At 43.2% G+C, this 72,089-nt stretch overlaps 1 protein-coding gene across 3 annotated transcripts; it reads right to left on the reverse strand.

The window, feature by feature from the left end:
• Window positions 1-2,784: 2,784 nt before the first annotated feature.
• LOC147420872 (Amidase family protein) lies at window positions 2,785-54,017 on the reverse strand. 3 transcript variants are annotated; one of them, XM_086505132.1, is made up of 11 exons: window positions 53,352-54,015; window positions 13,148-13,459; window positions 12,689-12,868; window positions 12,368-12,462; window positions 7,389-7,464; window positions 7,193-7,270; window positions 5,613-5,706; window positions 5,490-5,539; window positions 3,826-3,936; window positions 3,580-3,687; window positions 2,785-2,922 (listed from the first exon to the last, which is right to left on the reverse strand). In XM_086505132.1, the coding sequence occupies exons 1-10, from the start codon at window positions 53,925-53,927 to the stop codon at window positions 3,613-3,615; spliced, it is 1,647 nt and encodes a 548-aa protein (XP_086361258.1). In that variant the 5' UTR covers window positions 53,928-54,015; the 3' UTR covers window positions 2,785-2,922; window positions 3,580-3,612. The 3 variants fall into 3 exon arrangements, 2 of the variants coding, with proteins under 2 accessions (XP_086361258.1, XP_086361259.1); XM_086505133.1 differs by having other exon boundaries at window positions 2,787-2,922; window positions 3,574-3,687; window positions 53,352-54,016; XR_015187051.1 differs by lacking the exon at window positions 2,785-2,922 and having other exon boundaries at window positions 3,673-3,687; window positions 7,349-7,464; window positions 53,352-54,017.
• Window positions 54,018-72,089: the final 18,072 nt, after the last annotated feature.

Consider the following 72,089-nt stretch of genomic DNA (forward strand, 5'->3'; position numbering starts at 1 on the left):
TAGCTATATTAGGGGACTATATTGCCATTGCACGTGAGTTTTATTCGAGTGTACAATCACCAACATGGATGCCTTTACACGAGCATTTGGTTAGAGTTTGGTCTATAGATGTTGAATACAACAGAGATGGTGGGCTTGTTCCATGGGCTGCCAATTTTATCTTTGTGGATTTGCCTTTTGGAGGTGTCCAACATTCCTATGTCGGCATAGCCTCCACAAGATGCATGTACTGAAGAGCATGTGAGAATTGTTGTTAGCGGGTTAGTGTGACGGACGTATGTAGCATAGCTATCCGGCATTAACATAATATCAATACTCATGGGGATGGGGCATGTAGACTCTCTAAGCTTGTTCAGTCCTCAAGAAGTGAACCTAACAAGAAAACGCATCAACTCAACAAGCAAACCACCAATCAATGATCAAAACTCAACATATGTCCTTTCTCATCGCTCTCAATCATCACGTCATTTCGTCAACTATACGGACTTTGATTGTCACGAAACTTTAAGAGAAGCTTCACGAATCCTAAAGGGAAAATTCTACAAAGTCTGGTCACATTCTGACAAGATACATGGATCGTGATCCATGATGATCCAAGTCACAAAAACAGATTAACCCAAACTAGTCGCCGTAAGGTCTAATAACACTCTCCAATGGTCAAAACGTCAAAAAACAGTGATTTAAACACTTAAATCTAAAGATTATGCTCGTAAACACGTAGTTGCGAACCACGACAAAATTTGCAATGCTTACACTTAATTAAAAGAGCAAGGAAAGAGAAAGGTTTCGAAATTGAAATCTGATTATCCAATCCTTAGATACATTAATTACAAATCTAAGCTGAGAACCCGCTTAAGCATTTATACAACAGAGCTCCCTTTCTTCCAAAAGATAAGCCTCCCTTTTACATTAAGATTATTGTCAAATGGCCGATGGCCGACTCACATATCACATAGACAAAATTACAACTATAAGAATCGACCTACTACTCTTTGATCAGATTTACACACAATGTAGCTACACTAGCTCGAAAAAATAACAGAGTACAAATACATTTAAATATGATGTCTGGCTAGGTGGACGTCTGCCCATGTGCTTAAATAGCAAAGCATTCGCTATTTGATACACAATACATTGAGTGACTCTTGACGGCTTCTTATTTTGGGCTCTACTACAAGTAAAAGATCTTCAATCCTAAACTAATTAAAATGTTGTTGTTTTGTTTCATTCTATCTAAAGTTTTGTTTTTATGTGGTAGGTGAAACCCTTTATTGGATAAGTAGAGCATTTGACTTGGTTGTTCATAGTCCCGTTATGGTTACTCATCATTCACCTTACGAATTTGTGGATATTGACTAAGATCGTCATGAGGCTGCTCCCGTTGTTAATTTATGTATAGAATGATTGATTTATGTTGTTCTTAGTGTTTATTACGCTTCTTTGCTTGAGATAATTCAATGTTTTTCATTCATAAGCATGGTGCATTGCCTCCACTTTACGTCATTGAGAGCACATCATTTTCCTTGCTATGAGCAAATACCATGATGTGACACCACATACCAGAGTCCACTTACGCAATCATGGATTTATGGTGCGAACATGTACAACGTAGCTCTACATTTCTATTGTTCTTGAGCTTTTGTGTCGACCAAAGGTTCTTTGGTTGTGAGACTACTGCTGTTCTCAAGGCAAGTTTCTTTGTGGCCGGGCATGGGCAACCTTGGATATTGATGAGGCTTTGATTTCGATAATTATGTGTTCTTCGTTTCCAATTTTAAAGGCAAGGCTTTTACAAATGTGGTGGATCAGGGAGACAGACGAGTGAGACAATGAGAACCCATTCGATCATTTGTGAGCATTCCACTTTTTTGGTCATACATGTTATTTTGTGATTGCCTCACCTTAATTACATTTTGGTTTTTCCGAGCTATGTATGTTCATTGTGATTAAAAAAAGAGCACTAAGCCAACTATCAATGCAATTTTGAGTGATCTTTTTCTAACTTTATTTGCACTATTTAGATCGGTTGATTTCCTTTGATGTGTTGAATTTTGCTTCATTGAAGTGCCTTGCCAATGCACATAGAGATAAAGGCCAAAAGGATGGTGCAAAATCCACGGTACAATGTTCATGCTCACAACAAGCCACATACAAGACACGTCTTCATTAATGACGAGCGTTGCAAAAGTATCATGTTTCTTACTTGATGAAACCAAATGTGAAAATACTTACATATTAAGAACTGATGTTAGTTCATGCTCACTAAGAATGTTTCTCTTGGCTTGAAATTGACAACAAATAATTCCTCTCTCTCTCTCTCTCTCTCTCTCTCTCTCTCTCTCTCTCTTACATGTGGATTTCGATCGGTTTTTCCATTCGCTCAGTAAAGTATATCGGTGCTAGGTAACACTCCACACAAGTGTGCATGAACACATGGTCATGTTCTACCATTTCTTAGAGGGAGGATCGTGTTTTATCCGTTAAGCATCATTTTTGGATAACAAATTTACAGCCTAAGAAGTCAAAGAATACTCACAGAAAACTTCTTGTTGAGGTTCCCCTTGAGGGATTCAGTAATGCTACAAAAGAATTTCATGAGTCATTTAACTCCAAGTTGCACTAAATCGGGTAAGTCAGGAGCTCTTCACTTTGCAATGGTCTGCCATTCACCTCCTAGCTTAGCTCAAAGATAAAAGGGATAACAGGGTTACTTGGATCTTCTAAATCTCCGACATAATTCCTACTTATCATCAGCTGCCTCCACCACGTAAGGCCCGCCAAAGTCAGTAAAAAATCCTCCTCATTCGTGGGGGTGACGCAATTTGCACCACCAAAGGCACAACAGTATGTAATGTTCGAATGAAAGCAGTCCACAACATGTATGTAGAAAAGCATAGGCGCAAACCCTAATCTGACCAAAACCTGCAACAAACCCTCTGCTATTAGCCTTTCAAAACTGCCTGTCTTCAAATTGCTTGTTCTGCCACTAATCAAATTCATACCTTAGCATGGCAAATAGCAGCATGCAGCACTAACCAGTAAAAGATATATACTACCCCTTGCAAATATCAAACAAACTATACAGTTATATGCATCAAAAACAACATATACTAAATCAAGGTATTATTGAAGACTAAACTAGGGCCTTAATACTCAGAAACAATGGGGAAAAAGTGACTATGGTATAAAGCGCATGAGTAGCTTATATGTCCCGGCCCATAGAAGTAGATATGGCAATAGTAGTATATATATAGCTTGTAAAAGTGAACAGCTATGAGATAAGAAAATGATAGCGATGGCGGTCACTTAAAGATGAAGTTGGTTTGATGGTTTGATGGTTGTAGTTGCCATTGTTGGAAAAATTAAAGAGTGTCTAATGCATATATCCAATGTTAGGACATCGATATGCATACACAGAAAATGTATGAAGAACAAATTGTTATCCCTTTTTAAAGATTATATCACAATTTTTTTAAAAGCGTACATATAAAACATCTATCTTACAAAAGTCGCTTAACGACTTTTGTAAGATAAATCATCAGTTGCTTAATGACTGATCATAGAGAGAATAACCTTTACCAAAATATTCCTAGCGGCCATGACGTTGCTTTCCTAAAGCATGGGTGGCGTGAAGCTCGAACTTTGCAGTGTTTGCTCAAAGATATGACCCACTTCAAGCAATTTCGCCTGTCGTAATGAACGCAACAAAAAAGATTACCATGATTAAGGTCTTTTAAAGGTAGTTTAAGACCAGATTAACCATTCCTATCTCCAAATTAAAACCCAACATATGTGAATAACCAAACTACAGGGTTCGAACGTAACCTCATCAAACGAGCTGCCAATGAGCTGAAGACCCACAGGAAGCTGCTGACCGTCACCTGCAAACCCACATGGCACTACCAGTGCAGGTAAACCTGCTAGATTCACATTGACCTGCCAAGATTAAGAAAGGACAGATCAATTCGGTGACTTGGTGTAGGCAAAATATCAGTACCACAGAGAACAGTCGGAGAAATATTGGAAAGAGGAGCCTATCCATGACTATATAATCATGTGTTCTAACGAACGCATGATGTTCTCTGTCCAAGTCTGAGCAATAGATACGTAGGACAGAGGATAGGCCTAGAAATCCATTCGAAGGCGCAAGCCCACTCGAGATTAGTTTGATTGGAAGGAGTTCTGGCTTAACGATGTTTGGGTTTTAACTTCTTTCCAATCTAAGGTTTCAAGATCAATGGAGCTGTGACTGAGCTTCTGAGGATTACTTGCTCTTACAGAGTTGCAGCACTATGTTTTGACCATTGTAGCACATGAGTCGCCCAGGTCTACAGAGAAAATGCTGACTTGACATTACTCTGGCTTCTCAGGTATCAATGACTTGCCGATTTCCTACCCTTAAGACAGATCCCATGGCTTTGACCCCCATGATCCACTTAACTCATTCTCAATCAAGGGATTCACAGTTCAAGGAATATTCTGTGGTCTAAAGATTAAACCACTATACAAATGCAACTTAAGCGTAGTTCACATGATTAATGGTAGTTGTCTGACATGCATAGGCACATGACTGTCTGGTCAAGCGAAGTACAAGCTTTTCAGAATAACAATGCTCTGGCCATCTACTAAGGCCATGGAGTTTTCCTAAAATCCACCTTGATGTTACTTTCGTTTTTGAAAAAAAACTGCTAAAAGAACTCTGCAGCAGCACTTCAGCTTTAAACTGCTGAACAGTCAAAAAAAAACTGCACTAACCACAAGGTTCTTAAAATAGTAAATAGGTTCAGGGAGCATACATATGAGAACAGGGCAATGGAAATGTGAAAATTTGGGTTTTCCTTGGTTTTTAGTGACTCAAGGAGTGAGAAACATGAAGAGGAACGTGAGTGGTGAAACTGATAAAAAGGGTAGATGTCAAAGGCTGAGCTGGAAAGACAATAGAACCACAAATAATGTTGATCATAAATTAAGGCCACGCACGAATAGTGGATAAAATAGCGAGAATGATTGCGAAGATGTCGAACCTAGAGAGGTGCTCCAGATAGATAGGAAGAAGACAGAAGAAATGGCAAATGACAATGATGGGGCTCTATACATAGGTGAGGCCGGTCTGGGTACAATAATAGGCCAAAAGGGAACACCTGACAATGAGAGGCTGAATGAGGCAGCCAACCGTGCTGAGGTGGCAGCTCACCAAGAATAGGCACATGACAGACCACCGATTTGCAAGTGTACGAATGGCCAACCAGCAACAAAGAGCCATATATGCTATGACAAAAGAGGAGAACAGCAGCAGCAGAGGCATCTAGAAGGTGAATCTCCAACAGAAGTTTCAAAAGGCTTTTGTTTCTGAGTCTGCTTCTAAGGGCACTTGCAACAAACTATTACTATTCATATCAAACCTTGCGAACTCCAGCAAAATTAAAATCACTTAACACACATCCGTAACTCCAAATCATGACTTCCTATTGATCAGATTCAGGACTCACTGTCATCAAATCTCCAGCATACATTGCTAGAGGATCGTTCACCTTCTCACCTGGCAACCCAAAATAGCCAAATAAGCTCTGTAACAACATGCATGCATAAATATTGAAAAAGTTGGGACTCACCAATAGAATATGCAGCTGTAGGCGCAGCAGGTGATAGCAAAATATTGTTCTCTCCCAAAGCTTTCTTAAAATCGGCTTGAACAATTGTGCGAATCTGTCAAATGGTAAAGCCAGTATACAAAACAAGAAGCTTTGTCACTTACAACTTGACAAGCAGTGTGTCCACTTCACAGCAACATACAGTCCCACATCCCAATACATTCACTAAGACATTCACAACCACATGATAGTCTTAGTCTGTGATTCACATCGATAAGATAATCAAATCACAACCCTTCCTTGGTTTTTGTTCACTCACGGAAGCCTTCGATAGTCACCGTTCTGTGCGTGTGCGTACGTGCATGTGTGTGGGTGTGTTTTGGGTTTTGGTGGGGGGGGGGCACAAAAAAGATCCTTCTATTAGTTTATGATCTGCTTAATGGCCTACATCTCCCATATCAAGAGGGTACACTGTACAAAGGCAAAGGGAGACTCCCTCAGGATCGGCAACACATGTAAAATGGCTAAATCACATGATGAGAGGGGGAAGGGCCGCAGTCCACCATAGAGAATGCTCCTGGCCACCATAGCTGAAAGAATGCCTGGCACCATCGCCAATTATGTGTAGTGAAATATGCATGTGTTTTTTCATACCAAACATGTGGTTCTCTTTGCAGACTGTAAACATTTTATGCCGTCTACACAAGGTGCATTCTTGCCCTTTCTCAACAAAGCCATGAGGCTATTGTTGTCGTAATAAAATAATAATGTGTTCGAACACATTCAGGACCTTTGGGGCATTTTGTGCCTCATTAGGACGTTTTTCGACCCGGCTTGAACCGACCACTCTCTACATCTCTTATCTCTGTGCCTGAACACCAAGTAATATACCTTCCTGTGTTGTGCCCTTGAGAATGTAAGCACTATGCACTTTCCTGAGAGGATCCAGGGAGCCTTGAATGGAATCAGATCATTGACGCATGCAAGCTTGGCCATTCCATCTACCTCTTCAGGGACTCCCAGCCTTGTAAATCAACCAGCAGCCGTACAAACAGGATCCTTCAGGCATTCTGCCCATTTTCACATACCATTCCAAACCAAGACAGTTCTATGGACTCTAATCAGCTTCTTACACCTCAGTCTTAGTTATATAGCAACAAATGCCCCCCCATATATGAATTTCATAAATAGCAAAAAATTGAACCAAGAGCTGTAAATCCATCCAGGCAACACTCATACGTCAATAAACGCAAATGAGTATGAAAGTATTATTCAAGTAAGATTTCAGCTCTGTAGTTAAATCGTATGATACCCTAATTGCTCAAAACTAAAAAACAGACAGTCATTGATAGAGCAGACAATACGCAATAATCAAGAGAAACACTAAACAAAACTTACAAAACTCATGAAGAAGAACTCACAAAGGAAGGACAAAAGTGAGTGCCATAGTGCACAATGCATGTAAGACCAAGGGAAGAGTCCAAGTTTGAAACCAACAACATATATGAATGTTTCAACATTTGCAAACATCTGAAATGGAATCGTATGAGTATGAATGCAATTGTGGCAACACTTATACCAAAACAAGTTGAAGCATGAACCTGCTGTGCTCTTTTATAGAAGGCATCATAATAACCAGCTGACAAAGCATAGGTACCCATTAAGATCCTCCTTTTTACCTGCATGAACCAAAGCCATAATGGTCCCTAATGCTTACCGCTCAAATTGCTAAAACCAGCAGAAAAAAGAGGTGTAACCTTTACAAAACCAAAGAGAAAAACTCTCAAAAAGTGAAACCTCTTGACCAAAACCTTGGGATCTTGATTTCCCATACATAGACACCAAATCATCTGCAGGTGCCCGGCTTCCATACCTACAGCACATAAACATGACTGCTCTCATTCATAAACAAGGTGAACTATCATGCCAAAATTCAGAGCATCCAATCTGCAAGTAGCACAGTTGTTGACTTTTGATAATGCAAAGGACAAGATATCGATGGCTGATGTTAGGTGCAACAGAATGAATGTTGTTTTTCTCAAGATTAGTGATCTTTATTGCTCAAGGTTCCTTTTAGTTCTTAGGGAAAGAGAGAGCTTCCATCTTATGGAGAGTGCTATGATCGCGAACAAAGTGAGTGGATATTGTGCATGCAAGTGAATGAGACTGAGAGAAGGAGAGAGAAGAGATACGACACCCGAGAGGTTGTAAAACCCTCCTCCGAAGGCCCCACTGTCGTCGGCGAGAGTGGTCTATTCTTTGATTGCACAAAGGTGTACAATGCGTATGCAATGGACTATGCAACTTGGTCTATGCCAATGACGACGACGACGATGGCTCAAATCTGAGATCTTCTAATCGCTGAATTTCGGGGCTGTTTCGGTGGCTGAAAATGACTGTTTTGGCTGCGTTTTCTTGGCTGAAAAATGAGGTTTCTTAGGGCTGAAAACTGATGGTCTTTACGGGTTGAATCTGCTACACTTTAGGTGAATAATGCCGGTCTTAATTTGCTGCTGAAATCCAAAAACGCCAGGAGCTGAAATTGGTCCTTCTGTCGCCAGGGTTCTGCAAATGCAAAAACGCTAGGCTGATCTGCTGTGTTGTGATGACGCCGGGGCTGATCTGCTATGCACAAATCGCCAAGGCTGATCTGATGCAGAAACGCTAGGTCTTCTGTGGAGAAAACGCCAGAGTAGTCGCAGGGGTTGGTCTTGTTGAGAAGTTGCCTGTTAAGCAAGGTGCTCCTGCTGCCTCTTCTGCCATTTAGTGCTAACTTGGGTTTGCTTATATATTAACTTAGCAAAATTGCCCTACCTACTTTTGTTGGAAAGTCACTTAAAAATAATAAGTGAAAATCCCAATAAATAGGAAAATAGGCTAAATGCACTGGAAAATTCCCCTAACTGATGCGAATGGATTCTGATGGGAATTCCGATGATCATGCTGTGTGCAACCGGAGGATATGCATCTATGCTAAGTGACTGGGCATGCACGGTCTACGAATAGACTCACAAAAGTGCCAGATCACTGCTAATCTAGACTTGACTGAACTGACTGAACCCTACTGTGGTGTAGCTTGTCCACGGACACATAGGGTTGAGATGTGTCACGTGACATCCCCTCCTTTTCAAAGTGAGATACTGGTACCGAACTGTATGGCGTCGAGGGAGATCGCCAACAGCATCCGGAATTCTGGAAGGGACTCTTCGCCGGCCCACTTTGATGTGATGTGTGGGTCGTGCGGTACTTGAACTTCATAAAGGTCTGCAACGCTTGCTTCTTTGGGCCGCGCCGAAAGAGACACAAAGTCTTATGAATCTCCTTTCTTGCTTCAACTTCGTCTAGAGTCCTGCTTCTTTCGTCTTCAAGAATCTCCATGGCTGAAAATCCCTGAAACAATCTCCAACACAAAACCATGAACATACCTATTCCATGTAAAGTGAAGGAAAACACATGCAAACAATGCGGTTGAATCTTTTCTGTTTGATCAAAATCAATCAACTGTGGCAAATCACCATGGAAATGCCCATGCTTGGTGCTCACACTATCATGTGCTCGTTCGGAAACTGTGTCATGCCAAGGAAGAGACATGGAATGTGACTTCTTGACATACAAACTTTTCAGCTTTTCACGAAAAATCCGCATACATTCGTGCTCATCCATGAGAGAAACGTGCTCAACATACAATATGTCATGCCTAGGAAAAGGGATCACATAACGATGCTGACTAAAATACAGGAAACCTTCACGAATGAAACACTCGAACAATGTGTGCGTATCAATCATGCGAACACACAATACTTCCTGTGAGGGTTCTTTGGACCAAGGCTCGAGAGCCAAGATCGGTTCTTCTTGAATGATTGAATTGTCTTGTGGGGGTTCTGTGGACCTCGACTCGAAAGCCAAGATCGCTTCTTCGTGATTGATCGAATCTGCAACGAGGTTAGCTTCGCTAGAAAAAGCATCCACTAACACATCACCCTTGTGAACAATCACATCGTCTTCATGCAACTCATCATGCTTGTGAGAAATCACATCTTGATCATGCAAATCATCATGCTTGTCATTGTCATCCAAATCATTATGCAAATCATTGGCATCCAAATCATCATGCTTATCATTGTGCTTCAAATCATCATGCAAGTCATTGTCAATCAAATCATCATCATGCTTCACACAATCATGCAAATCCTGTGTATCCTGCTTTGGAGAAGAAGAGACGGAGATAGTCTCCTTTCCGTGACTCTGTGCAAAGTACGCCTGTACTTGAGAAAAAAGTCGCCAAAACTCTTTGTTTTGTCGATCGCTTTGTTCTTGTATTGCTTTTCTTTCTGCTTTGTCTGTTGCGTGTCTGCAATCCATTTCTGCTTCTCTTGCTTTGTTCGCTGCTTGTCTTACTGCTTCGGCTTCTGCGTGTCTGCGTTCCATTTCTTTGAATTCACGATCCAATTTGGCTTGTCGTTCTTTGGCTTCTAAGCGTGCTTGCTCGCGCTCGGCATTTCTTGCTCTACGTTGTAAATTTTGTTCCATAAACAATAGCTTCAACTCCTCCATTGGAGTTAGTGCAATCGTTGTCGTAGATGGAAAAGCGTCGGAAAAACCTCCTGGTGGGGAAAATTCTTCTTCGCCTCTCTCATGCTCATCACTTCCAAGCGAAGTATCCATTCCGCTTCGAGTGATGACCATTCTGCAATCGTGGGTTCTTAGGGGTTCTTGGGGGTCTTGGGTTCTTAAGTTCACGAGGAACTTGGGTTCTTGAGAGTCTTGAAGTTCTTGAGGTCCTTGATTTGTGAGAATCTAGGGTTCTTGAGGTTCTTGAGGTCCTTGATTCGTGAGAATCTAGGGTTCTTGAGGTTTTCTTTTGCTTGCAAATCGCGTTGGAGAAGGATCTTCTCTTCACCCGAGTTCTACTCTTTTCTGCGGGCGCACCCCTTGGCGGCCTTGCGCTCACACCAAGGTTGCTTTTTCCCACCTCACGTCGATTGGCCGGCTGCTAAGTGCACGGTCCGCTCTCAATGAGTGAAAAGAGACACAAGGGGAGGCTGGACAAGCCCTTCTTTCTTGGGATTCCTGTCACTCTTCAACAAAACACGATTAGGAATCGCCACGCCCAAGTAAACTTGGGTTCGTGCAATCACAACAAGCAAAAAAATTCTTGTGGTTCTTGTGGTTCTTTCCTTGAGTAATGCAGAACACTTCCAAAGCTCTGATACCAATGTTAGATGTTGCACAATGAATGTCGTTTTTCTCAAGATTAGTGATCTTTATTGCTCAAGGTTCCTTTTAGTTCTTAGGGAAAGAGAGAGCTTTCCGTCTTATGGAGAGTGCTATGATCACGAACAAAGTGAGTGGATATTGTGCGTGCAAGTGAATGAGACTAAGAGAAGGAGAGAGAAGAGATACGACACCCGAGAGGTTGTAAAACCCTTCTCCGAAGGCCCCACTGTCGTCGGCGAGAGTGGTCTATTCTTTGATTGCACAAAGGTGTACAATGTGTATGCAATGGACTATGCAACTTGGTCTATGCCGATGACGACGACGGTGACGACGACGACGACAATGACGATGGCTCAAATCTGAGATCTTCTAATCGCTGAATTTCGGGACTGTTTCGGTGGCTGAAAATGACTGTTTTGGCTGCGTTTTCTTAACTGAAAAATGAGGTTTCTTAGGGCTGAAAACTGATGGTCTTTACGGGCTGAATCTGCTACACTTCAGGTGAATAATGCCGGTCTTAATTTGCTACTGAAATCCAAAAACGCCAGGGGCTGAAATTGGTCCTTCTGTCGCCGGGGTTCTGCAAATGCAAAAACGCTAGGCTGATCTGCTGTGTCGTGATGACGCCGGGGCTGATCTGCTGTGCACAAATCGCCAAGGCTGATCTGATGCAAAAACACTAGGTCTTCTGTGGAGAAAACGCCAGAGTAGTCGCGGGGGTTGGTCTTGTTGAGAAGTTGCTTGTTGAGCAAGGTGCTCCTGCTGCCTCTTCTGCCATTTAGTGCTAACTTGGGTTTGCTTATATATTAACTTAGCAAAATTGCCCTACCTACTTTTGTTGGAAAGTCACTTAAAAATAATAAGTGAAAATCCCAATAAATAGGAAAATAGGCTAAATGCACTGGAAAATTCCCCTAACCGATGCGAACGGATTCTGATGGGAATTCCGATGATCATGCTGTGTGCAACCAGAGGATATGCATCTATGCTAAGTGACTAGGCATGCACGGTCTACGAATAGACTCACAAAAGTGCCAGATCACTGCTAATCTGAACTTGACTGAACTGACTGAACCCTGCTGTGGTGTAGCTTGTCCACGGACACATAGGGTTGGGATGTGTCACGTGACAGCTGAAATGTCACTAGATGATACAAAGAATTTTAGATGCTTGTTTGAAACAAAAAAGTTGAATTGAACTTGGCCCCTTATATTTCCTTAAACATTAAGGTACATTAAACAGGAGACCTGAAATTTGATAAGCCTTGATGTGAGAAGAAAACTCTGAAGACTCTGATAAGAAATGGGGCCATGTTTTAGAAAGTAGCATGAAACATTCAAAAGCATGCATAGCATGCAACCCCTGATTTCTCACAAAATTCACAGCTCAAAGTATGAGCTATTGTTGTAGAAGTGTCAAATCCCTTGCACAAGGAAAGAGAGAAAGGTACATGTACTATAGACCTTGGCAATAAGCTATAAAGGCTTGAAAATTGAATGCTTACTGTGTTGCTGACTGATGACGAGTATTACAACTTGACAGCAACATGAAGCACGTACCTGATGCCATCATAGCGAGCAAGGTTTGAAGATGCTTCTGAACATGCAAGAATGTAATAAGCCGGCAAGCCGAGTGAAAAGGATGGCAAAGCAACCTGCACAGTTCCAAAGTAGAAACTTAATGTGGTAGAAGGGCAACACACACACACACACACACACATTCGTTGCACATGCTGAAACATCTTACTTGTCTCATACTTAGACAAGTGTAGAGCTGAGAAAGGAATTAAATTCAAGCAGTCAGACAAAGAAACGTATGTACTCACTACTCGGGATCTCCAAAAACAAGGTCTTTATGATCAAAAAGGAGCTAGAAGAAACCTCTTTGATAGTGGCCCCTAGGACCTCCAGATGCTTTGCTGCTTCTGAAATAGCAGAAGCAACACCAGAATCCACGCCATCTCCAACTGTAGCTTTGATGAGTCCAACTTGAAGCCCTTTCAATGGTTTACTCTCAAGAGCGTCCACTCTTGGAAGAATTGAAGAATAATGAGGTACTTGCTACCATAAAGCACATACTTCAATTTCAAGTTGTTGGTTATAATCATTGACCAAAAAATGACAAATTAGGACAAGTCAATGTCGATGAACACGACACCAATGAATTAACAACTACAGAAAATGACTAATCTTGCACACATCAAAAAAATCATTGACTAGGCCGTTTAAGGAAGAAATGGAGAACATAGCAGAAGCAAACAAGCATAATAGACTAATATTGCAACAATAGGCAAGAAAAATAAAAAGAACATTCTAGCACATTAGCCTTTCTGTACTTACTAGTGAACTGCTGGTTGCATCCAAGCTATCATGTCCAGCAATCACTTCAAGTATAATGGCTGCATCCATTACAGATGTCCCAAAACACCCCACAACATCCAAGGAAGATGCGAAGGCCATAAGACCATAACGAGAGACTCTGCCATAGGATGGCTTCAGGCCCACAACACCACAAAAGGAAGCTGGCTGCCTGATACTTCCCCCTGTATCACTTCCCAAAGAGCAAGTACACTGCCTGGCTGCCACAGCAGCAGCAGATCCTCCAGATGATCCTCCAGGAACCCTACTTAGGTCCCAAGGATTCGATGTCACCTGTTAAAAACAAATGTTTATACCTCAACCAACAAGATTTTACAAACCAAGTACTACACACATTATCACATTTGAGAAATTATTTACAACCCTTTGGACTAGTGGTCAGAAGATATAAGCGACGACTACATTTCAATCAACTTCAACACTTCAAAACACCTGAACAAGAGAGAGAAGCAAGATAGAGAAGATGGTGGAGCCGGATGCTCCTGCACAAGAGAATCAGTGGCCCTGAAGCATTACGATCAACCCCTCGCCCCCCCCCAAGCTCATAACTTGTTTATTGACTGAGTGTGAGTACAGCTGGACGGTAAGAAGTCTTTTGTATCTGTGTCCTTAGTCTCCATGCACAAGGAATTCTATCTCTGTGTGTAAAAGTGCCTATATCGTAGTCTTAAAGCACTGCTTTTTCATGCCATGAGTACCATCACAAAATGTCGCATGTTCAAATCCTCTCATCCTGGGGCGTCCAAAAGCAACCAATACATGAAAAAATGTGAGACAGAAATGAAATGTTATGTTAACGTCTTCAAAAGGCCAAAATGACCTATGAGACCAAAAGGTTACATCCATGTGTTGGGGACATAAAATAATGAGGGTACCTAGTATGTAAAGAATAACCTACATCCTCATCATCATCAACATCCTCATCATATAATACATCAGCTCAAAATGTATGGGGGTACAATCACATGAGAGCTAATGAGGTGCGCAATGGAGAAAGTAGACAATGGTGATCATCAAGAAAAGCTGACTTCTGAAAAGTCTAAAAGGCATGGCAGGCCATCTAGCAGTTCAGAAGAGGAGAGCTCATCCTCTTCTGCCAGCGAGAAACAGATGAGCAAGAAGATCAAGGAGTTCAAGGAAGGGGGGGTCAGGCCATCAGGTACGAAACATTTTTAGGCTACCCTTACACCCATCGAGCCCTTGAGTTTGTGCAACAATTTGGCGTCACCTTCTTTGGAGGTCAGTTCACGGAACACTCTAAGATGCAAAGGGCAGCATCTTACTTGAAAGGAATTGCACAGCCATGGTGGTCTACTCTGTTGTTACGCACAGACGCACCTCCTACGTGGGTAAAATTCAAGAGAATTTTCACGTCAACTTAGATTTTGACGAATATGAAAGAGATGTCATCACAGCTTGGCATCACTTGAGAATGATTAAGAAAGATACATTGGATGACTACTGCCATAGGTTTTGGGATACTTATTTGCCAGTGTCTTCGTTTCGGAAGACTAGAAACCAGATTGAGCGGCTTTGGCTGAGGTTTGTCAAAAAGAGATTCGAGAGCATTGTCTAGAACAAAAGTCTGAATAGAAGAAGTCTGACTCTCTATTCAGAGACTTATGGGACATGCTAAGCAAGGATTTGGGATGCATGCCGGCTCATTGACTTATCCTATGGACAGGACAGTATCTACATCACCAAGGCAAGAGTCTTCCAATAAAGAGAATGAATCGAGGGAATCGGATGACAAACAATACACGATTCCAAAGGAGTACAAGAATCAGATGGTAGCACATCCGAGGGTTCTGACGAACTAAGGGAACCTGATGCAAGGTCATCAGAGGACTCCAGAGAAGAAGAGGAAAATTATGAAACCAGTGAAGGAGCTGTTAGAGAAGGGTCTCATTCAGCCAAGTACATCACCTTAATGTTCGTCTGTGTCATTCTTCTTAAAGAAATATATACCTAGATGAATCTAGGATAAGCCCAGATTCACCTTAAAGGAAAGGGAAATGGGTCTAGATTCACCTTAAAGGAAAGGGAAAGGTATAGACTCATGGTGATCAGTCACCCACAAGACAATATAACCATCAACTCCATCATGCATAGTATTAACTAAATACCACGACATCCCCACTTAACGTCATGAGTGCCCAATAGAGGGTGTAGAACTAGGTACTAACATATGCTCCCAGCATAACAAACACCACACTCACACACACAAGAGATTACATCAACACAAAGATCAACGTGCTGAGTTTTTGTCATGACTCCGGAGATCAAGGGCAGACTCAACCATAATGAAGTCTAGCACTAAAAGAACAGCATTAAATATAAAAAAATAGCACAAAAATGAGGTAGTTGATAGGGCATACGCACCACAAAAGCCAGTAAGAATTAGCACAATATCAATTGGTCGTAACTCGGACAAAAGCTTCACAATGTGAAGTCTCCATGTCCGCTATACGACTAAAAATATACCTAGATGAATCCGGGATAAGCCCACATTCACCCTTAAAGGAAAGTGCAAGGTATAGTATCATGATAGTCACCCACAAGACAATATAACCATCAGCTCCATCATGCATAGTATTGACTAAATACCACGACATCCCCACTAACGTCAGTGCCCAATAGTGGGTGTAGAACTAGGTACTAACATATGCTCCCAGCAAACAAACACCACACTCACACACACGAGCATACATCAACACAAAGAAAGATAGATCTTGGAGAATGTGCATACTTATTCGTCCTAAAGAAAGATAGATCTTGAAGAATGCGCATTGACTACAAGGCTTTCAACATACTCATTCATCTTAAAGAAAGATAGATCTTGGATAATGTGCACTGACTACAAGGCTCTCAACAAAATCACCATCAAGAACATATTTCCTAGGCCCACGATCGATGATATACTAGACAGACTTCAGGGTTCTACTTGTTTTAGCAAAGTTGACTTGAAGAGTTGTTATCATCAAATCCAAATTGCTCCTGGGGATGTCTATAAGACAGCATTCAAGACGTCTTTGGTGATCCCTTTCAATCTCATGAATACTCCTGCAACATTTAACAAGATGATGGACAAGATTTTCAGAGAGTATAGGTCATTTGTGGACACCTTTTTCGACGATATCATCATATTCTCCAAGAATAAGGCAAAACATCGACACCACCTGTTACAGGTTTTTCAAGCACTGAGGCAACATCGGTTGATGGTAAATGGGAAGAAGAGCGAGTTTTTCTTACCCAAGATCCACTTTTGGGAAACACCGTCTCTACAGAGGGTGTCAAAATGGATCCAGCTAAGGTTGAGACCATCAGAGATTGGCCTGATTTGAAGAATGTTCATGAAGTTCGAAGCATTTTGGATTTGTGCTCTTACTTACTACCGATGATTCATTCGAAGATTTGTGGAGATTGCTTCTCCTTTACATGCTTTGACACAGAAAGAGGTTCCTTTCACATAAGGACCATCTGAGATTACAGTCAACTCTCAAAGAGAAGTTGACAACTGGTCCAATGTTGGTTTTGCCAGACTTGCATTGTGATGCTTGTGGTTGCCGTCTGGGAGCAATTTTAATGCAAGAGGGTCATGTTGTAGCTTATGAGGGTAGAATGTTTTCAAGGCCAGAACGGGTTGCACAGGTCTACGAGAAGAATCTTTTGACACTTATCCATGCTCTTACTCACTGGCGGACTTTCTACTTGGAGCCGATTTTGCAGTGTTCACCGATCATCAGAGTTTGCGATAATTCTTGTCTCTAAAACAGTTTTTGGACAAGCAGATGTAGTGGGCAAAATTTTTTCACAATTTCACTTTCAAATTAAGCATGATAAGGGACAAAAGAGTGTGGTGGTGGATGCACTGTCTCGTAAGCCTTTGGTTTTGGCTATTTCAAGAGTTCATCACCACAGCTTCAAGGATATGGTAGATGCACTGTCTCGTAAGCCTTTGGTTTTGGCTATTTCGGGAGTTCATCACCACAGCTTCAAGGATATGGTAGATGTCACAAGACGGGCACCACGTGCCAATAGAAAAGAACAGACGCAACAACTTTAAGCACTTCAAATAACAACTGAACTGAAAAAGATGCACGACACGAGACGGGGAGTAGCGAAGTTCCACCCCAAGAGAGCACTAGCCCCAAATGCTGGTGCCCCTTTCGGTATTTCTTTATTATTGTTAAATCGCAAAGTACAACAGCCGGGGAGCCAATCTGCGTGCTCAAGAGTGCCAAAGAGGGCCCCCAAGGCTCATATTTAAAGGCCCAAAGCCGAAAAGCATCAAATATGAAAAGCTGACCCAAAAAAAACACGTTCCTAAAATTTCGGGATTTTCCTAAAAGTTCGCCGCAAATTGCGAAACGTCCGTACAGGTGTCACGTCATCATATTTTGTTGTGCAAAGTCTTTTGAGTGTGTTCTACTTTATTTTTAATGCCTTTATGTCACTTGGATCCCATCGGACGGGGTCCCGTCAATTGGTGGGAACTCTTCTTTAAAAAATAGGCAACTCGTCAAGACTTTGTAAGTTTTTAAAACTTCTTCTTCTTCTACTGCTTCTTCTTAGGGTTTTGGCTCCTTGATCGGGATCTGAAGGTTGGCTCAGTTCTTCAGTGGCTTGACACCTCAATAGTTTGTGACAGTAGATCAGTGTGCCACAGATCCGGATTTTGCGGACATTTTTGACCTATTATAGAGTGGGGAAGCAATTATCAACTATTCTCTCAAGGAAGGCTTTTTGATGCGGAAAAAATTTGATGTGTGTTACAGAAGCGTTGCGGAATAAGGTTTTGACAGAGTGCCACTATCCACCTTTTTTGGGCCTTCCTGGCATAGAAACCACCTTGAAAGATCTGGAGCGGTTCTTCAACTGGCCAACGCTCAAAAAGGATGTGGACGAGTTTGTTTGATATGCCAGAAGGTCAAGTTTGACAGGCATAAGGCACCAGGTCTTTTGCAACCTTTACTGGTGTAACAGACTTGGACACTCCAAGTCGAGAATCTACCACGACAGCACAAATAACCACTTCAAACAGTTCACAGTTCACAATTGATTCAACACTGGCCCGGCGGAGTTCCGTGCCTAGAGATACTAGCCCCAAAGTCTGGCACCCCTTTCGGTATTTCTTTTTATATTAATCTGTGTTCAAAGTACAAGAGTGCGGGTAGGCGCTCGCACTCAGACTCTACGTCCAGATGCTCTGAGTTGTGAGGCCCTACCCACGTATTTAAAGAGTACAAGGCATGCCAAAAGCAGAGCCCCAAAAGCTTCCCATAAAAAGCTAAGCTTACACTTTTTTAAGAATCTTTAAATATTAAAGCTCTTTCACATTCAGAGTAGGGGAGCATCATGTACAACCTGCACAAACCAAGAAAATGGAAAAAAGATGAAAAAATAGCACAGTAGATAATAAGCACGCTTAATATCTACTCAAGCAAAATGAGTCCACACTTGCAATTCCTTGTTCACATTAGCTGTCCCTGCTGGCCGTATGTTGCTGCCACGTGTCAACAACCCCGCCAAACACAAGTGTCCGTACAACAATCCATGTCAGCATTTTCGCATCCACATCAGCATTTTCATAAGCATCCAGTGGGTATGCGAGTATGGGACAGCCACGTCACTGAGTTGTAACATACCTCCCTCTTGAAAGCATTGTAATCGCCCTCGATTAAGCCTGCAAAACAGACAAAAGCCATAAACTACCTTAGCAGACACTGACTGTTAGTACCGACTCACTAGGAACACACATCTAGCACATGTACCATTCGACAGTCACATCACACATCACAGGACATCACATGACAAATCACATTCAAAATTCATTCGGATCTTACACCATGATTTATCGGCAATGCAGTTATCAATCGCATCTAGATCCACTCAGGACCTCATAGATGCCCGATTGACTAACCCCTATTGCAACCATGTCTATTCGAGATCATTGAGACCAAAATGCTGCAGTCATTTCGTCTATCAGTTCCTGCACTTAAAAACGAGTCAAGAACAAATCAGTTTCATACTCCGGAATTCCATTTCATAAAGTCATACAGCAGAATACTGTCAGCTCTCAATATCCCTGAAGCTCAAAGAGACATCAGTGACTCTAGTATTCTAAAATCAAGGCATCTGTTGATAAAGGAGCGGAGTAACTCCCCGCTTGTGCATCCCACTACACCAGATCTACGGCCAAGCTGAATTCTGGGTTCCATTTGGAATAGACTATTCTAGGTTCCATTTGGAATAGACTATGCTAAACCAAAAGCTTCAAGGTAAAGTTTCACAATCTGAGGAGTATCTCCTGGTCCTCCTCCTCCATCCACTTCGCAAACAATGCAAGATAGTTCTTGAATTTAACCAAGAACCGCCTTCTTACTTTACCCTCATTCTTTGTGTCCTTATGTGCCAAAATCTGTTCAGGAACAAGGATCTCCTCGTTTTCTTCCACTTCAGGTTGCTCATCGGGCTCCCTATCGTCGGGCACATCACCTTTAAAAGGTTTCAAGAGACTCACATGAAATGCATTGTGAATCCTCCAAGTGTCAGGCAGTTTCAGTCAGAAGGAGACATCATTGATCTTTTCGGTGATCTGGAAAGGTCCGTAGTATCTCATACTAAGCTTTGGAAAAAGCATCTCCTTTTCCCCCTTCTTTCTCAAGCGTGCCTTCTGAAAACGTAAGAGCACCCAATCATCCTCCTTCAATTTCAAATCACGACGATGGCAATCTGCTGCCTTTTTTTGTCTTTCCTAAGATTTCTGCAAAGCCTCGCGGACCTTGGCAAAAGCCGTGTCTAAGTCGCGCGTGTACTCATCAGCTTCAAACATCTTATCTTTCGTGCTTAGGAAGGGTGAAACCTTCGCAGCACCTTCAACAATCTCAAATGGCGCCTTCCCCGTCGAAGAGTGTATCGTGTTGTTGTAGGCAAATTCCACCAAAGGTAGATACTTTTCCCATTGAGTCTTCTGATCCGAGATATAAGACTTCAATAAATCTAAAACCACTGAATTGGCAATCTCAGATTGCCCGTCAGTCAGCGGGTCCTTCTGGACTCGGCCTCACACGGTAAGGTGGCCGGTTCAGTGGCGTGCTTCCAGGTATCAGATCAATGGTATGATCTTCAGGACGAGCACGTGGTAACTCGCCTGGCAGGCCCTCTGAGAAGCAATCGGCATGAGAGTGGAGAAAATCTTGGCGTTCTTTATCAAGTTCAGACATACTTGTCCTATCCTCATTACTCAACTCTTTCAAAAAGATCGAGTAAACAAACAGACTGGATTTCATTAACTTTGAAATGGCCGAAGCCGATACAATAGGGACAAACTCGCCCTTAAGTTTAATATTAAGTACAATGGTTCTGCCCTTCCCTGTGGTCAATGTCGCTTTCCTCGCCCGACGGTGGACCATGGCATTGTTCTTGTGGTACCAGGGAATTCCCAAGAGGATATCACAACCTTCCAAAGGCATTATGTAAAAGTCCTCATGCCCCAAATACCCCTCACAATGCAACCGAAGTTTGCCAATGACAAGTGTAATGGCTACGTCCCTGCCGGGTGCCGCTAGAACTGCCTCCGCAAGTGGTCCCATCCAATCGAGAGTGATCTCGAGCCACGCCGCCAATTCCGGTGAAATGAAATTGGCCTTGGCTCCTCCATCAAAGAAGATCAGGGCTTCTTGGTCTTTCACTTTGCCCCAAGCTCGGCAAAGTTCTGTACTCTCGTCCAACGTGCTGGGATCGGTACCCACGCAATCTGGAACCAGTCTGTTTTCATCTTGTCTTTTCTTCCACGTTCCTCAGCTGCTCTCGAACTCGCAGGCCTTTCGCCGTCCTTGTCGTTCTTTTCTTTCTGTGCCTTTTCAAGGCACTTCGCGGAGATATGTCCAAATTCCCCGCATCCAAAGCACTACCCTTCCCTGATGTAGCGAGCTCTCTCCTGAGCAGTGAGTTTGGATCATGCATCTTTCTTTTCTAGGTTGCTCCTCCTCTTTCTACTTTCATTTGTCGAAGTCTGATCGGCTCTTTGTGTCATGATCTCATCTGTGAGGTAGGTCAAACTACATGAGTGAATGGCAAAACCCCATTTCGCATGACTCATCAACTCCTAAATGGAAGCTGACTTTTGTTCCAAGCAGTGATCTCGGATCCCTGTAGGTAGACCCAAGGTAAACCATGCAATCTGTTCCTTGAAGGAGATCTTTTCTTAAATGAAGAGGCGGGTAGCAAAGAGCTCCAGAATCTCTCGCAATAAGCGTCCACTGTATCCTTCTTGGTCGTCCGAAGATGGTTCCAAGAAGGATGAATGATTTGAACTTAGTACACCTAGACATCTGTTAGAGATCGGTGAGATGTAGATGTGATGGCTAAGTTCTTAGTGCATCTCAACATCTGTTATAGATCGGTGAAATTTGGATGTGATGCCTAAGTGAATGACATTCTAGTGCATCACGAGTTGATTGAAGGATTGAAACACAAGTGTTCAATGTAACTAAGTGTGTGATTTGTGAATTGCATGCTATGTGGATGTACTATCTTCTAGGGATGGTCATGAGAACGGTTTGCTTGATTGATCATGATTCTCATCTACGATCTCGACGGGGATAGTGATGTGAATGTCATGTGAATGTTCTCTAACTGCCGTTTTTGTGCAAGTTCCAGCTACGTGTTGTCTAGTTCATCGGTACTTAAGAGTCGGTGTCTACTAAACTGGTTTCTGTCCTTCGACTGTTTTTGCAGGCGTAATCGAGGGCGATTACAATTCTTTCAAGAAGGGGAAATGTCACAAAGTGATGACATAGCATGACCAATTGGAAAAGAAATAGTCGAAAGGACAAGAGAAACTAAACCGACCAACTTGAAGAACTTATGAAGCACCGGCCGTGGGGCCCAAAACCCTAAAAGACATAAGCTTGGACTCTGGGAGAGATTTTTGTAAATTGCGCTAACATGTTGACGTGGTAGATTGTACAAAATGCTGACGTTGCGAGACTGTACGAAATTCCGGGTTTTACATTGCTATGCTGATGTAGTAGGATTAATTGCTTTTGGGGCTCTGCTTTTGGGGCATTCCTTGTAAGATTATAAGAGTCCTTGGGCCTCTCACTCTGGAGAGCATTTGGACGTAGAGTCTGAAAGTAGAGGACACTCCGAAGTTGTACCTTGATGTGATCAATAATAAAAAAATACCAAAAGAGACGCCAATCTTTGGGGTAAGTGCTTCAGGCGTGGAATTCTGTCGTGCCATCTCTCTCTCTCTCTCTCTCTCTCTCTCTCTCTCTCTCTCTCTCTCTCTCTCTCTCTCTCTCTCTCTCTCTCTCTCTCTCTCTAGAGACACCTTCTCTTGCCATTGTTATCGAAGATTTCTTCAAAACCCACTTTGGCATGTCCGAAGTTATGGTCTATGGAGCACATAGAGTGAGGAAGCAAGGAGCTCCTCGCTCGGAAAAATGGCCAATTGTATGCACCATGCCAGATGAGACTAAGCGAAAGATTATCCTTGATAATAGTTGGATCTATTTGAGGGATACAAAATGTTTTGTATGTAAAGATCGCACTATTAAGCAACAAAATATGCGTCGCAAGGCATATGAGGAAAAAAATAAGAAAAGCAAGGAGATCTCTCATGAAGAAAATGTGCCCAAGGAGGAGACAAATCCCTTGAGCAAATAGGGATGCGTGACCTATGAGACCGAGTCTCAATTGAAAATATGCTTTTAGAATTGTAATGGATACCCATGGAATACGGGGGTTGGCATTGATGAACTAACAAGCAAAGTCGATGTTGTACTTCTTGTTGAAACTTAGGAGTATGATACACAAAGCATAAATGGCTTAGAGAACTACAATGTAGATTCATTGATGTGGTCAAAGAATCTTAAGCAACGAAGAGGACAAGGAGGGGTAGCATGTATGGTTAAGAAAGGATTGGAAGATTTTGTATCAATTGTGAAAGATAACAAGTACAAACGTTATGTATGGCTGAAAATTATGACACCAAAAAAAAGCACCCATTTTTATAGCCAGTTGCTACATTCCTCATCATGATTCCCACTTTTATCCTTGCATGGATAGAGATCGGCCATTTTTTTATTTAGAAGAGGACATTGCTTATTTCAAAGGTGAAGGTGATGTTATTGTATTTGGGGATATGAATGCTCGCACAAAAACATTGCAACATGATACTCAACAATTTGATATGCCATACATTTCAAGGGAGTTGGAGGAAGTTCACTTGTACGATCGTTCTTCGATGGATGAGAAAGAGTCAGTTCACTATGGAAAGTTACTTTTACACGTGTAATAGCAAGGGTATGCTCATTGCCAATGGTGTATCTTTGTGGAGTGGAACCAATGGATTTACATGTAGGAGACATAATAGGGATAGTTTCATTGACTATATGCTACTCTCCAAAGCCATCATGTATCGCATAAAGAGTTTTATGTTTGGTCCATCGCACCTTATGTATTGACCTTTCTTGTGGAGAAGAAACTAAGCATGATAATCTCATCCAAAGGAAAGAGAAATTATCACAATGTATGAATTTCAAACTGGCACCAATGTACATTGAAATGGTTGAGCAAAAATTATGGATGAAGAAGCTCCAATATAATGCACCATTGGAAACTAAATGGGAAGTTTTCAAGAAAGTTATTTGTTCTTGTGCCGAAGAATGCTTTGCTATAAAGCATCTCCATGGTATCAACAAAGATAGATGTTGTTTGATAAAGAATGTCAAGATGCTCGAAAGTACGTGATAAGGCTTGATGCAACTATGGACAAAGACAACTATCAAAGTCGTTTACATGCATACAAGGCATTGATTCAAAAGAAGAGAAGAAGATGGGAAGTAAAGCAACAACTTTTTCAAGTCCAAGAAAAGGAACATACATGTGGAAGATTTTAGAGAAACTTGAGGAGCAAGCGGGTTAAGAATTTTGGTAACTTGAGTCTTGTGGATATGTACACGCATTGTAGGCAATTATATGAGCAAGCAAATGCTGAAAAAATGTCATTTTATGGTTCACTCCCATGTATGCCCTCTTTTTTTTACTATTGAGGATTATGCGGTGGGCTTGAAAAGTTGGTCACTTGTAAAGCGGGAGATCTTCAAGGTATCAAGCCGGAGATAATCAAATGGACGGGAGATTTTACCCATGAGTGGATGTGTGATATATTCAACCTTGCACTTCAACATGGTATGCCTTATGATTGGAGTACTAATTGGGTTAAGCCTTTGCATAAAGGAGAGGATGTAAAGAATGTAAACAACTACCGGACTATAATGATTGGGTCTCTTATGGCAAAGTTGTTTGTCTGGGTGCATAATGGAGATGAAATTGAGTGATTGGACTGAAGAGAATGACAAGCGTGCAAAGGGACAAGCGGGTTTTCGTCGATGCCATAGCACCATTGGTCATCTTGTCACTCTTCGTATTCTCATGGAGGAAAGTCGGTTGAAAGGCAAACGATTATATTGTTGTTTTGTCGACTTTAAGAAAGCCTTTGATATGATTCCACGTAACAATTTGTGGAGAAAGATGGAAGAACTCCAAGTGCCAAGTGAGTTTATGCTTGCGGTTTCTCGAATCTATGAGAAGGTGATTTGTCAATTACGCATGGGAAGAGAAATTTCAGAAATTTTTGTAAGCACTATTGGGGTTAAACAAGGATGTCCGTTGTCACCAACTCTCTTTGGTCTATGCATCGATCAATTGGAAAAAATGGTACTTGACTTTATGCAAGAAGAAGGCATTGAAGAAGTCACTATTTGCAATGCGGTAATCATGCTTTTGTTGTATGCGGATGATGTAGTGCTTCTAGCACACACTTTAGAAGATGCACAAAAGCTTATGGTTGTCCTTGAGAACTTTTGCTTGCATAGTGGGCTGATTGTGAATGAATCCAAAACAAAGGTTATACTTGTGAAAACCAACCATAAGGAGAAGCCATGCATTGTGTACAACAATGAGACACTTGAAGTTGTTGAGAGCTTTAAGTACCTTGGCCTTGAGGTTCCGTCCAAACACAAGCGGCATGAATGTTGTAACAAACTTGGACACTCCAAGTCAAGAATCAACCGCAACAGCACCAAATAACCACTTCAAAACAATTCACAGATCACAATAGATTTGCACTGGCCCGGCGGAGTTCCGTGCCTAGAGATATTGGCCCCAAAGACTGGCGCCCCTTTCGGTATTTCTTTTTGTATTAATCAATCATCAAAGTACAAGAGAGCGGTTAGGGTTTCACTCTCAGACTCTGCGTCCAGATGCTCTGAGAAGTGAGGCCCTCACCACTAATTTAAAGGTTACAAGGGATGCCCAAAAGCAGAGCCCCAAAAGCTTTTAAAATCAAAAGCATCAGTTCTCTCTCTCTCTTGAGAGTCTTTTCTCTTTTTTTTATAAAAAAAAGCAACAGCAAAATTCGCGTCGCTCATCATTTTCTTTTTTTTTTCTTTTTTTTAAAAAAAAAATTTTAATATTCCGCCTCCGCGATTTCCGGAATTTACGGTTTTTGGCAAAAATTAGGGTTTGCAGGAATTTTAGGGTTTCTGGCAGAAATTAGGGTTTCTGCTGTCTGCCACGTCATCACTTTGTGACATACCCCCCTCTTGAAAGCATTGTAATCGACCGCGATTACGCCTGCAAAACCGACAAAAGCCATAAACTGTCTTAGCAGACACTGACTGTTAGTACCTTCGTACTAGGAACACACATCTAGCACATGTACAAAATTGACAGTCACATCACACGACATCACAGGACATCATAGGACATCACATGACATTCAACATTCATTCGGATCTTAGACCATGATTTATCGGCAATGTAGCTAGCAATCACATCTAGGTCCAATCGGGACCTCAACGATGTCCGATTGACTAACCCCTATTGCAACCATGTCTATTCGAGATCAATCAGACCAAAATGCTGCAGTCATTTCGGCTATCAGTTCCTGCACTCACAAGAAGTCAAGAACAAATCAGTATCATAATCAGGAATTCCATTTCATAAAGTCATCCAGCAGAATACTGTCAGCTCTCAGTATCCCTGAAGCTCAAAGAGACATCAGTGACTTTAGTATCAAAATCGAGGCATCTGTCGACAAAGGAGTGGAGTGACTCCCCTCTTGTGCATCCCACTGCACCAGATCTTCGGCCAAGCTGAGTTCTGGGTTCCGTTTGGAGTAGACTATGCTAAACCAAAACATCGAGGTAAAGTTTCACAATCCGAGGAGTATCTGCTAGGTCCTCCTCCTCCATCCACTTCGCATCAAATGCAGGAAAGTTCTTGAACTTAACCAAGAACCGCCTTCGGACTTTACCCTTATTCTTCGTATCATTATGTACCAAAATCTGTTCAGGAACAAGGATCTCCTCGTTTTCTTCCACTTTGGGTTGCTCATCAGGCTCCTCATCATCAGGCACATCACCCTTAACAGGGTTCAAGAGACTCACATGCAATGCATTATGAATCCTCCAAGTATCTGGCAGTTTCAATCGGAAGGAGACATCATTTATCTTGTCAGTAATCTGGAAAGGTCCGTAGTATCACATACTAAGCTTTGGAAAAAGCCTCTCCTTTCCCTGTTTCTTTCTTAGGCGTGCCTTCTCAAAAGTAAGAGCACCCAATCATCCTCCTTCAGTTTCCAGTCGCGACGATGGCGATCCGCTGCCTTTTTCTGTCGTTCTTGAGACTTCTGTAAAGTCTCGCGAACCTTGGCAAAAGCCGTATCCAAATCTCGCGAATATTCTTCCGCTTCAAATTTCTAATCTTTCGTGCTCTGGAAGGATGGAACCTTCGCAGCAGTTTCAACAATCTCACATGGCGTCTTCCCCGTCGAAGAGTGTATCGTGTTATTGTAGGCAAATTCCACCAAAGGTAAGTTCTTTTCCCATTGAGTCTTCTGATCCGAGATACAAGACTTCAATAAATCTAAAATCACTGAATTGACAATCTCAAATTGCCCGTCAGTCTGCAAGTGGAACGATGACGAGAACTGCAACTGCGTGCCAATGTTCTCCCAAATTGCTTTCCAAAACAAACTCATAAATCTGGGGTCTCTGTCGGAGACAATCGTCTCAGGCGTGCCATGTAATCGGAAAATCATCGTGATCATTCTGTATTCTCGGGAGATAAAAAAAAATGAAATCCATTTCAATATTTTCCCAGGGGCGGGTGGGTATGGGTAAAGGCTGTAACAATCCCTGTGCCTTATGCCTGTCAAACTTGACCTTCTGGCATACCAAGCAACTGCGCACAAACTCTTCCACATCCTTCTTCAGTCTCCGCCAAAAGAAATATCTCTCTACCCCTTTCATGGCGGTAGCAATGCCGCGGTGACCCGTAAAAGGTGGACAGTGGCAATCAATCATAACCTTTTCCCTCAACGGCTGTGTAACGCACAACATAGTCTTTTTCATCAAGTAGCCTTCCCGAAGGGAGTATCTAGCTACTGTCTCCCCATCCCGTATCCGTGTGAACATATCTGCAAAACCTGTATCTGTGGCATACTGATCGACCATATCCTCGAAGCTCCTATGATGTATCGCGGAAATAGCCAGAACCAACGGTTTCCGAGACAAAGCATCTGCCACCACATTCTTCTGTCCCTGCACATGGACAATCTGGAAGTGGAATTGTGACAAGATGTTCACCCACCGCATCTGCTTTTCTGAAAGCTGCTTCTGTGACAAGAAGTAGCGCAAACTCTGATGGTCTGTAAAGACAGTAAAATCCGCTCCGAGTAGGTAATGCCGCCACTGAGTAAGAGCGTGGATAACCGCCAAAAGCTCTTTTCCATAGATCTGTGCTGTCATCTCCGGCCTAGAGAACAAACGGCTCTTGTAAGCTATGACATGGCCTTCTTGCATCAAGACCGTACCCAGACTACGACCACAAGCATCACAATATACTTCAAATGTCTTCTGCAAGTCCGGCAAAGTCAAAATATGGTCCTGTAGTCAATTTCTCTTTCAATGTCTGAAAGGCAGTCACCTCTGTGGGTCCCCACGAAAAAGGTACTCCTTTCTGTGTCAAGGTATGCAAAGGGGAAGCAACCTTTGCAAACTTTCGTATGAACCACCTGTCGTACGAACACAGTCCCAAGAAGCTTCTAACTTCATGGACATTCCTCAAATCGGGCCAATCACGGATAGTCTCTATCTTGGCCGGGTCCATTCGCACTCCTGCTGCTGACACAATGTGTCCCAAAAAGTGTATCTCTAGTAGGAAAAATTCACTTTTCTTAGCATTAATCACTAACGTGTGATCTCGTAATTGCCTGAAAGACTTGAAGCAGATGATCTCTGTGTTCTGCCTCATTCTTCGAGAAAACAATGATGTCGTCAAAGAAAGTGCCAACAAATAGTCTGTACTCTCGAAAAATCCTGTCCATCATCCGGTTAAATGTCGCAGGAGCATTGGTTAAGCCAAAAGGCATCACCAAAAACTCAAATAACCCAAAAGTCGTCCGAAAAGCTGTCTTGTAGACATCTCTTGGTGCTATCCTGATCTGATGATATCCACTCTTCAAGTCAATCCTGCTAAAGCACGAGGATCCCTGTAACCTGTCGAGTATATCATCGATCCTAGGAATCGGAAATCTGTTCTTGACGGTGATTTCGTTGGAGTGCTATAATCGATACACATTCTCCAAGATCTCTTTCTTCAAAACCAACAACACTGGAGAGCAATACGGTGAAGTACTAGGCTGGACAAGACCCTTTTCCAAGAGGTCTTTCACTGAGTTCATAATCTTTTCATTCTGTACTCGGCTCACACGATAAGGTGGCCGATTCGGTGGCGTGCTTCCAGATATCAGATCAATGGTATGATCTTCAAGTCCTCTCAAAAGCAATCGGCATGAGCGTGGAGAAAAAAAATCTTGGCGTTCTTTTCTTCAGGTCAAAACATATTCAACTTTTATCTATCGTTCAGTTCTCCCAAAAGAATGAGTAAGAAAACTGAAGTTCATCAAGTACAATCTCTAAGCCCTTCATTTATTTATCAAAGTCGCTTTCTCGGCCCGGTAGTCAACCACGGCATAGTTCTTGTGGTACCAAGGGATCCCGAGTAGAACGTCACTCACGTGCCCTGAACACCCCTGTCATTGCAAACGAAGTTTGCCAATGCTCGGTGTAATGGCAACATCCCATCCAGGTGCCAGTCGAACTACCTCCGCCTGTGGCGTCAGTCTGTCGGGCGTAGTTCCAAATCGAGCCGCCAATTCCAAGTGAAAAGAAGTTGGCCTTGGCTCCTTCAAAAGAGCTTCCTGATCCTTCACTTTGCCCTGAAAGCGGCAAAGTTTGTACTTTCATTCATTAGATTCGGTGCAGGTCCCACGCCATGTGGTACCAGTTCTGCTGTTCTATCTGCCTTTTCTGCCACATTCCTCAGCTGCTCTCGAACTCTCAGACCTGTCGTCGTCTTTATCATTTTGTTCTTTCTGTGCCTTATCAGGGCACTTTGCGGAAATATGTCCATGTTCCCCGCATCCAAAGCACTTCCCCTCTCTGATGAAGCGAGCTCTCTCCTCAGGAGTAAGCTTGGGTCGTGCATCCTTTTTTTTTTCTCTGGATTGCTCTTTTTCATTCTACTTTCATTCCCAGAAGTCTGTTCGGCTCGTTGTGTCATGGCCTCATCTGTGGGGTAGGTCAGACTGCCAGAGTGAATGGCAAAGCCCCGCTTCGCATGACTCATCAACTCCTGAATAGAAGCTGACTTCTGTTCCAAGCAGCGATCTCGGATCTCTGTAGGTAGACCCAAGGTAAACCGCTCAATCTGTTCTCTGAACGAGATCTTCTTGAATGAAGAGCTCCAGGATCTTTCACAATAAGAATTCACTGTATCGCTCTTGGTCATCCGGAGATAGTTCCAAGCAGCTCGTATATCTCGCTCAAACTCTTGAGTCAACCAAGAAGAAATAAAAAGCCTCTTGAATTTCAGCCATGTAACTGGCACAGTCTTGCTTAATAGAAGCGTGGACCACCAAGTACGAGCATTCCCCTTAAAGTAAGAGGCAGCTCTCCGAATCTTGGAGTGCTCTGAATAGCGTCCTCCCGCGAAAGCGATGTCAAACTGGTGTATAAAAGACAAAGCCTTCGAAGCATCTGAGTATCCTGAAAAGTATCAAACTTGATCGAGTGGCCACCTTCCTTAAACTCTCGGACTTTCTTGCTGTTATCTTCGAGAAAGTCATACTGGTTGGCTTTGTAAAAATTCTTCTTGTTCGCATAAAACTTTCCGTCATCGGAATCTGAGCTGTCTGTAGACGAGTCCTCAGTAGAACTGTCAGTCTCTGGGCGAGATGTAGCCTTCTTTGCCTTTTTCTTGCCCGTTCCGAAGCTTTGTGTCTTGCTTCGCTTTTTGCTTTTTTTCTGTCTTCTTCGCTCTAATCCGAGGAGCTAGAAGAACTGTCAGAAGAAGAAGAAGAAGAATTGGGTACTCCTTCAAATCGAACACGCTTCTTCTGTTTCTTTGCCTTGTCAAATGTCGACTGACGACCCAAATATCCCGGGAAGTCAGTGCCTTTCTTCTGCTTTTTGCCGTGCTTTTTGGCTTTCGTTTGCGTGTCAAAAAGCTGAGCAATCCGTGCATCAACCACGTTCTCCAGTTCCTTCTCCGTATATTTCTTGGAGGCTGTAACAAACTTGGACACTCCAAGTCAAGAATCAACCGCGACAGCACCAAATAACCACTTCAAAACAATTCACAGATCACAATAGATTTGCACTGGCCCGGCGGAGTTCCGTGCCTAGAGATATTGGCCCCAAAGACTGGCGCCCCTTTCGGTATTTCTTTTTGTATTAGTCAATCATCAAAGTACAAGAGAGCGGTTAGGGTTTCACTCTCAGACTCTGCGTCCAGATGCCCTGAGAAGTGAGGCCCTCACCACTAATTTAAAGGTTACAAGGGATGCCCAAAAGCAGAGCCCCAAAAGCTTTTAAAATCAAAAGCATCAGTTCTCTCTCTCTCTTAGAGAGTCTTTTCTCTTTTTTTTTTTTTTTTAAAAAGCAAAAGCAAAATTCGCGTCGCTCATCATTTTCCAAAAAAAAAAAAAATAATAATAATAATAATAATAATAATCCGCCTCCGCGATTTCCGGAATTTAGGGTTTTTGGCAAAAATTAGGGTTTGCAGGAATTTTAGGGTTTCTGGCAGAAATTAGGGTTTCTGCTGTCCGCCACGTCATCACTTTGTGACATACCCCCCTCTTGAAAGCATTGTAATCGACCGCGATTACGCCTGCAAAACCGACAAAAGCCATAAACCGTCTTAGCAGACACTGACTGTTAGTACCTACGTACTAGGAACACACATCTAGCACATGTACAAAATCGACAGTCACATCACACGACATCACAGGACATCACCAGACATCACAGGACATCACATGACATTCAACATTCATTCGGATCTTAGACCATGATTTATCGGCAATGTAGCTAGCAATCACATCTAGGTCCAATCGGGACCTCATCGATGTCCGATTGACTAACCCCTATTGCAACCATGTCTATTCGAGATCAATCAGACCAAAATGCTGCAGTCATTTCGTCTATCAGTTCCTGTACTCACAAGAAGTCAAGAACAAATCAATATCATAATCAGGAATTCCATTTCATAAAGTCATCCAGCAGAATACTGTCAGCTCTCAGTATCCCTGAAGCTCAAAGAGACATCAGTGACTTTAGTATCAAAATCGAGGCATCTGTTGACAAAGGAGTGGAGCGACTCCCCTCTTGTGCATCCCACTGCACCAGATCTTCGGCCAAGCTGAGTTTCTGGGTTCCGTTTGGAGTAGACTATGCTAAACCAAAACATCGAGGTAAAGTTTCACAATCCGAGGAGTATCTGCTAGGTCCTCCTCCTCCATCCACTTCGCATCAAATGCAGGAAAGTTCTTGAACTTAACCAAGAACCGCCTTCGGACTTTACCTTTCTTCGTATCATTATGTGCCAAAATCTGTTCAGGAACAAGGATCTCCTCGTTTTCTTCCACTTTGGGTTGCTCATCAGGCTCCCCATCATCAGGCACATCGCCCTTAACAGGGTTCAAGAGACTCACATGCAATGCATTATGAATCCTCCAAGTATCTGGTAGGTCCAATCGGAAGGAGACATCATTTATCTTGTCAGTAATCTGGAAAGGTCCGTAGTATCACATACTAAGCTTTGGAAAAAGCCTCTCCTTTCCCTTTTTTTTTCTTAGGCGTGCCTTCTCAAAAGTAAGAGCACCCAATCATCCTCCTTCAGTTTCCAGTCGCGACGATGGCGATCCGCTGCCTTTTTCTGTCGTTCTTGAGACTTCTGTAAAGTCTCGTGAACCTTGGCAAAAGCCGTATCCAAATCTCGCGAATATTCATCCGCTTCAAATTTCTAATCTTTCGTGCTCAGGAAGGATGGAACCTTCGCAGCAGTTTCAACAATCTCTCATGGCGTCTTCCCCGTCGAAGAGTGTATCGTGTTATTGTAGGCAAATTCCACCAAAGGTAAGTTCTTTTCCCATTGAGTCTTCTGATGCGAGATACAAGACTTCAATAAATCTAAAATCACTGAATTGGCAATCTCAAATTGCCCGTCAGTCTGCAAGTGGAACGATGACGAGAACTGCAACCGCGTCCCAATGTTCTCCCAAATTGCCTTCCAAAACAAACTCATAAATCTGGGGTCTCTGTCGGAGACAATCGTCTCAGGCGTGCCATGTAATCGGAAAATCATCGTGATCATTCTGTATTCTCGGGAGATTAAAAAAAATGAAATCCATTTCAATATTTTCCCAGGGGCGGGTGGGTGGGTATGGGTAAAGGCTGTAACAATCCCTGTGCCTTATGCCTGTCAAACTTGACCTTCTAGCATACCAAGCAACTGCGCACAAACTCTTCCACATCCTTCTTCAGTCTCCGCCAAAAGAAATCTCTCTCTACCCCTTTCATGGTGGTAGCAATGCTGCGGTGACCCGTAAAAGGTGGACAGTGGCAATCAGTCATAACCTTTTCCCTCAACGGCTGTGTAACGCACAACATAGTCTTTTTCATCAAGTAGCCTTCCCGAAGGGAGTATCCAGCTACTGTCTCCCCATCCCGTATCCGTGTGAAAATATCTGCAAAATCTGTATCTGTGGCACACTGATCGACCATATCCTCGAAGCTCCTATGATGTATCGCGGAAATAGCCAGAACCAACGGTTTCCGAGACAAAGCATCTGCCACCACATTCTTCTGTCCCTGCACATGGACAATCTGGAAGTGAAACTGTGACAAGATGTTCGCCCACCGCATCTGCTTTTCCGAAAACTGCTTCTGTGACAAGAAGTAGCGCAAACTCTGATGGTCTGTAAAGACAATAAAATCCGCTCCGAGTAGGTAATGCCGCCACTGAGTAAGAGCATGGATAACCGCCAAAAGCTCTTTCTCATAAATCTGTGCTGTCATCTCCGGCCTAGAGAACAAACGGCTCTCGTATCATTTGCATACTGTTCTCTCATATCATCAAGTTCATGATGATAAGGAATCGACACAGCTGAAATTTGTGGCTTCCTTGACAAGGCATCAGCCACAACGTTCTTCTTGCCTTCCACATGCACAATCTGAAAATGGAACATGGACAAGATATTTGCCCATCGCATATGCTTCTCAGATAACTTTGTCTGTGTCAAGAAGTATCGCAAGGTCTGATGGTCCGTTTGGACAACAAAGTCTGCACCTAGCAGGTAGTGTTTCCAACTTAAGAGCGCATGAATCACAGCCAGTAACTCTTTCTCATAGACCTGCATGGTCATCTCTGGCCCTTGCAAAATTCTGCTCTCATAGGCTACTACCCTGCCATCTTGCATTAGCACAGCACCAATGCTACTACCGCAGGCATCACATTGGACCACAAATGACTTCCTAAGATCTGGCAACACAATGACTGGATCCGAAGTCATCTTTTCCTTTAAGAGATTAAAAGCTGAAATCTCTTTTTGTGTCCATCTAAAGGTGACTGCCTTCTTTTGAAGAGCATGTAAAGGTGAAGCAATCTCAGCGAAATTTCGGATAAGCCTTCTGTAATAGGAGCATAGTCCCAAAAAGCTTCGGACATCATGCACCGTCTTCAAATTTGGCCATGACTTGATCGCTTCGACTTTTGCAGGATCCATTCTGAAACCGTCCTTTGAGACAATGTGTCCCAGAAAGTGAATCTCTTCCAGAAAAAACTCACTTTTCTTTGCATTGATGAGCAACCTATGACTGCGTAGCTCTTTGAACACAATGGCCAAGTGATGCCTATGCTCCTCTTCATTCTTTGAGTAGACTATCATGTCATCAAAGAATGTACCAACAAACTGCTGGTGTGGACGGAAAATTCTGTCCATCATCCTATTAAACGTAGCAGGAGCATTTGTGAGACCAAAGGGCATCACTAAAAATTCGTAAAGGCCAAACGTTGTTCTAAAAGCAGTCTTGTGCACATCCTCTGATCTAATGCGGATCTGATGATACCCACTCTTTAGATCTATCCTGCTAAACATAGCTGCTCCTTCTAATTTGTCCATAATATCATCAATTCTAGGTATAGGGAACCTATTCTTGATGGTATTCTTGTTCAGTGCACGGTAGTCGATGCACATACGCCATGAGCCATCCTTTTTCTGCACCAACAACACTGGAGAACAGAATGGAGATGAACTGGGCTGAATCAGCCCCTTTTCTAACAGCTCCTGTACTTGGCCCATTATCTCTTTCTGCTGAGCCGCACTAACCCTGTACGGAGGCTTATTTGGTGGGCTACTGCCTGGCACCAAATCTATCGCATGGTCCTCGGGTCTCTCTGGCGGTAATTGAGACGGTAATGAATCGGAAAAACAGTCACTATACTGTTGTAAAAACATTGACCTTTCTTTATCTAGCACAGATAAATTTGATTCATCAAAATCTGACACTTCACGTGCAAAAACCAAGTACGCAGAAAGATGCTTTTTCATTACAGAAGTAATAGCAGAAGCTGATACAGTAGGAATAGACTCCCCTTTAAGCTTTACATCCAGAATGTGAGTCTTTCCCCTGCTCTGTACAGTGATCTTTTTGTTGTAGGCATCCATGATTCCCTGTACACGAAACAACCAAGGAATACCTAACAACACATCACATCCGTCCAGTGGCATGATGTAAAATTCTTCAGCATCTACATAGGACTGGATATGTAGACGCAACTTTCCAATGATGGGTGTCACAGCCTCTGTATGGCCAGGACATGCCAAACCTGCCTCTGCTGTATACCCCATCTCTTCAGGTCTGATTCCCAACTTTGAAGCCAATTCTGGGGAAATGAAGTTGGCTTTGGCACCTGGATCAAAGAAGATAAGCACTGTTTGATCCCTGACCTTTCCCCATGCTCTGCAAAGTTCATTTGCATCTGAATTTGGCTTGTCGCCCACCATATCTGGCACTAGACCAACCATGGGCTTCTTTCCCTTCCTGTCCTCCTTGTCTTCAGAATCAGCTGGCCTTTTCTTTGTAGGACAGTTGTAAGCAATGTGGCCAGGCTGCTCACATATAAAGCATTTGTTCTCTGTCCTCAGGACCTTCTTTTGCTCTTCTGACTTGCGAGGAAAACGTCTTTTCCATTTCTTTGCGGGTCCTTTTTCTGATTCAGCCGTAGCTTTGTCTTTCCCTGCGTTGGCCGACTCCTGAGTCCCTTTAGGAGCCTCATTGGGAACGTGCTTCTTGGCTGAATTTTTCTTGCCTGATCCTGCCTTGACGCCAGTGTTAAATTCACAATCTTCTCCCTTGAGCAAACCATTGCCAGTGTTTGCTACCTCGATGAGCTGCGTCAAAGTAGTGACTTTGGTCTTTGTGCAGTATTTTCTCAATCCTTTGGGTAGGCCACAACAGTATTTTTCTATCTGTTCTGTCAATGGCACAAACCTATAGGAAGTTACTGGAAGTAGAGCTTTCCAAAACTTCCGATTGTAATCATCCAGATTTCTGCAAGTGGCAGCATTAAGCTGGTGCCATTCTGTCATGACATCTGCTTCGAAATCATCAGATAACCATGCTGCTGCAAAAATCTGCTTGAAGTAAATCCATGTGGACGGAGCTTGCCCTTGAAGCAATAAAGTTGTCCACCATTGTCCCGCATTCCCTGTCAAGAAAGTGGCTGCCTTGCGGACCTTTGAAGCCTCTGTAAAGTTTCCCCCTGCATAGGCCTTATCAAACTGCTGGAGGAATGAAAGAGCCTTCTTCCTGTCATCAAACCCTGTAAAGGTCGTGAATGACACACCTTTGCCACCTTCTTTGTACGGAGTTGGCCTCTCCAGCGGCGTTAAATTGTCATATGGAAGTGACTGAAACATGGGAACACTATTAAGGTTCATCTGTGTTCCTTGGCCGCTATTAACTTGACCTGGAAATGCCATATTTGGCTGCTGATTTGTAATTCCAGCCATACCAAAATTTGCTTGTGGCATCCCAAATTGTCCCTGAGTGCTTTGAAACCCTGGTTGCATACCCATGACACTGTACATGGGGTTAGGCATCATCGTTTGAGCACCCCCAAACACTGTTCCTGGCATATAAAACTGATTTCCAGGTGCATGACCAGCCATGCTTTGGAATACGGATCCACCTCCAAAATAGCCAGGGTGTACTGAAGGTGGTGGGAAGACCTGTTGCATAGCCTGTAAATTGCTTCCCTGCCCATTAGAACCAGCTATAGGCTGTTGAAAGGTGGCGGGCTGAATTGGTACAGCTTGAAAAACTGGCATCTCAGCCACCTGTTCTTGCACCTTAGGCACAGGTTGTGGAGACTGCATGTTCTCCGTCAAGTGTACAGGTGTTTCCATTGACTGTGCGGTATGAATCACCTGTGCTCGAGCCTTAACAGGCTTTTGAATATGATCCAGTGACCCAACTTGCTGAGACGGAACAGGAGGTTGCAGAAAGGCTAAAAACCTTGGGTTCTGCATTACTTGTGTGAACATAGCCACAGCAGTAGCCAACTGGGTCCTGAATATATCATCATCAGTCTGTGGTGGTCTTGAGGACTCACCCACTTCATGTGTCTGTTGACCCTGTGAAGAGGAAACCTCTTCAGTCACATCATCTGGTCTGTCAGCCATAATTACAATTCCCTGTGTCTGGTCTATGATCCCCTGTGTCTTCAAGCCCAAAACTGACCAAGGCTCACTTCTATGGAAAAAAGTGATTTAATCCCGTCGATGGAACCATGAAACCGGCCTGTTTGATCCAAAAAGGGCGGTAGACTTTACTTTAAACCTTGATTTAGCTTTCACCCATTATTAGTCGTCTATTTTACCTGTACTTTCAAGACACAACAAAGGGGAGAGGGATACAGGCTGCTAGATTGCACCTGTATGAGTGGACAGACACCAGATTGGCCCCTAACTTAGGCGCCCCTTTCGGTATTTCTTTATTGTTCAAAAGAGGGAATAAACGCTGTGGTTCCTACAAGCTGCCCCGCACAAACTCGGCTGAATTTCCACTGTTCCAGCCCGATTTCGGCAGCATAACTGTACTAGAACCCTTCACGGTCAGTATTCCCACGCATTGACCGACTTTCCCGACGCATACGGGCACTTTGCAAAACCTGGCGAGAATCTGCAGCACGCTGAATTCTCTGTTTTCAGCCCTGAAAATGCGCCAGATCGCCTGTACAGCGGTCCCCTTGCGTCCCCGAACCTCCTGGGGGTATTAGCGTCCGTTTAGGGCCAAAACCCTAAACCTGCAAAAATACACAGCAGGCTGTAATTCACTGTTTCGGGCTCCGTTCCGCGTGCCGGTCGCATCCCTAGCAAGTCCTCGAGCTCCCGCACCTGTAGGGCTACTTGCCCTTTGAATCGGACGAGATTTCTGGCGTGAAACCTCTCCGAATTCACCTGTACCTGCGGGGGGATTAGCCGCTAGCTAATCCAATACCTGTGCAAGAGGCTCTTGCCTCGGCAATCGCGCATGAACCCACACAACTGTACATTGGTCAAATGAAGAGCCCACTAGAGGGGCATAACATACTGCCAAAGGGGAGAGAGAGGGCAGTGCGTAGCGTGCAGGGCATCACTCCTGGCACCGCACTGTGCATAAGAGGGAAAGCAAGCACTCCATAGCTCTTAACCTGTGACAAAATCTGAAAATGAGGCTCTCTCCTCTTCAAATTCAGCGCCACTTCTTGTTGCATAAGGCAAGTGCACCAGAAGGTGCCACTTGGCACTTTTACAAGCATTTTCCCGTTTCGGGGTTGCCGCCTAAAAATATCCCAACCGGTTGCCCAGTTGACTTCACGGCAGAGTAAGAAAATGTTCCCTTTGTCATTCCGGAGGTAATGACGCCAACACATTTTCAAGTCCCAAAATAGCAGTTCCCTAAATTTTAGGAGATGCTGCCATTGTATCTTTCTAGGTCATCCGACCCTCTTTGTACACTGCGGCCACATCCAGAACTGAAATGTAGCCTCTGTAGCAAAGGATTCCACTTTGGCTAGTCAATGACCCCACTTGGCTAACCATAGTCCTTGTCCAACCTTAGTGCTCTCTTGCCCTCAGGCCTGGACTCCCTCTGGACAGTTCCACACTAGCTATGCAATGCAGGGCAGTTAGATTTCCCGAGGGGTGTTTCCAAAAAGTGAAAGTAAATAGATAATAAGAAAGAAATCAACAAAAAGGATAGATAGTAGTCACACGCTGGTGACAGGCAGCTCTCCGAATCTTGGAGTGCTCTGAATAGCGTCCTCCCGCGAAAGCGATGTCAAACTGCTGTATAAGAGACAGCCTTCGAAGCATCTGAGTATCCTGAAAAGTATCAAACTTGATCGAGTGGCCACCTTCCTTAAACTCTCGGACTTTCTTGCTGTTATCTTCGAGAAAGTCATACTGGTTGGCTTTGTAAAAATTCTTCTTGTTCGCATAAAACTTTCCGTCATCGGAATCTGAGCTGTCTGTAGACGAGTCCTCAGTAGAACTGTCAGTCTCTGGGCGAGATATAGCCTTCTTTGCCTTTTTCTTGCCCGTTCCGAAGCTTTGTGTCTTGCTTCGCTTTTTGCTTTTTTTCTGTCTTCTTCGCTCTAATCCGAGGAGCTAGAAGAACTGTCAGAAGAAGAAGAAGAAGAATTGGGTACTCCTTCAAATCGAACACGCTTCTTCTGTTTCTTTGCCTTGTCAAATGTCGACTGACGACCCAAATATCCCGGGAAGTCAGTGCCTTTCTTCTGCTTTTTGCCGTGCTTTTTGGCTTTCGTTTGCGTGTCAAAAAGCTGAGCAATCCGTGCATCAACCACGTTCTCCAGTTCCTTCTCCGTATATTTCTTGGAGGCAGAAGGTTTCTTGAGAGCGGGTTTCGGGAGTGGTGTTGTGGTTCTCTGCCACTCTGTCTGTACCTCTTCCAAAGAGGTCTGATTCATATATTTTGCCATCTTCGGGTCCTTGGCAAAATTGAGTATCATCTTTGTTGCATCACCAATCAATTGACGACGCTCCATCTCTCTTTGCTCCGCCTGAGTAGGCCGAGGCGGGCCATACTCTCTGCCTGAATCTTCGTTGTGATCCCAGCCCGCATCTCCAGATGCAGAGGGAGTCGACTGATCATTGCCTGAAGCCATAGGTGCCACGGAAAAAAAAATTCGGGGATCGGATTTCCCGTAGAAGAGAAATCGGCCGTGCTCTGATACCACTGTAACAAACTTGGACACTCCAAGTCAAGAATCAACCGCGACAGCACCAAATAACCACTTCAAAACAATTCACAGATCACAATAGATTTGCACTGGCCCGGCGGAGTTCCGTGCCTAGAGATATTGGCCCCAAAGACTGGCGCCCCTTTCAATATTTCTTTTTGTATTAGTCAATCATCAAAGTACAAGAGAGCGGTTAGGGTTTCACTCTCAGACTCTGCGTCCAGATGCCCTGAGAAGTGAGGCCCTCACCACTAATTTAAAGGTTACGAGGGATGCCCAAAAGCAGAGCCCCAAAAGCTTTTAAAATCAAAAGCATCAGTTCTCTCTCTCTCTTAGAAAGTCTTTTCTCTTTTTTTTTTATAAAAAAAAAGCAAAAGCAAAATTCGCGTCGCTCATCATTTTCCAAAAAAAAAATAATAATAATAATCCGCCTCCGCGATTTCCGGAATTTAGGGTTTTTGGCAAAAATTAGGGTTTGCAGAAATTAGGGTTTCTGCTGTCCGCCACGTCATCACTTTGTGACAGAGGCAGAAGGTTTCTTGAGAGCGGGTTTCGGGAGTGGTGTTGTGGTTCTCTGCCACTCCATCTGTACCTCTTCCAAAGAGGTCTGGTTCATATATTTTGCCATCTTCGCTTCCTTGGCAAAATTGAGCATCATCATTGTTGCATCGCTGATCAACTGGCGACGCTCTATCTCTCGCCGCTCCGCCTAAGTAGGCCAAGGCGGGCCATACTCTCTGCCTGAATCTTCGTTGTAATCCCAGCCCGCATCTCCAGATGCAGAGGGAGTCGACTGATCATTGCCTGAAGCCATAGGTGCCACGGAAAAAAATTCGGGGATCGGATTTCCCGTAGAAGAGAAATCGGCCGTGCTCTGATACCACTGTAACAAACTTGGACACTCCAAGTCAAGAATCAACCGCGACAGCACCAAATAACCACTTCAAAACAATTCACAGATCACAATAGATTTGCACTGGCCCGGCGGAGTTCCGTGCCTAGAGATATTGGCCCCAAAGACTGGCGCCCCTTTCGGTATTTCTTTTTGTATTAATCAATCATCAAAGTACAAGAGAGCGGTTAGGGTTTCACTCTCAGACTCTGCGTCCAGATGCTCTGAGAAGTGAGGCCCTCACCACTAATTTAAAGGTTACAAGGGATGCCGAAAAGCAGAGCCCCAAAAGCTTTTAAAATCAAAAGCATCAGTTCTCTCTCTCTCTTGAGAGTCTTTTCTCTTTTTTTTATAAAAAAAAGCAACAGCAAAATTCGCGTCGCTCATCATTTTCTATAAATAAATTAAAAAAAAAATTAAAAAATATTCCGCCTCCGCGATTTCCGGAATTTAGGGTTTTTGGCAAAAATTAGGGTTTGCAGGAATTTTAGGGTTTCTGGCAGAAATTAGGGTTTCTGCTGTCCGCCACGTCATCACTTTGTGACAAATGTGCTATGCGTCGTTTGGAAGCAAGAAAGAGAGCATATTATGCATTTGAGAACATGTGTAATGCGGGAAACATCAAGTGTTGGGTTCTCAAGAAATATCTTTTCGATGCATTGGTGACCCCGGTTCTTCTTTATGGAGTTGAAGTGTGGGGCGGGAGCATCTCAAAGTCTACTTGGAAAGAGTTTGAGAATGTCCAAAAGCGTTTTCTTACAAACTTTCTCCAAGTGAAGACACAGACACCATATATGCTCCTACTTCTTGAGTCGGGATGTCTTCCAATTGAGGTTATCGCCATGGAAAGGGTTGTGGAGTACATGATAAAGATGCGTCAAAACCCCTCACATCGACTCCCTACAATTGCATGGGAAGCAAGCAAAAAAGTTCAAAAGACGCATAAGAGCAAGATCTTGAGCACGGGATGGATGCAAGACATAAAGAAGTGGTTTGGGAGATGGGATGCATTACACTTGCTACATGATGCTTCAATTGACTCCCAAGTGAATGAAGCTTTTCTACAACGCCAATGTATTACGGCTTGGGAGAAGTCCGGTGGGTCACGCTTCATATATTACACCACCCATATTGCCCCCAACTACAAAAAAATGTTCTTCGCTGAAAGAGGAAACCGTACTCACACTTACATGCTTGAGCCTATCCCCTTGTCGGCGATACGCACTATCGCAGCCATTCGGCTTAGCTCCAATTTCCTTCGATGCGAGATAGGGCGTTGGGGCAATGGAGAAGAGTCAAATCGACTGTGCACATTATGCTCACTACAAGTTCGAGAGTCCGAGTACCACACACTACTAGAGTGCTCAGCTTTTGGTCACATCCGAACTTGCTTCTCTCACATTTTCAGCCATAACTTAGACCTACACACTTTCCTCTCCCAGCCAAAGTGTGGGCTCTCCATTGCGACTCTCATCACCACAGTTTTGGAGCATCAAGAGTCACTCATCAGCCATACACATACTACATCAGATGTAACTTTGGTCCCATAGGTCATATTTGACCTCCGAGGACGATAAAAAAATCTCTCTCTCTCTCTCTCTCTCTCTCTCTCTCTCTCTCTCTCTCTCTCTCTCTTTCAGAGGCATACCAGCAGACAGTAGGATATGTCAGTTATGCCATGCAGAGCCAGAGACAGAGTTTCACTACATATGTCACTGCACAGTCTACTATGAGATACGGGGACGCTTTCATTGTCTATTCAGAGATGGTTTTGACTCGTTAGACAGAGTCATGAGATATCAGGATCAAAGATGTCTCGGATTATTCCTACTTGAGATTCAGAGACATAGAGACGCTCTATTGAATGGGCAAAGACAGAGACAGTCCCAGAGACGCATCTCAAATTTCTTCAGTCTGAGTACCACAGAGTCAGAGGGGACACCACCACCAGAGAGCTCGGTTCCCACCCATACACACATCAGCGGTACTCTCATTGATCGAGCTATAGATTTAGGGAGATCGAGACGACCGCGACTGAGGAGGGGAGCCACGCAGCACCGGCGGAGATTGCGGCAAAGGATCCACAGGATTCTAGCACGACACCCAAAATGTTGATCGGGATAGGCTTCATGCTACTGCTATATTGTATCATGGTGACACTTATCCCCACTTTGTACCTTTATGGCATGATACCATTGCTCAGCCTACCAGCCACCCATAGGAGTCGGTAGCACTCCTATCAGTTCTTTGTTTGTAGTTTTCTTGTTTGTACCCAGACTTGGTACTAGACTCATCATTGTAATCAGTTGGTCTCATAGGTCATTTTGGCCTCTTGTAGACGTTAATATATCATTTCATTTCTCTCTCTCTCTCTCTCTCTCTCTCTCTCTCTATATATATATATATATATATATATATATATATATATATATATATATATATATATATATATATTAAAGTTCAGTGATTTTGAAGTTTGTGTTCGTGTGTTGCTACTGATTTCTTGCTTGGAGTGTCCAAGCGAGTTACACATTGTATCAACATTGTGCAAGTAAATAAAGGACGTACTTACTTTGGAAACAGAGCAAGGGGGCCCTTGAGGGTGGTTGGGACTTGGCATGCAGTGTCGCCTCTCTTTTCTCTCTCTCTACCTCTCTCTCCTTCATTATCTTCAATTCAGTTTCTCTTTTCAAGTGAAGTAAAGTAACCTTGTGATTATGCGGAGTACTAGATTTGAGCACTTTCGTTGCACCTAACACAATAAAATACATCCCCCCCCCAAGAATGTCACCACTCCATGAATGGAGCGACGACAAGTATCACTGGTGACTCCACCCATCCACAATGAGGGATACCCCATTCTTCTTCCATAAAGCCCTTGTGGATGCACATGCGGCCTCCACAATCATCTTCTCCCTATCAAGAAGAGCTGTGCCCAAGCTCTCCAAAGAGGGAGGCACATATGTGAGTCCAAACTCCCCCATCTTCTGTGCCATTTCTTTAGAATAAGGAGACCTATTGTCACAAAATAAGTGTACATTAATGATGTAAATTGTACATACTACATATGTCATAAGCATCAAATGTATCTACTCTTCACTCAAGACTCAAAACTAAAGATTAGAGCTTATTGAGCTTACCGCGCCGCATTGAAAGCATTACGGTCGTGGTAGAAAAATCTTGCCATGGCACATATACCTCCTCTTTCAAGGCCAGTTTCCAACTAAGAGTGGCTTGCTGCTTGGGTGGACGAGAATTAGGGAAAGACGAGGATGAAGGGTTGATAGTGGGTGGAGGTGGGCAATCGCCATCGCTGCCCGTTGATGCACAAAATGATGCGGAAGAAGGTGATGTTGACGCTACAATGAAAGCCGCCATGGTCATCTCCCTCATATTCACCGTGCGACGCTTGTTGCGATTCTTCTTGATCCCAATTGATCTCCTCAAGAGTCTTCGCAAGGTGTAGAAGCTTTTGCTTCTCGAATCTCCTCATCCGAGACCGTTTGCAAGCAAAATTGAACTTGATACCCAAGGAAGTGGGCTCGCACCTTCTCACGGAACCGTTGTATTCGTAGCCACAACGGGGGCACTTCCATGGCTTGCTTCCACCTCCAACACCGGTCTTGGGAGCAATCACCTCATTCCACCATGTCCATGTGAAGTTGGCGAAGGAAGGGGGTTGAGAAGCCGGGGCAGGGCCGGAGGAAGGAGGAGGAGGAGGCTTAGAGAAGCTCCAGATCCATCTTGGGATGCCATAGATATTAGAGATTATGGAATCTCGGACTCTCGGAGACTCGGAGAGAAGGAGAGAGGGGAAGGAGATTGTCATTATGAAGTTCAAGTATCGCACGACCCAAACATCAGAGTGGGCCGGCGAAGAGTCCCTTCCAGGATTCTGGATGCTATTGGCGATCTCCCTCGACGCCATACAGTTCGGTATCAGTACCTCACTTTGAAAAGGAGGGGATGTCACGTGACACATCCAACCCTATGTGTCCGTGGACAAGCTACAGCATGACCAGGGTTCAATTCAATCAAGTCAATCTAGAATAGGAAGTGATCTGGCACTTTGTGAGTCTGTTCGCAGACCGTGCATGCCCAAACACTTAGAATAGATGCATATCCTTTGGTTGCACACAGCATGACCATCACATTCTAATCAGATCCCATCAGTAGCATTTTTACACTGCATAGACCTATTTTCCCTATTTTTGACATTTTTCACTTATTATTTTTAAGTGACTTTTGTTGGAAACTAAGTAGGGCAAATTGGCTAAGATAATATATAAGAAAACCAAAGTTAGCACTTTCTGGTAGAAGAGGCAGCAAGAGCTTTGGTTCAACAAGCACCTTCTCAGCAAGAACCCCCAACAAGGCCTAGCGTTTTTGCTACACAGCAACGAGGCTATCGTTTTGCATCAAGACCCCAGATCAGCCAGCGTTTTTGCACTTGCGGATCCCCGGCGATAGTAGAACCACAGATCAGCCTAGCGTTTTGCATTTGCAAGACATCAGGCAACAGCAGAACCAACAAAAGCCCTAGCGAAGACTTCAAATCAGCCCTAGCGTTTTTGGTTTGCAGATCAGCCCCAGCGTTTTGCAGATTCACCGCGACGGAACATCAAGAACCACCACCGTTTCAGTTTTCAGACTTTAGCACTCGCAGATCAAGTCCCAAACCTCGCAGATCTCAGCTTCCCGCAGCAGTTCCTCGCCGCACGGTGGGATCCATCGAAGTTTACAATTCCAGCCCGGAAAACGCAGATTTTCAGCATCTGCGTTTTCAGCACGTCGTCGTGGCATCGTCGCCATCGACATCGTCCCCGACACAGAGTAAGAATTCAGCAGATAAAGATTTGCAGATTTCAGCCCTTGATAGTTTTCAGATTTCAGCCCCTCTCATCGTCGTCGACATCGTCGGCAAGTCCAAGCATTGTAGAGATTTGTACAATCATAAGCAGACTACTCTCGCCATAGAGAGTGGGGCCTTCGGAGGAGGGTTTTACGTCTAGTGTCGTATTCTCTTCTCTATCTCTCAGTCTCATGCACCTTCATTCACAGTGTTCATCACTTTGTTAGTGCCCATTGCACTGAACGGAAGGCTCTTCCTTCCCTAAGGAAAAACGAACCTTGAGCACAGTTCGGAGCACTCATCTTGAGCAAGGTTCAAACATTCATTCCGCTGCACCTTACAAGCTGCCACGTGGCAAGTTTTTCCACAATTTCCGGGGCTGCCGTACAGCCAGCCACGTCAGCATTTCGGATCATTTCCGGCCTGTCCATTGCGGGGAGGATGTGTGTGTACCGAGCAGCCATGTCACCAGTTTGTGACATACCCCCCTCTTAAAAGCATTGTCATCGCCCTCGATTACGCCTACAAAACAGACAAAAGTATTGAGGAAATAGCCAGAACTAACGGCTTCCGAGACAAAGAATCTGCCACCCTGCACATGGACAATCTGGAAGTGAAACTGTGACAAGATGTTCGCCCACCGCATCTGCATTTCCGATAGTTGCTTCTGTGACAAGAAGTAGCGTAAACTCTGATGGTCTGTAAAGACAATAAAATCCGCTCCGAGTAGGTAGTGCCACCACTGAGTAAGAGCGTGGATAACCGCCAAAAGCTCTTTCTCATAAATCTGTGCTGTCAATTCCGGCCTTGAGAACAATCGGCTCTCGTAAGCAATGACATGGCCTTCTTGCATTAAGACCGCACCCAAGCTACGACCACAAGCATCACAATATATATACCTAGATGAATCCAGGATAAGCCCAGATTCACCCTTGAAGGAAAGTGCAAGGTATAGCCCCATGGTAGTCATCCACAAGACAATATAACCATCAGCTCCATCATGCATAGTATTGACTAAATACCACGACATCCCCACTAACGTCGTCTGTGCCCAATAGTGGGTGTAGAACTAGGTACTAACATATGCTCCCCAACACACACACACACCACACACACACACGAGCATACATCAACACAAAGTTCAAATGACTTCTGCAAGTATCAAATGACTTATGCAAGTCCGGCGAAGTCAAAACTGGTCCCGTAGTCAATTTCTCTTTCAATGTCTGAAAGGCAGTCACCTCTGTGGGTCCCCACGAGAAAGGGACTCCTTTCTGTGTCAAGATATGCAAAGGGGAAGCAACCTCTGCAAACTTTCTAATAAACCGCCTGTAGTACGAACACAATCCCAAGAAGCTTCTAACTTCATGGACATTCTTCAAATCGGGCCAAGTATGGATAGTCTCTATCTTGGCCGGATCGATTTGCACTCCCGCTGCTGAGAGAATGTGTCCCAAAAGGTGGATCTCAGGTAGGAAAAATTCACTTTTCTTCGCATTAATCACCAACTTGTGATCTCGTAGTGCCTGAAAGACTTGAAGCAAATGTACTCTATGTTCTGCCTCATCCTTGGAGAAAACAATGATGTCGTCAAAGAAAGTGCCAACAAATAGTCTGTACTGTCGAAAAATCCTATCCATCATCCAGTTAAATGTCTCAGGAGCATTGGTTAAGCCAAAAGGCATCACCAAAAACTCAAATAACCCAAAAGTCGTCCGAAAGGCTGTCCTGTAGACATCTCTCGGTGCAATTCGGATCTGATGATATCCACTTTTCATGCTAAAGCACGAGGATCCCTGAAGTCGGTCAAGTATATCATCAATTCTAGAAATCGGAAATCTGTTCTTGATGGTGATTTTGTTGAGAGCTCTATAATCGATGCACATTCTCCAAGATCCATCTTTCTTCAAAACCAACAACACAGGAGAGTAGTACGGTGAAGTACTAGGCTGGACAAGACCCTTTCCGAAGAGGTCTTTCACTTGGTTCATAATTTCTTCGTTCTGGGCTCGGCTCACACGGTAGGGTGGCCCGTTCAGTGGTGTGCTTTCAGGTATCAGATCAATAGTATGATCTTCAGGACGAGCGAGTGGTAGCTCGCCTCACAGGCCCACTGAGAAGCAATCGGCATGAGAGAGGAGAAAATCTTGGCGTTCTTTATCAAGTTCATACATATTTGTCCTATCCTCACCCTTAAGTTTTACATCGAGTACAATGGTTCTGCCCTTCTCTGTGGTCAATGTCGCTTTCCTCGCATGATAGTCGACCACGGCGTTGTTCTTGTGGTACCAAGGAATTCCCAAGAGGACATCATAGCCTTACAAAGGCATTATGTAAAAGTCCTCATGCCCCAAATACCCCCGACAATGCAACCGAAGTTTGCCAATGACAGGTGTAATGGCTACGTCCTTGCCGGGTGCCGCTAGAACTGCCTCTGCAAGTGGTCCCATCCGATCGGGAGTGATCTAGAGCCGCGCCGCCAATTCCGGTGAAATGAAGTTGGCCTTGGCTCCTTCATCAAAGAAGATCAGGGCTTCTTGGTCTTTTACTTTGCCCCAAGCTCGACAAACTTCTGTACTCTCGTCCATTGTGCTGGGATCAGTACCCACGCAATCTGGAACCAGTCTAGTTTTCATCTCGTCTTTTCTTCCAGGATCCTTAGCTGCTCTCGAACTCTCAGGCCTCTCATCGTCCTTGTCGTTCTGTTCTTTCTCTGCCTTTTTCGGGCACTTCGCGGAGATATGCCCAGTTTTCCTGCATACAAAGCACTTCCCCTCCTTGATGTAGCGAGCCCTCTCTTGAGGAGTAAGTTTGGGTCGTGCATCCTTTTCTTTCTTTTTTGGATTGCTCTTCCTCTTTCTACTTTCATTTGTCGAAGTCTGTTCCGCCCTTTGCAAATTGCGTCATGATCTCATCTATGGGGTAGGTCAAACTGCCTGAATGAATGGCAAAACCCCGTTTTGCATGACTCATCAACTCCTGAATGGAAGCTGACTTTTGTTCTAAGCAGTGATCTCGGATCTCTGTAGGAAGACCCAAGGTAAACCACTCAAACTGTTCCTTGAACGAGATCTTCTTAAATAAAGAAGCGGGTAGAAAAGAGCTCCGGAATCTCTCGCAATAAGCGTCCACTGTATCTTTCTTGGTTATCCAAAGATGGTTCCAAGCAGTTCGTATGTCGCGTTCATACTCTCGAGTCAGCCAAGAAGGAATAAAAAGCCTCTTAAATTTCAGCCATTTAACTGGCGCTGTCTTGTTTAGTAGAAGCGTGGACCACCAAGTTCGAGCAAGAGGCAGCTTTCCGAATATTAGAGTGCTCTGAGTAACGCCCTCCAGAGAAAGCTATGTCAAACTGCTGTATAAAAGACAAAGCCTTCGACGTATCTCTGTAACCAGAAAAAGTGTCAAATTTTATTGACTATCCACCTTCCTTAAACTCTCTGACTTTCTTGCTTTTGTCTTCCAGAAAGTCATACTGGTTGGCTTTATAAAAATTCTTCTTCTTTGCGTAAAAGTTGTTGTCGTCAAAGTCCGAAATATCTGAAGACGAGTCCTCTGTAGAACTATCAACCACGGGGCGAGATTTAGGCTTCTTTGCCTTTTTCTTGCCCTTCCCGGAGCTTTGCTTTTTGCTTCGCTTTTTGCCTTTTCTGTCTTCTTCGCTCAAGTCGGAGGAGCTAGAAGAACTCGAAGAAGAAGAAGAAGAATTGGGTACTCCTTCAAATCGAACACGCTTCTTCTGCTTTCTTGCCAATTCAACGATAGACCGACGACCCAAATAACCCGGGAAGTCAGCGCCTTTCTTCTGCTTTTGTCGTGCTTTTTAGCCTTGTTCTGTGCATCAAAAAGCTGAGCAATTCGTGCATCAACCACCTCTTCTAATTCTTGTTCTGTGTACATCCTAGGAGTAGGAGGTTTCTTGAGGGGTGGTTCTGTGGTCTGCCGCCATTGTGTGTGCACCTCATCGAAAGAAGTCTGGCTCATATATTTTGCAAATTTTGGGTCCTTCGCAAAATTAAGCATATCTTTGTTGCATTGCCGATCGATCGTCAACGCTCTATCTCTTCGAGCTCCGCCTGAGTAGGCCGAGGCGGGCCATACTCCTTGCGTGAATCTTCATTGTGATCTCTTCCCGCATCTCCGGATGCAGAGGAAGTCGGCCGATCTCTACCTGAAGCCATAGTTGCCGCGTAAAAAGGATCGGATGAGTGCAGCGGAAGTAAATGTTGAACTTTGCTCAAGATGAGTGCTCCGAACTGTGCTCAAGGGTTCCTTTTACTTACGGAAGGGAGAGCCTTCCGTTCCTTTAGTGAGAGAGTGCAAATGATCACAAACAAAGTGAATGACATTGTAACAGACTTGGACACACCAAGTCGAGAATCTACCACGACACCTAAGATAATCACTTCAAAACAGTTCACAGTTCACAATTGATTCGACACTGGCCTGGCAGAGTTCCATGCCTAGAGATATTGGCCCCCAAGACTGGCGCCCCTTTCGGTATTTCTTTTTGTATTAATCTGTGTTCAAAGTACAAGAGTGCAAGCAGGCGCTCACTCTCAAACTCTGCGTCCAGATGCTCTGCAGAGTGAGAGGCCTGCCCACTTGTTTAAAGGTTTACAAGGGATGCTAAAAGCAGAGCCCAAAAGCTGAAAATCAAAAGCCTTCAGAAATAAAGCACGAGGGGTTTCTCTCTCTCAAGCCATACTTGGCAAAAAAAAAAGCAAGCCTTAAAAAATTAAAGCTCTCTTTCTCTCTATCTCCTTGCGTAGCCAATAAAGCAACCAAAAGCTGCGCCAAGCTGCCGCAAGTTGCGCCGCGATTTGCAGGCATCCGTACAGTTACCACGTGGCAAGTTTTTCCGCAGTTTCCGGGGCTACCGTACAGGCAGCCACCTCTAACATCTCAGATCATTTCCGGCCTGTCCATTGCGGGGAGGATGTGTGTGTACCGGGCAGCCACGTCACCAGTTTGTGACAGACACTGTGAATGAAGGTACTGAACTGAGAGATAGAGAGAGAAGAATACGACACCAGAAAAGTTGTCAAACCCTCCTCCGAAGGCCCCACTCTCTATGGCGAGAGCGGTCTACTATTGATTGCACAAATCTCTACAATGCAATGGACTTGCCGACGATGAGGACGATGATGAGACAGGCTGAAAACTAAAAACGCTAAGGGCTGAAATCTGCAAATCTTGTATCTGCTGAATTCTGACTCTATGTCGGTGATGACGGCGATGATGACAATGCAACGACAACGCGCTGAAAACGCAGATGCTGAAATCTGCGAATAGCGGACTGAAACTGCAAACACTGGCTGAATTTGACCGTGCGGCGAGGATCTGCTGCAGGAAGGTGAGATTTGCGAGGTTTGGGGGCTGTTCTGCGGAGTCTAACTGCTGAAAATGCAAAACGCTGATGCTATGAGCTGAACTGTCACCGGGAATCTACAAAACGCTAGATTGTGTTGCAATCTGCAAAAGCGTCAGGCTGTCATGTGATCTACAAAAACGCTAGTGCTGATCTGTTACTGTTGAAAACTCCAGGCTGATCTGCAAGGAAAAACGTTGGCTGGTCCTTGTGGCTGAAAACGCTAGGTTCCCTTGTCGGAGAAGGTGCACTGCCAGATGCTATCTGCTGCCTCTTCTACCAAAAATTGCTAGCGCTAGCTTTTTTTATATATTGACTTAGCCAAATTGCCCTACCCAGTTTCCCAACAAAGTCACTTAATAATAATAAGTGAAGAATGACTAAAATAGTGAAAATACGTTCTATGCAATGTAAAATGCTCTTGATGGGTACTGACTGTAATCTGATGATCATACTGTGTGCAACCAGAGGAAATGCAACTACTCTAAGTGTCAGGACATGCACGGTCTGCGAACAGACTCACAAAGGTGATAGAACACTTCCTAAGCTAATTGAACCCTTGTCATGAAGTACCTTGTCCACATGCACATAGGGTTAGATGTGCACGTGACAATAAGACATTGAGGTCTATCTTTCCTAAGTTACGGCCCAAATATTACGGTCCTTTGAAGAAGTATTCTACAGTTGGTTACAGACTTGAACCTCCACCACCATGGGGAAAGATTCATCCAATATTTCATATTTCTTGGCTAAAGAAATATATTCCATGAGATTCAATTATTCCATATGTCTCATCCTATGTGGCAAAAATAGAAGAACACTTGATTCTAGTTTCGGAACTTACTCTTGATGTTCGTCAGAAGGAGATTTGGTAGTTTTTGCTTGTGTGTTGCTATTAATTTCTCACTTCGAGTGTCCATCCAAGCCTCTTAACACTTTGTCATCACACCTTTGGCTTCGATGTGTTGTATCAACAACACGTGTTGAGTGGGGGTGTTTCATCCCCCATTGCTTCATAGTTTTTGGCACTTTTGTATGGCTAGTGGTTTTCTCCGGCTAGCCACCCCCTGCATTGCATCTAGGATGCATGGTAGACACTTACAGTTTGGTCGGCTCATTTTGGGTGCAAATTTGGGTGTTGCCATTTTTTTTCATTTTATGGGAATTTTACACTTTTACCCAACATCTGGATTTTTGGTGTCTCTTGTGCATAGCACACACACACACACACACACACACACAGAGAGAGAGAGAGAGAGAGAGAGAGAGAGAGAGAGAGAGAGAGAGAGAGAGAGCAATAACTCGATAACTCAAGACAATGCTCATACAAATAGATAATGAGAATGAGGGGCAAGGGGTCAATGGCATACCTATCAAGTGACCTAGAGCTCTTTAAAAAGGGGGCACCTCTAATAAACTGCCAAATCGTAAATAATGACAAGTGGCATAAAAAGCTAATAAATGAGCTACCTCAACTAAAAATGTGCCACATCAGCTAAAAAGCTAATAAATGGGCAGAAAAGGGATAAAAATACATATGCATGGCCATTGTCGATGACATATCTCCAACACCCTCTCGGCATCCATCTCACTACCAATCCGTCCACCCTTCTTCCCAACCTTCTCTTAACCACCAATCCCCTCATTTCAATGACAAAAAATTTAACAAATCTATAGCTCATGAGGATTAAGGCAAACGAGCAGCAACCCATCTTCTAGGGCTCCTTCACCCTCACAACTTCGCCAAGCTCGACCTACGCACGAGCACTTATCCAGACTAAGGATGGACAATTAGTCTTTTCATGGCTAAATGGCGTTTGAATCAGAAAATTTCGTATGGATACCCTACATAAGCCTTCTCGCATAATTCAGCTTCACAACCTACCTATCATAGACCCAATGTCAACATGTAGCAGCATTAAACTATCAGATTTCCCATCAAATTTGTTCCAGTAAAGGCAACAAACTGTAAGTCATCTTGGTTTGCTCCATCACCCTGGTCCCTCACAACCTCATCCGGAGTTGATCCTAGTGAATAACGTTTTAATTGTTAATTCATGTGGTCTTACAAAAAGCTACCCTTTATTCCTAGCCCATGCTACTTACAATGCATACAAGTCGATTCAGCATCTCCTGCATGAAGTGGCACTACTTTGGATAAAAGCTTGGTGGCAGCAACACTAAAAAAAATCCAGTGAGGATGATAACCCGTGGAGCATTAACAGGTTAGGACTCCAAAATTTTGCCCCAGCAGAAAAAGGCCAAAATTTGGTGATGACTTTAAGCGTACAAAACAAATGCACGCAACTAGCCTTGATAGGAAATGCAAAGATGCAATTCAATCATTGTTATGTAGCAAGCCTCAACTGGTTGTAACCTGAAATGCAGAGCTCTCTGTTGAGCTGCCCATCCCAAACTCATCAAGATTGGTCTTTCCAAGTGCCAACGCACCTGCTTCTTTCATTTTGCGCACAGATGTTGCATCGAAAGGAGGCCGATAGTTTTCAAGGATCTTTGAGCCTCCTGTAGATGGCATGTCAATGCTGCACAGGTTGTCTTTTACACCAAAAGGAACACCAGATAGAGGTCCAAGTGGAGCTTTTGCTGCAATCATCTTGTCCAGCTGTTCTGCCTCTTGCAGGGCATGTTCAGAGATGTACAAAAAGCTCTTGATCTTGGGCTCTCGCTCTTTGAGTCTGGAGAGGTAATCATCAGTAATCTCTACAGCAGTCTTTTCTCGAGACAGAAGAGACTCTCTAATTCTGAGAATCTCGGAGTGAGGCCTCGTGGGCGCTTCAGAGAGAAGAACATTCGAAGGAGATGTTTTCTGCGTGTAGGCCTGCGTGGTGTAGCTGCAGGTGCAGAGGAAGGGGTAGGAGTATGGGTGCTTGTAGAAGTTGATTGGAGAGCGCCTGGTGAAGGTGGAGAAGGCGGGACATAGCGAGTTGGCCATAGTCCTCCTCACTCACTCACAGCACACGAAAGGTACCTCAGGCTATGGTGGACGGTGGATGGCCACAATGAGGACTTGGTGATGGAGTGTAAAATTAATTTGTTGGCATTGCCTAAGGCAGTTGCTATAGCAACGATTAGATGATTTCCTACAAAAGTGTGGCGTCAATTTTCGCTCGCCCATATGGCACTTGCTATTTTGAGAAATTACGTGTGCGCTACCCCTTTGTTTTGATTGTGGGCTTCAAGACCCTTTCCTGAGAGAGAGAGAGAGAGAGAGAGAGAGAGAGGGGGGGGGGGGGATTGTTGGCATTGCGCGGAGCACTTCGTGTAGATGCCAATAGGAGGCCTGAGCTCCCTGCGCACCACATGTCTAGATGCAACTCAAGACTCAAGAGCTAGGAGATGAGAGAAAGAACTACGTGATAATTGCCTTCTTCTTGGGCGACTATGAATTAGGGTTTTACATATATATCATGTGCGTATTGTATATTCTTCTTCACTCCTGACAACTATGTGTGTACTTGTGTGTACTAGCTTTGATCGATGGACCACCTTAGATCCGGCATGATGACTCCTTCAAGATTCAATTTTGTGTGTAGGCCTACGTGGTGTAGCGACAGGTGCAGAGGAAGGGGTAGGAGTATGGGTGCTTGTAGAAGTTGATTGGAGAGCGCCTAGTGAAGGTGGAGAAGGTGGGACATAGCGAGTTGGCCATAGTCCTCCTCACTCACTCACAGCACACGAAAGGTACCTCAGGCTATGGTGGACGGTGGATGGCCACAATGAGGGCTTGGTGATGGAGTCTAAAAATAATTTGTTGGGACTCTCGGAGGCAGTTGCTATAGCAACGATTAGATGATTTAGTACAAAAGTGTGGACTCAATTTTCACTCACCCATATGGCACTTGCTATTTTGAGAAACTACGTGTGCGCTTCCAAGGCACCCCTTTGTTCAAATTGTGGGCTTCAAGACCCTTTACTGAGAAAGATGAGAGAGAAGAGGGGGGGGGGGGGGGGGGGGGGGGGGGGGGGGGGGGTTGATTGTTGGCATTGCTGGAGCACTTCGTGCACAAGGCAATTGGAGAAGCAAAACACTTCGTGTAGATGCCAATAGGAGGCACCTTCTCAGCCTAAGCTCCCTACGCACTACATGTGCAGATGCAACTCGAGACTCAAGAGTTAGGAGATGAGAGAAAGAACTGCATGCTCGTTGCCTTCTTCTTGGGAGGCTATGAATTAGGGTTTTACATATACATCATGTGTGTATTGTAAACTCTTCTTCGCTCAGCATGTATGTATGTGTGTACTAGCTTTGATCGATGGACCACCTTATATCTGGCATGATGAGTCCTTCGAGATTCAATTTTGCACGGAATTGTTGATTTCTTTTCGTTGAGCAACCGGTGAGAAACCTCTACAAATTATCTTCTACAAGCGCCATGAAGATGCTAAGAACACTCATTTTGATTTTCTCGGGTACATCCTTACTTCAGTTTTATTATCTCGTTATCAAGGACGGAGTGAGTGAAGGGCAGTTCTATTAGGTATAGCTACATGAATTGGGCCATTCGCAAGGTAGGGTCACCATAGGATCTAAGTAGTACTAAAGGCCAATTGGGTTCCTATGGCTAAGAATAAAGCTTTCCAAAAATTTCAAGTGATCTTTGCAACATTGTATTGCGAGCTAGAAAGTCAATTATAGTTTTTTTTTTCTCACAGTGATGTAATGCACATCTTCAACAATTTCTAGGAGTGTGCTTCATTGGAACCGAACTATCATCCTCTGGTCACCTTTGTAGTTGTTCAAAAGCATCACCATACTCAACTATTTGCAAATAACCATAGCGACAAGCGCACCACAGACAATAGTGGAAACATTTTACTAGGTGTGTTCATGCAGCATAGACTCTTCTTCCCAAACCTTCAGATTGTGCCTTGTATCTATTTCCATAGAGTTTTGTTGTTGAATCAATCTTGGAATAGGTATTGTGGTTGACTCAAGGATCTGTCACCTTATTGAATTTGACTTTTACCTTTGCAATCATGTTGGAATACATGTAAGCTTTTTGGAGGATCATATCGATTACTAGCTTGGGGGGTCCACTATTAGGAACCCCCCTATATAACATGTGTTTGCATGGTATTCAAAAACTCCTTTGTTAAAACGTTGACATGAATAGGTAAACCCCTCATTTTTTTATGAATGAATGGGTTTTTTTCCAAACTGGATTAAAAAACCCCCTCTTGTTAACCTATCTTTGTTAAATTGCTTAAAGAAAAAACCCCTTTTGTTGAACTCATGTGGTATATTACCATGATTATACAGTGGACCCCCCAGGATTACTAGTGGTGACCGATTTTTAATTCTTCCATCATCCTTGTGACTTGTTCACATATCTTGTGATGATGTGCTTGTTGACATGATTTAAGAAACTGGCAATTCTTTTGATATAAATCCTAAGCTCTTTGTAGACCTAGGTATTTGATAGCATTCTTTTAGCTTCATTTTATGAAAAAGACTTAAATTTTGTTGAGATATTTGTTATCCTCTTTGATAAAAAGGATATGGCTTATGGTGTGCACATGTACATGCCACTCGTTTGATGGGTTTTTTTCATATAGTTACGGTTGAGCTTGCTAGTAGCTCAATAATGGTTAAGCCAAAGGCAAGCCCTGAGAGACTCCATTATTAAGACTATAGTTTCCAACGGTGTACCTCGAACTAAGTCCTTCTCAACCAAGATAATAGATCCTTGTCTCACTTACCCTATTGCAATAAACATGCCCAATCTTTCATGGACAACTTAAGGACCTCTCTTCTTAAGCAACAAAAGAGAAACCAATAGCTCTGATACCAATGTAATGGAAATGGCCTATGAACTTTGAGAATAGCGGAATTAGGAAAATTAAAAAGAGCATTTTTGTGAGACTACTTTGAGAACATAGAGGGTGAACTTAATTAGAGGTAACAACATAACAACTATACTTAATTAACTTGGCATGAACAATACTTTTGCAAGAGAGAGAGAGAGAATTAGAGAACTTGACAACAGTTGAGGACTTGATTTATGTGGAGCCGGTTACCCCTCCAATAGGCTTTTATATTATCGATTCACCCATAAAGAGAGACTTGGTATAATAAAATCTTTGTGTTCCTTGCGACCTTGGTGATGCTATGAAGATGGAAAGCTTCAAGCATCATGAGCATAACATAGACTTTGTAGAAAGCACTAACCATCCTCGGCCTCAAACACCTTCAAAGGTGGAGAGAGCTAGCGGGGAATAAGGGTAGGGAAGAGGAAGAAGAACATTTATAGGAGAAAGAAATAGTTTCTCACTTATATCACTCTTCTTGCTAGCATACATAATATCATAGTAATGAACATGGAGAAGATGACAAGCTTAAGCATTGAAGCATGGCTCTTGGTTGGATTTGCATTCCTTAGCCAAGAGTGTTGGTGTAGGCTCTCATTTCTCAACAAGCTTCGAGAAGGAGATGGAGTTCCTCCACTTTCACCAAGTGAGAATGTGTGAAAAATGAGCGTGTGAGAGAGTGTATACCCCCAAGCACACCCCTTCCTTGTAGCTCAAGCTTGAAACTCATTGGACTCCTCTTAGCCTAGTCAATCACATGCATAATGCATTTCAAGCAACATCGGTAGCATTAGGACAAGTGTCCTCCTTACCTCTTTGAGAGAGAGAGCTTGAAAATATCTAGATATTTGTTGAATTGAACTAGAAGCTTATTGGAACCCTCTTTAGTCAAGCCAATAGGATTCAAGCACACCATGTGGCTAAGCATAGGGAGATCTTGACATGTGTCCACGTGCCCCTTGAGAATAGATTCCCCTAACTTTGGGGCTTTACCCCTCCTTTGTAGGGTCTCTTTTTGACTCAAGCACCTTACCCCCCATGCATGGGAAGCTTCTCAAGCACCTTCCTCATCAAGCATGACAAGCACCTTACTCAGCAAGCACTACAAGCACCGCAAGTGCCTTAGTCAGCAAGCACAAAAAGCACCTAAAGCACCTTGGTCACCAAGCATGATAAGCACCTCAAGCACCTTAGTCAGGAAGCATGACAAGCACCTCAAGCTTGGGTTGGGTTCCCACCTCAAGCTCAGTCCTAGCTTGCCTAAGGTCCTAGGTCTAAAGACTTTTAACACTAACCTTTGGAGGTCTTTAATGAAGCTAACCCTAAGGTCTTTTAAGCTCCATTAGATGCACGTTGCTCTTTGATAGAATATCTCCTTTTGGACCCCTATTGAGAGTAACCATCTCTCCTCTTGGTCCCCTGTTGAGATAAGTTTAGAAGCACTTATTACACATTGCTCTTTGGTAGACAATCTCCTTTTGGAGCCCTATTGAGATCTCCTTTTGGTCCCTTGTTGAGATAATTCTAGAAGCACTTATTACACATTGCTCTTTGGTAGACAATCTCCTTTTGGACCCCTATTGAGAAGTAACCATCTCTCCTCTTGGTCCCCTGTTGAGATAAGTTTAGAAGCACTTATTACACATTGCTCTTTGGTAGACAATTTCCTTTTGGACCCCTATTGAGATGTAACCATCTCTCCTCTTGGTCCCCTATTGAGATAAGTCTAGAAGCACTTATTACACATTGCTCTTCGGTAGACAATCTCCTTTTGGACCCTTATTGAGATGCAACCATCTCTCCTTTTGGTCCCTTGCTGAGACAGGTCTAGAAGCACATGTCTCTATTCTTCCCGTTTATTCTCCCAAATTAAATGATCAGTTTAATATGAGAAATCATTTGGTAAAGTTAGATATTATATTTTATGACACGGCAATTGGTAGCTCTGGGTCCCGAAGTACTCGAATACCACACTCTACTATTCATCCTCTACCTACGGTTAAGGAGAATGTGAAGCGAGTCATGTTTTACCGCTGACAAAATTTTCCAAATTGATACTAAAACATATGTCGTAATGTATCATGGTTTATGAGCACTCTAAGTAGCACAGCTAATGGTGTGTTTATACGCGGTTATTTATTAGCGCTCTTAATATGGGTGCCAAGTAGAGATTTTGCAAAAGCACACCTTGATGATAAGCAAATGTCAAAGGCAGATTTTTCTGTTGAACCCTTTAGTGTTTGATGGGGTCTCTACTGTTGTGTTGTAAAGTGTTTTGAGAGACTAACAGCAATCAAGAACTTACTTGTAGGTTTGCTATGAATTCACTCTAGTGGACTACATCCAACAGAGAATGTGCTCTCTACAAGCACACTTACTTATAAACATTGAAGCTCCTATTGAAATTTTGGGTCTAATATGACTTGGTTGATGAGCATTCAATCTGTCAAGTTACTGACATTGATGGTTTGGCAAAATTTTGAAGTAAATGGAACATAATATGAAAGGTAAAGATTTGAAATTGCATTTGCAACACTTAGGTGCTATGTATCCTGTCTTGGAAACCACTGAACAAAACCTTTTACATGCCCAAGCGTATTAAATTTTTTTCAGCAGATCGGTGCTATAGGGATTATGATCTAGGGATGTCTTCCATTGTTGGGTACATTTCCTAGGATCATTAATGTCCTCAAATAGTGTTGAGTATTGCAGTATTTTCTCCCACCATTTTTGCCATTATTTTATGTTAAGAGTGTTCATCTTGCTTACCTCCTCATTCTACTTTAGTAAGCTCTCTCTCTCTCTCTCTCTCTCTCTCTCTCTCTCTCTCTCTCTCTCTCTCTCTCTCTCTCTCTCTCTCTCTCTCTCTCACACACACACACACACACACACACACACACACACACACACAAAATAGAGTTATATTATTATTGCCACTAGGTAGAGGCATTCCAATTTCAATGAACAATTGTGGTCGGCACACAAATTGTCCCAAATCTCTCGAAAAAATGTGGACTTTCCTATTGACATTTTGTGCTCTCTTTCGAAATCTTCAGAAGTGCCTTCGTCCCTTGGACGCCTTGTTGAGCTAGTTTCAAATCCTTTTTCATTGTGATTTGAGAAGGGAAATTACACATTTGAGGATGTAATATCTATACAGTGTTACGACTACAATGTGTAAAATTTGAAAGGGATTTAGTTCCTTTCCATTCAAATTTAAGAAAGAAACTTGAACAAGCTTTTGATAGAGTGAACCTATCTTTGTCTTGTCCTTCCCTTGGAAGACACAACATAGGCCCCACTAAGGGAACTCTTCCTCATCATTGGAAGTGGTGGTTCTTGAGATCTCACTTGATTGTCCTCTTTTTACCCTTGAGGATCATCTTCTCTTTGTAACATAAATTGTTTATGACATCCTTATGTTGTGAATTGGGCTCCTATTGCTCAAGGATAGTGACATATTGGCCACAGTCAATGCTCTATAACCAATCTCTGGAATTGAAGATAGAAAAAATTACATAGTTTGGTGCAAGCAACACGAAGCATCATTGGCCATGGGTTTTGGAGAGATTATTAAGGCTATAAGTGCACATCATCCTCAAAGAGTTTGGAGATGTATACATCAAATTGGGAGGAGTGAGCCTCAAATTGCATGTTGGTCTGTAAAACAATGTTGACATGATACCTGAATCTCAACAATTGCCAATGTACCACGGCTATCTTGACATAGTGCACATTGCTCTCTTGGAGTCGATCGTTAATTGGAGTTGGATTTCAATTAACCACCAATTGAGCTATATAACACAGCCAATGAGCGTATGCTCCTTTTCATCTGCACATAACTTTATCCTTTTTGGACCTTGTTTACCACTTTGAAATTCCCATATGAGGTCTTTTTTAAGGTCATTTTGATTCCATGAAACTAAATGGAATCCCTAGGAGATTCTAAATCTCAATGGCTAGTTAATCTTTTGGAATCCTTTTAGCAGCGTTCAACATTTCCATTCATGTTGAATCATTATGCCAAGCATTTTGTTAATTTTTCAAATGCCTTTGAGAACAAATGTTGCTTTGGCCTTGCTATTCCCAACTGCTTTTGTGGGCCATTTCAAGGCAGGTTGTTTCTTTCTCTAGCCTAGGAAGAGAATATTTCTCATCAAGACTTTAACTTTCATTTTAAACATGTATAAATCATTAATACAATAATCTGTTGTATTTTAGAGTGATTCATGCTCTACCAAATATAAATCTGGGGACGTTCCCTTGCCTTTACATCATAATCATGATCAACCTATGAGCTCACGAAGGAAGAGAAAACACATAGTGCATTAGATCCGCTTTTGCAATAAACACCATTGCAAGATAATTAACTAGATTACCCAATGCTTGAGAGAATTATTCTTCTGCAAGTGTGGTATGAGAAAATAGCCCCTTTTTTTTTTGCAATCGTATACTAAATTATTTAGTGCTTAAGAAATATAAACTCATCACAAGCAATTTTGTATGCATGCTAATATCATTGTTCAAAATGAAGACAATAAACAAAGAAAGAGACAAAAAATTGACTTCATTAAACATTTTTATTACCCACCCCCTGTCTGTGGTTATAGACTTTAACTAAGGAGAGAGATTCTTGTAAGTTGAGTTTCCATCATCAATTTTGCATCTTCAAGAGAGTATTTTTTAAATTTAACTAAATACTTAGGCAAAACCTTGCCGCTAAGGAGGAGGTTATCCTTGTGTCATAAAATCAACTCTGTTTTGGAGTATGTTAGCTACCTCATCAAATATAAGAGGATCTTTGTGACTTACATCTACAATATATTCATCTACCATATTGGTGATATCGTGGGGATATGCTATTGATACAACATTAACCTCAGGCCTACAAGAAAGTGCATATGCTACTTGATTGTGCTTGCCATGAATACAATCAATATTAAAACACAATTGTAGAAGCAAAATTTGCCACCTTATTTGTTTGTGTCAAATAGTTGCATCATGAAGTTGTTGATACTTTGATGATTCGTTCAAGTAATGAATGGGGTACCCAAAATATAATGAATCTAGAAGCTAAGTGCATGCATTAAGATTTTTTTTGTATATATCCCAAGGATGCACCTATCTTGATGAAGGTGGTGGCTCTCATAGGCTATAACATGGCCCTCTTATAATAGGATAGCTACCAAACAATCTTCACATGGATTACAATGGATTTCAAAAGTCTTTGTGAGATTAGGTAGTACTAGCACAGATTGATAGATATGATTTTGTTTAAGAGTTGAAAAAGCTTTTGCCTTTCTCCATGTCCATTAATATTTAACCTTCCTCTTGGTTAAATCATGTGACTAACTATCTAATGTAAAAAACTTTTCTATGAATCTCGGATAGTAAGAGAAAAAGTTTGAAGCTCATGGGGAGAATCTTTGGGGTAAGCCACTCCTTGTCACCTTAAGCTTTTCTGGATCCATCCTTTCACCATCTTTAGAAATCATATGCCGCAAATATTATACCTCTTGACAAAGGAATTCATTATTTTCATATTGATGTAGAGCTTACGATCATGAAATTCTTGAATTTTTTTTCCTAAATAATCTTTGTTCTCATTAAGAGTTTTGGAGTACATAGTGCTTTGTTAGAAGAATGAGTATTTGAGGATCCGATCAAGATTGATCATGATGGTTCAATAGCAAGCCTGTGCTGGCAAACCAAGACCATGTTTTCAATGGGAATTTCTAGGAGGGAAGGCCAATATGAAAGGACCCATTAACTAAGGGAAATATAAGGTTGGATGATGAGTTTAAAAAACATGCCATTGAGTTTATTTTAAAGATAGTGATCAACATGAAGCTAGAAGAAAGCCTACGGGGGAAAAAATGATTGCACACATAGGGAGATGAAAATTCTTCATTGCTTAGAGAGTGGAACTGTCACACCGTTATCTTTGTCGGATCCTGAGATCCTCGGTCTTCTAGCATGATCTCTTTTAAAAATCCATCTATTTAAGCCCTATGCTTATGAAAGAGTCTATCCATTATCATGTTAAATGTAGTAAGTGCATTACTGAATCCAAAAGGCATCACTATATATTATTCATATAGATCAAAAGTGGTACTTTTTTATGAATATCTCTCGATAGTATGAGAATTGGTGGTAGCACTTTTAAGATCAATCCTACTAAAGTAGGATGAGCCTTGTAGTTTGTTAAACAAGTCCTTAATGTGGAACTAAAAATATATTTTTCCTATAATTTTTTTTTTGGTGCACTATAGTCCATATACATTTGGTCTAAGCCATCCTTCTTTTGCACTAAAAGCACTGTTAGTATACATGCAATGCCCACCTCTCAGTTTTGCCACCACAATATATGTTGCGTAGTTTGTAAGGCCCAATAGTGCACATATATTTGGTGGATTCTAGCTTTGCACACTGATATCCGCAGTCTTTGGCCTTTGGCCGATGGCCACAATGGTCTTTGGTCGGTGGCTATATTACAATGGCCAGTAGCCAACTTCTACTTGGACTTAGCTACACAAGGGCAACCACACATGGACGCATGACTGAGTTCTGCTTGGACTTGGCTACCTAAGGGTGGCTACATATGGGCGTTTAGAGGCTCCCTTATATAAGGAGGCCATCTCTATGAGTAATTTGTAGAGTGTGTACACTAGATGCACAGACACACACACACACACACACACACACACACACACACACACACACACATCCTTATATATGCAGCCCCTTGTATTTCCTACTTGCTCTAGTTGTCTTAATCGCCATCTAAGCTCTAGCTTGAGAGCGCATGGGTGGATGAAGACATCACTTTGTAATATTGTGCTAATCTAAATTTTTGGTTTTTCGCTAATCTACTTTGCTTTGTCTCTCTTTCTCTCTCTACTCTCCTAGTTGCTAGATCCTATTATATTTCCCATTTCTTACAAGCACAAGAGAGAAAGAAAGAGAAGAACTTGGTCTAATCATATTCTTCTCTAAAAGCTCATTGACTTGTGTCATAACCTCTTCTTGTTGTGCATGAGAGACTCGATAAGGTTGTTTGTTAAGAGGAGAGCCTCTTGGAAAAAGCTCAATTGTATATCTTCTTCTCCTCAAGAAAGAGGGGTTCCCCTTGGAATAGAGCGAGTCAACGAGGAAGCATGCTCATCAAGAAATGCTTTCAAAAAAAATTCTTCTTCAAATGAACTAGAGCTCTGAGGGGAGGCTAGCTTAGGCCCTGGAATGTCCTTTTGTCGGCTAAAGTCTAGAAGCAAAGGTAACATCTTGTATCATTGACAACAAACAAAGCGTATCTTTATTGCTCAAGATGTAGTTTTCACCTATATACCAAGAATACAAAATATATATGATATGTTGATACCTCTATTCAATGGAGTGTCACCATATACATGTGGTAGTGATGTGTGTGAACACACTTAGGACTGTTGATGCATTTTTTCCCTCACTAGGAGGTTTTTCCCCCCGTGCATTGTATATATGCCCATCATTCTAGGGCTATCTTATCTTTCCATTGCACACTAAGTAATACACTCTCTGTTGTGTGCCTTGAGCTTCCTTTGTCTTCTCCAAGCTGTGTGTCTTTTCCTGCAACCCTAATTCCAACAATTGGTATCAGAGCAGGTTGCATCCTCCAGGGCTTAGTCGTCAGCGTCGCCAACTAACACTCGCTCACTTTCTCATATTTCAGTGAGATTTGGTGAGCATCAGTAGGTCGACAAATACTTCAAGACAGCTCGTAGAGCTTGGTATGCTCATATTTTTCATTTGGGATCATTTCGACCTCCATTTCCACTACAAGCAGTAATGTGTAAGCTATTTTGTCATTTTGTGCAGAATTTTTATCAGTGCCTTTTTTGCATAACATGTCCCTTACAGCCTTTTGTGGTTTGTGCTATATAGCATGTGTTGTTCCTGCTTCACTTCTCCTCTTTTCAGGCAATTTTCACATTAGGTGTAGGCATTTGCCATGGCTAACAACAACACAGATGTGTTGAAGATGTTTGTTGCTAAGGACAGATTGGATGGGGACAATTACCCTATGTGGGCTTACATGATTGAACACGTCCTTGCATCAAAGGGCATTTGGAACATTGTGCAGGGCATTGATGTATGTCTTGGTTCTATGGATACAGGCGATGTTGCGGATGCTGCAGGTTTTTCTACAAGGATTATTGCTGTTAGATTTTTTTTTCCTACGATTGAGAAAGCTAGTTGAAATGTAAGAGATGTGCAGGCTCATGAATTAATTGCATTGTCTGTGAAGCACACTATTACTCCTCACATTCATTCATCAAAATCAGCAAAACAAGCTTGGGATATTTTGACTAGTCTTTATGCAAGTCGCAATGAGGCTAAAATTGCATTGGTGCGTAAAGAGCGGGAGTCGAAGATTATGCATGAGGAAGATGGGATAGAAACTTTCCTTGCTGGTGTCAAGGATATCAATGAGTAACTTATTTCTGCAGGCGAAGTCATTTCTGACAGTTCCCTTGTGCAGACTATTCTTAATGCTTTGCGAGATTCTTACCAAACTTTTGCTAGTACTTGTAGACTTATGACCCAAGGAAATCCAGAAGTTGTCAAGTTTGTTGCATTATGCACTTTTCTATTGCAAGAGTCACTTTCCAAAAAAAAAAGAGTTAAACAACGTGCAATTGAATACGCCTTTATTGCTCCTCAAAGAAAAGGTGGTAACAGCAATGTAGCCACTTCTCATGGTTCTTCTACGAGTGGTAAATCACATGTTCCTAATGCTCCTATTGGCAACAATTCGTCTGGGAATTCTGGTGAAAAGGGAAAAAAGAAGATGCGTTGCCATTATTGTAAAGCTAATGATCACTTGATCAAGCCAGGGGGATATTTATGGGCGAGCAGTTTTCGGCGAGCGCTTTTTAGGAATCAGGTGAGCAGATTCCTAAAAAGATTCTCCCTTCCTCTTTGTGGACTATCTCTCTCTCTCTCTCTCTCAGAGAGAGAGAGAGAGAGAGAGAGAGAGAGAGAGAGAGAGAGAGAGAGAGAGAGAGAGAGAGAGAGAGAGAGATAACTATAGGTATCGAAGCTTGACAAATTGTTTCAAAAACAATATAGACAGGGGTACTTAAAACAAGAACTCCCATTAATAATAAAAAAGTTACATTTTATTAAACTTGCATTACATAAACAAGAAGTGTTCATCTGTTGGAAGGCCCGGTTTTAGTAGTTGATGTGCTACCTTCGATTGGCATATTAAGATTCACCACGTTGCTTAGCTGCTGCCTCATTTCCCCCTCATCCTCCTCTGTGATGAGCCCAATTTTCTTCTTGCAAGAGAAAGGTAGTTGTCCCGTCTCGTTCAAATTGATTAAGCTCCGCATATTGAGTTCCTTGCGGCATTGATAGAGGCGATACACGGTGATGGTTGCCTTGAGAGCCTGACGAAACCAGTCGACTCCATACAATGCCTCTCCATTTGGAATGGCTTCCATGGCATCCCAGACAGACTTTATTTTACTCGCAAGATCGTCGAACATAGTGAAAGAAGGAGAGGTGTGCTAGGAAGCTAGTGGACGCTTTCACAAAAAATAACTCAAGTTATGGCAATTTATAGCCACTGTGGTAATATTATATTATTTTATACACGATTTGACACATAAACAACCAGTACTCAAACATGAAAAAATTTGCAAATGAATGTATCCCAATGTGACCATCCTAAGATAAAATTAGAAAGTAGTACAATTGTTTAGGTAAAGCATACTAAGAAGAAGTGAGCATTGTCAAATGCTATGCATCCATGCCTGGATAAGTCCAGCTTCGACTTAGTGCCCTGAAGATATCAACAACTGCCAGGATTGGTTGATGGATAAACATGTTCTCATTTTGGCTTAGCCCTAGCACACGCAGATAAATAAAATACAAATGTTTACATGCAAGATATGGTTTTTGCTTTGACACCCGTTCCATGAAGTCTGGGCATGTGCACGATGGCTGGTTGCTAATACAAACTTTGTACATCCCGACATGACCATCTTCACTATTTGTCTCTAGTTTGAAGACCTCACTAACACCATCTGCTGCACATATCTCTTCTACGACCTTCGCTCTCAGGGCTAGTGCTAGACTGATCTTGCGAGCAGCATCCTTGGAAATGGAAGTTCGATACCATACACATAGACCATCTCGCACTGTGGCTCTTGCACTGCCTTCAGGAGTGGATGCATCTTTTGACTTGAAAGGAGAGTTTGTCATATTTTGTTTTTGAGCAACTGGCGTTACATTACATACTCCTTCTTTGCTTAGCTCCACTTGATACCCCCCTTCATGCAATATTTGCACCTCATCCTCCGATAGGTTGGTGCCCACATGCACGGGCCAAGTGTGTGGTGGATGAAGAGGCTGCGGCTCAATGTTCTGGTCTACTATATGACAATGCAAGACATGATCCGGACAAAACCAAAACCATTGACGCACCACACCATTTGGATGTTTTCGATATCCTTCAAACGATGGGGCTGGTATACCAAGGCTAGAACCTGCTATACTGCATCCACACCTGCGTCCGCCTCTTGGTGTGCCACTACATGTGACCCTACTACCTTGTGGAGTTCGACGTATGGCCCACATTGCCTCATTGACCTTGCGCTCAACTACATACTGCCCACTAGAACCTATACTTCGTTTTGGGGTTTGTGATATCCCTTCTTCTGCAAAGTTGATCTTACGTGGTCTTCCACACTTCTTGCGATCTTTGGTGACCGAGTTGTACTCAGGCCTATGTGATGCATCATCTTCCACGTTGATAACCTCATTTGGCTTCCGTTTTTGCCTTGATGTCTCCTTATCTCCTGTTAATGGAGTTGGTTGTTTATACATTGGAGTGCCCTCAGTAGCCGCATTCACTGCTCTAATCACTTGGCTAGGACGTTTTTCATGGCGTTTCGTAAGCTTTTGTATTGATGGACCCTTCCCAATGTGTTTTCCATGGCTGTATGAAATGCCCTTTATGCTTTGTATGATGGAATTTGCAAGGTCGGTTGTACATGCATCATATAATGATATGCGTTTATGGAAACCCTCCCCTGCTAGCCAGCTGCCATGCTTGCTCTCCGCAAGGTTAGTGCGTGGAGTGTTTGGTCCATCAAAGCTACTTTCTACGCATGTCATAATGTCACCCCAATGTGCAATACGAATTTCCCACCAACTAAGCCATGAATCCATGTATGGAATGTTACGGTCTATGCAATGATTGTTACGCCACCATTGACGTATTAGACGAGCCTCTGCTGCTGCAGCCTCTTTTGTTGGTGCTTGCCTCCACTTCTCACACATTTCTTTGTGTGTGTGTTGAGAAGCTTGCACCACATACTTCATTGTGTGTTGATTCAAGCTTTGCTTCCAATGGAAAAGACAAGAACACTCTCGGCCTCTCATTGTATTGGTCTTGTCACCACCATTGAAAACAATTCGAACTGCATTCCAATTTGCTTGAGCTTCATCAGCCATGTAGCCAAAGAAATTTGCTTTGTCACACCCACATGATATCATTACATCATTAAGGCACTCCCAAAACAAACATTGCGTTTCCATGTCTTCCTGTTTCCTTTCACAAGTTGCAATAGTCAAAAGGTCCTGCATGCTGCAAACAAATTGTTTTAGAGAGAGTAAATGGAAATCCACAAAGCTCTTAAGATAGGCCATGTACCTTGGATCATAGACATGACAGGCCATAGTCACCCAATCATTAACACGTCTGGTGTGATCAAATTGGATCCACGCACGTCGAAGATCACCATCCCGATCTTGTCTCATTCGGTTGACTAGGTCCACACCGGATGCCGGACCAATTGTGGACATTTTGAAGACATAACATTTCTCCCCCTCCATACCTTGACCAGGAAACCGGCTTCCATGGAAAAACTCATATGTGCAGTCTCGCTTCAGTTTTAGGAGTGCATCAATGCCAAAAGATTCTTTGTCAATCCCTCTACGTAAAATAGATACTGACCTCCTAAACCTGTCAATGTTAAAAGTGTTTAGATTAAAAAATAATTTAGCATAGAGTTTTGCATCGAAATAAGAATCTACGAAATGCTCATACCAGTTATCTTGCACCAACGGGCCCAACTCCTCAGCGATTGCAAATAGCTGTTGCTCGCCTAAAATACCTTCATTGGTGTTGTTGCGAAGAAGTGTTGTACTTATAATTTCTTTTGCCAAACACATTTGAACCTTCCTGGCTCCTGCGTGTGGGTCAACAGTCAAAATCCTTTGCACCATTAGCTTGGTGTTGTCCGTTAGTGTTTTGGATGTGCCGTTGCGCACATCGTGTCGATGTGTGCCACGATGAATCATGACTCTAGTGGCAGTCTCATCGGATGGCATGACATAGTATACTACACAATCACATGTTGCAATACAAAAAGCAACTGCCTTACAAAAATGGCATGTAAGGCTCTTATCTCCAATCTTACAATATTCCCCAGGTCCAGTTGCTTTTTGTATGTACCCGTTGAAATGACTTGTATTGGGAATATGGTAATTAACCAAGCGGACACATTGTTCATTCATGCACTTGAGAGATCCTATGTAATGACTAAGACGCACTACACCTGCAAATACAATATTGGATGTAGTAGGCTTCGACCACAAATGAGGATCATACTTATGCTCCATCGCATCCATATGGTGCAACTTTCCCATGGTAGGTGGAAATTCTAGAACGAGATCGCCATTGTAAGACCTTGGAATCTCTGTAACTTGTTCCACTACTTTGATTTGCATTAACAGCTTTGTCAATGTGCCCTTCTTCTCGGCCTGTAAGAGCTTTTGTCTTGTACTCCTTTTGAAGCTATTTAAGGGCAAAACTCGAGGGGGGGTACATAGATCTATTAACTCCTTCGGACCGAATTGCATCTCTGACGGACTATCCGCAATGGAAATAGGAATCATGCTAGGTGAGCCGGCATACTGTGTTTGATGAGATACGTTGACTTTGTATTTATGTGAAAGATGCTCATCCAATACATAGATGAATTCACCCAAATTGTTGAGAGTCCTCTCAAGAGGCAAATTCATTTCAATATCACCTACTTCGATAACAACATCTAAAGTTGTAAATTGCATTGGAGAAATTAATTCTAAAAGAAATGATTCAGATATTATGAATTTACCATTGTAAAAAGGATAAGAAAACTCTTTACCCAAGAAATATAAAGAGCAAGCCATAATAATATGCTAAGCAAATAATTAAGCACAAGATCACATTGTATCAGCTAAAACAAATTGATTATATACTCACGTCTAATAAGTAGTCGTTATAAATTTAAATTTAATATTATTTTATTAAATTAAAAAATTAATGTTAAAAAAATGAATTTTTTATAAAAAAATTAAAAAATATTTGTTTGTGACTGTGTGTGTGGTTACGGGCTGGAGCGTTTTGCGTGGACGAAAGCAAGGCACTAACGCAAGATGGTCCTTTTGTTGTTGCATTCGCTTAGAAAGAGGCAAGGTTAGGCAACTTTATTTATGAAATGCTAGACAAGGTTAGGCAACTTTATTTGATGGGGCGGGATGAGGCGGGGGCGGGTGGAGGCCGTAGGTTGGGTTTGGGGGGGGGGGGGGGGGGGGGGGGGCCGAGGGTGCAAGAGCCGAGGCGGGGGCGGGATGAGAGCGGAGGCGGGGGGGAGAGGGAGGATTCGCCCATGGCCAACAAGCTGGCCGTGGGCGCCTCTACCTCTGGCCACGTGTTGGCCAGAGGCAGAGGCGCCCGTGATCCCACGCTCGTGGCCATGGACACGCAACGGGAAGGACTCGCCCATGGCCAGCGCGTTGGCCATGGGCGGGCACACGCTCCACACGGGAGCGTGTGCCCGCCCATGGCCAACGCGCTGGCTGTGGGTGCGTGGACGCCCATGGGCGCCTCTGCCTCTGGCCACGCGTTGGCCAGAGGCAGAGGGGCCCACGGGTCCACGCGCGTCCATGTGGACATGCGCTGGCCGTGGGCGCGTGGGCGCCCATGGGCGCCACTGCCTCTGGCCACGCGTTGGCCAGAGGGAGAGGCGCCCGCGGGCCCACTCGCGTCCACGTGGACATGCAACGTAGGTGGCTGCGTATCCACATGGTCTGGCCACGTGTACCGTCACCAACCGACGGTACACGTGGCCCGCCACGTGGTCATGTGTCCTGCCACGGAGGCAGTACCGTGGCCATGTGTTCTACCACGTGTACTGTCCCTTGGAGGCAGTACACGTGGCACGACACGTGGCACCATAAGGCCACGTGCCGTGCCACGTGTACTGCCGCCAAGCGACAGTACACGTGGCAAGACACATGGCCACGGTTCTGCCTCCGTGGCAAGTCACGTGACCACGTGGCGGGCCACGTGTACCGTCGGTTGGCGACTGTACACGTGGCCAGACCACGTGGACACGCAACGGCCACCTGTGTTGCGTGTCCACGTGGCTAGCCACGTGTGTGTGTCCACACACACACAGGCAAAAAGCGTGTGTGTGTGTGTGTGAACACACACACCAACTTAAACGCGCACACATGTGTGTGTATACACACACACACACTGGCGTGTGTGTGTGCACCACACACACGCACCTCCGTGTGTGTGTACACACACACACGCTGGCGCGTGTGTGTGCACCACACACACACGTTGGCGTGTGTGTGTGCACCACACGCACGCGTCTCAGTGTAGCGTGTGTGTGTGTGGCGCACACACACGTGCGCCTGCACACACACACACACACGTTGCACAGACGCTGCACACATGCACGCATGCACACACACACACACGCACGCGCACGCGCACACGCTACACACACACATGCACACACGCTGCACATACACATACACACACACACGCTGCACGTACACACAAAAGCACACGCACACACGCGCGGACATAGCAAAACACACACACAGAGACACATTCTTTTCTCTCACACACAGTCATTAAAAAAAATAAAAAATTAAAATTAATAAAAAATTAAAAGCTTTATAAAGTGACCTTCTCTTCTTCATTTTTCTTCTTCTCTATTCTCTTGTGCTACACAGATCTCTCTCTGTCTCTCTCTCTCTCTCTCAAGTTCACATCTCAAACTTCCAACCTACAAATTCTCAAAAATCATCCTATATCTATTTCTTATACATTATTCTTCTTTCTTGCAACCATGAGAACAAGAAACCAAACAAAAAATACTGGTGCAATTGATGAGGTGGATGTTACTACCTCAGAAGAAGTACCTCCGTTAGGCACACAGGATACCCAACAATCTCA

This window comes from Adiantum capillus-veneris, chromosome 28 (genome assembly GCF_014529385.1).
Source record: "Adiantum capillus-veneris isolate H3 chromosome 28, ASM1452938v2, whole genome shotgun sequence".
NCBI lineage: Eukaryota > Viridiplantae > Streptophyta > Polypodiopsida > Polypodiales > Pteridaceae > Adiantum > Adiantum capillus-veneris.

What these genes read in the sequence shown, in the direction of transcription:
- LOC147420872 (XM_086505132.1), bottom strand. Translation starts at nt 53,927, where the DNA reads ATGGCCAACTCGCTATGTCCCGCCTTCTCCACCTTCACCAGGCGCTCT. An exon ending in TAGGGGCCACTATCAAAGAG is followed by an intron (nt 12,463 to 12,688) that starts GTTTCTTCTAGC and finishes GGAACTGTGCAG; the next exon opens with GTTGCTTTGCCATCCTTTTC. An exon ending in ATGCTGGAGATTTGATGACA is followed by an intron (nt 3,937 to 5,489) that starts GTGAGTCCTGAA and finishes TAATCTTGGCAG; the next exon opens with GTCAATGTGAATCTAGCAGG.